Genomic DNA, 72,089 nt, shown 5'->3' with positions numbered 1-72,089 from the left:
GTATTTCTTTATAGCAGTGCAAGAATGGACTTAATGCTTAAAAGTATTGAACAGAAATAACACAACTTTTTCATGCAGAAGCACTCAGGGGCATCTTTATACATTGTCTTTAGAGAGTGTGTAACATGCAACACTGATTGTTGAACACAGAGTTTCACAGAAATAACCCTATCCTCATTCATCCACAGAGCAAGAATTCTTATAAATATCTTTTATACTTCTCTTTTTAGAGAATAACATGCAACTCAGGGTGCTGAACTTAGCAATTCTAGGAGATGACACTAATCTGATTCATTCAGGCCAGTAGCCTTCTTACAATCATCTTTTACATGTGAAATACAAATTGGTGAATGTGGGGTTTCATGAAAATAGCGCTATCCTGATTCTTTCACATAATTAGCAATCTTAGAAATACATTATATATATATATCTCAAAGTGTAGAATGTTCTCAGTATTACACAGAACAGTATCCTGATTCATTAAGGAAAAAGAATTCTTAGAAACATATGTTATACATGTTTATTTACAGAAAAACATGTATTTTTAATGTGTGCATGTATAACATGCACCACAGGTGGTAAATTTGTTTCACACAAATAACACTATCTTGATTTATCTGATTCATTTATACAAGTAACAGAAATAAAACAATCCTGATTTTTAGAATAGTGTTACTAAACGCTGTGGGAAACATCTTTTAAACATGTCTGTTTACAGAACATATAACGTACACCTCAGAATGCTAAAGAGAGTGATTCACACAAGAGACACTACCTTGACTCAGTCTGGAGAGAACATTCTGATAAAAATCTTTTGCTTGTGTCTCTTTAGAGAGTGTATATCATACAGCAGAGTGATGAACCCAGTGTTATACAGAAAGAATGGTGTCTTGACTCGTTCATGTAGAAAGAAACCTTATGGCCGGGTGCAGTGGTTCACACCTGTAATCCCAGCACTTTGGGAGGCCAAGGCGGGTGGATCACCTGAGGTCAGGAGTTCGAGACTAGCCTGGCCAACATGGCAGAACCCCATTTTTACTAAAAATACAAAAAATTAGCTGGGCGTAGTGGTGGGGATTTTGGTGGATGCCTGCAATTCCAGCTTCTTGGGAGGCTAACGCAGGGCGAATGGCTTAAACCAGGGAGACAGAGGTTGCAGTCAGCCAAGATTGTGCCACTGCACTCCAGCCCAGGTGACAGAGCAAGACCCTGTCTGAAAAAGGGAAACCTTAGAGTCATCTCTCACACTTCTATGGAGAGTGTGTACATCCAGTACACATTGGTGAACACAAGTATTTCAGACAAATCGTATACTGATTAATTAGCATATTAGACACATCTTTATATTGGTGAATGTAGGGTTTCACAAAAATAGATATGTCTAATACGTTACACACAACTAGCATATTAGACACATCTTTGACAGATGTCCCTTTTAGAAAATATATAACATGCAGTACAGTGTGATAAACACAGTGTTTCATAAAATAACACTAATGGGACAGGCGCAGTGGCTCACACCTATTATCCCAGCATTTTGGGAGGCCAAGGTGGGCAGATCATTTGAGGTCAGGAGTTCAAAACCAGCCTGGCCAACATAGTGAAACCTCATCTCTACTAAAAATACAAAAAAATTGCCAGGCATGATGGTGCATGCCTATAATCCTAGTTACTCAGGAGGCTAAGGCCGGAGAATTGCCTGAACCTGGGAGATGGAGGTTACAGTGAGCCAAGGTCGTGTCAATGCACTCCAGGTTGGGGGACAGAATGAGACTCCATCTCAAAAAAAACAAAACAAAACAAACAAAAAATCACTATTGCCTTCATTCAGTCACATAAGTACATTTAGAACCTCACTTAGATCACTCTTCGAGATGTGTTTCTACATGTTATTATGTCATTTGAGTGTCTAGAACCTGAGACAGTGTTTCAGAGCCTCCTGATTTATATTCACATCAAGTATTAGTATTAACAACTTTCAGACATAGCGTATTAGCATGTAGAGCATGCAGCATAGAGTGCCAAATACAATTTTCCCAGAAATATCCTGATCTTGATTCATTCTTGCAAATCACATTCTAAGACTCTTCTTTTATACATCTATGTTGCCAGAGCAGACACAACGAAGCACAGACCTATGAAAACAGTGTTCTAAAGCAACAACCAAAACCTGATCTTTTCACACCAGGCACTGTTAGGAATATCCTGATACAAATATCTTTAGGGAAGGGGTGGATAATTTGATGAGCTGGGGATCTGGGATCTGGCTAAGCTGATGGGACACTTTAGGTACAGGTGCAGATGTGTCTGGCAGAAGTGAACTGAACATGCATGAATCTCCTGCAGACTGGCAGTGATGCTCAGAAAACCTAGGGCCCAGGGCCATAGCCAGCACTGGCCCTGGTGATCAGTGAAGGCCTCTGTATTGCCAGGCTCAGGTGGAGACCTACAGCACCTGCACAAAGTACAGTTTCACCACTTTTAAAGAGGTAAAACAAAAATGCAGGCCATGCGTGGTGGCTCATGCCTGTAATCACAGTACTTTGGGAGGCCGAGGCAGGTGGATCACATGAGGTCAGTTTGAGACCAGCCTGGCCAATATGGCAAAACCACGTCTCTACTAAAAAATACAAAAATTAGTTGGGTGTAGTGGCACATGCCTGTAATCCCAGCTACTTGGGAGGCTGAGGCAAGGGAATCATTTGAACCTGGAAGATGGAGGTTGTAGTGAGCCGAGATCGCACCACTGCACTCCAACCTGGGCAACAGAGTACGAGTTCATGCACAAAATGCATATGGATCCAACACACAAGTGCCAGAGGTCAATGGGTCCTCCTGATGGGCCAGCCAGGGATAGTGGCAGATAATGCCTCATGAAGATACTTTTGCAGTTCTTAGGACCCCTTATTCAGGTGACTGCCAAACCATGGCAGTTCCTTCTTCTCCTGCCAAACCTACCATGACCACCCTTTTGGTAGAGGAGATGTCCTGTCTACCAGAGCCTCCCATCAGGCTCTGTCTTCTTTTGCCACGGTCAGGAGCAATGTTCGGGTTGGGATGAATGGCTTGGTGGGAGGGTGCAAAAATCAATGAGAAGGGCTGTATAAAATATTCATGTCTAAATAATTTATTCCTCCAATTAGCATTCTTAGAAATATCTTTTATACATGTGTATTTAGACAGTGTATAACAGGCAACAGAGTGGTGATACAGTATTTTATTGAAAAAACACTATCTTCATTCATACCCACAAGTAACATGCTTAGAAACATATTTTATACATTTGCCTTAAGACAGTTTATAACACACAGAACAGAAAGGTGAACATAGCATTCCGTCGAAATAACACTACCATGATTACTATTTGCAACTGCCACTATAAGAAGCATCTTTTACATGTCTCTTTGATGAGTGTATAATATACAGCACAGAGTTTTGAGCATGTGTTTTAATGAAACAGCATGAACCAGATTCAGATATGTTGTACAATTTGGGGGACCAACTATCATCTGAACCATTAGGCATCTACATTCAAGGGAAAACAAGCAAGAAAGAAAACAAAATAAATACTGTCACTCTTCTGATGCATCAGCTGTCAAGAGACCATTTTTGGGAGTTAGGTGTATAAGGGGTGCCTAAGACCTTTGACATTCAATTTAGGAACTCATTCCTCCCACATTTCTCCCATTTTTGGGAGTTGGACATATAGAGGGTACCTAAGACCTTTGACACTCAATTTAGGAACTCATTCCTCCCACAATTTCTCTGTTAGAGGCCAAAAAACCAATTACTTATGAAGAATGTGACCGAGATCTTCTCATGGGCGACCCAGCCCAATCTTTAGGCAACTCAATGTGCATGTAGGAGGACTCATCAAATAAATATTTGATCTGCTTTTAAAATAACAAAAGCCTCATGAGTTAAAGATGAAATATCCACCCTGGGCAACACAGCAAAACCTCATCTCTACAAAAATTAGCCAGGTGTGGTGGCACACGCCTATAGTCTCAGGCACCTGAGAGGCTGAGGTGGGAGAATACTTGAGCCCAGGAAGTGGAGGCTGCAGTCAGCTATGACCATACCACTGCACTCCAGCCTGGGCAGCAGAGCAAGACTGCCCCATCTCAAAGAACAAAAGATGAAATACGATTTGTATATATATTTTTTAATTCTGTTAAATAAAAAGACAAACATTGCATATTCTCATCAATTTGTAGGACCTAAAAATCAAAATAATTTAACTCACAGAGATAGAGAATAGAAGAATGGTTACCAGCAGCTGGGAAAGGTAGTGAGGGGTGAGAGGGAAGGTAGGGATGGTTAATGGGTAAACCCTAAAGACTAATCCAGAAAGCTCCTAGAACTGGTAAATGAATTCAGTGAAGTTTCAGGGTACAAAATTAATGTACAAAAATCAGTAGCTCTGCTATATACTAGCAGTGACCAAGCTGAGAATCAAATTAACAACTTAGCTGCTTTTACAATACCTGCAAATATAAAATAAAATACTTAGGAACATACTTAGCCAAGGAGGTGAAAGATATCTACAAGGAAACCTACAAAACACTACTGCAAGAAATCAAACGACGCAAACAAATGGAAACACATCAGATGCTCATAGATGGGTAGAATCAATATTGTGAAAATGACGATACTGACAAAAGCAATTTACAAATTCAATGCAATTCCCATCAAAATACCACCATCATTCTTCTGCCTGACTTCAAAATAATATGCTGTGAAGCCATAGTAACCAAAAATCATGGTCCTGGCTTAAAAACAGACACATACACCAATGGAACAGATTAGAGAGCTCAGAAATATATCTGTACATTTACAGCCAAGTGATTTTCAACAAAGGAACCAAGAAGATATAATAATATTCTATTGTATGTACATATATTTAGGGTTTTCTAGATATACAGTCATGCCATCAGCAGACAGCAACAGTTTGACTTCCCCTTTACTGATTTCAATGCCCTTTATTTCTTTCTCTTATCTGATTGATGTATGTACATATGTATTTGTAAATATAAGACTCAAAATGATAAAACTACCAGAAGATAACATAGGAGAAATGCTTCAGGACGTTGGTCTGGAAACAAGATTTTATAAGACCTCAAAAGCACAGGGAACAAAGCAAAAATAAACACAGGGATTATAGCAAACTAAAAAGCCTCTCTGCACAGCAAAGGAAATGGTCAACAAATTGAAAAGACAACACACAGGATGGGAGAAAATATTTGCAAACTACTCATCTGACAGGAGATTAATATCCAGAATATGCAAGGAACTCAAGCATTTTAACAGCAAGTAAATAATCTGATTTTAAAATCAGCAAATGATCTGAACAGACATTTCTCAAAATAAGACCTACATATGGCCAAGAAATATATTTTTAAAATGCTCAGCATCATCACTAATCATCAAGGAAATGCAAATCAAAACCACAATCAGCTATCATCTCACCCTGGTTAGGATGGCTATTATCAAAAATACAAAAAATAACAAATGCTGGCAAGGGTGTAGAGAAAAGTGAATTCTTTTACACTGTTGGTAGAGATATAAATTAGTACAGCCACTATGGAAAACAGTACAAAATAAAGCTACAAGCAAGGGTCAGGCATGGTGGCTCACTCCTGTAATCCCAGCACTTTTGGAGACCGAGGTGGGTGGATCACTTGAGGTCAAGAGTTTGAGACCAGCCTGGTCAACATAGAGAAACCCTATCTCTACCAAAAATACAAAAAATTAGCCAGGCATGGTGGTGAGTGCCTGGAATCCCAACTACTTGTGAGGCTGAATTCGAGAATCACTTGAATCTGGGAGGTGGAAGTTGCAGTAAGCCAAGATCACACCACTGCACACCAGCCTGGGTGACAGAGCAAGACACTGTCTCAAAAAGAAAAAAAATACAAATTGAATTCTATATGATCCAGCTCTCTACTGGGCATTTATCCAAGAAGAAGGAAATCAGTATATGAAAAAACACATCTGTACTCCATGTTTTTTGCAGAACTATTCACAATAGCCAAGATATGGAACGAACCTAGGTGTCCAGCAGATGAATGCATAAAGATAATTTGTTATGTATACACAATGGAAAACCATTCAGCCATAAAAAAGAATAAAATTCTGACATTCATGGTAACATGGATGAAACTGGAGGGAATTATGTGAAGTGAGATAAACTGGTAACAGAAAGTTAAACACTGAATGTTCTTACTCATATGTAGAAACTAAAAAAAAAGATCTCATAGAAGCAAAAAGTAGAACAGGATACTAGAGGCAGAGAAGGCTAGAGGGAAGGGGGTGATATGGAGAGATTTATTAAAGGACACAAATTACAGCTAGATAGGAGGAATAAGTTCTAATGTTCTATGACACTGTAGGGTGACTATAGTTAGTTAACAATAATATATCACTTCAAATAGCTGGAAAGAGGATATTGAATTTCCAAACACAAAGAAGTGATACATATGTGAGATGATGAATATTCTAATTACCTTAATCTGATCACTATACATTACATGTATTACAACACCACTTTGTACCCCATAAATATGAACAATTATGTGTCAATATTTTAAAACATTTAACATTTTTAAATGTTTTAAAAAGAAAGAAAAATGGTAAGTACACAGACAAACTGAGAATACTATAACACTGTAATTGTGGTATGCAATCCACTTATGCAATTTGCCTTCAGCTGGCAAGGCTAGCAATATACCTTTACTGTCCTACCTCAGGGGTATATCAACTTTCCGGCTTTATGTCATAATCTTATTCAGAGAGAACTTGACCACTTTTTGCTTCCACAAGATATTACACTGGTCCATTACATTGATGACATTATGCTGATTGGATCCAGTGAGCAAGAAGCAGCAAACATACTGGACTTATTGGTGAGATATTTGTGTGTGCCACAGGATGGGAAATAGATCAAACTAAAATTCAGGAACCTTCTACCTCAGTAAAATCTCTAGGGGTCCAGTTGTGTGGGGCCCGTTGAGATATTCCTTCTAAAGGTGAAGGATAAGTTGCTGCATTTGGCCCCTCCTACAACCAAGGTTGGAGGCAACACAATCCTCATTTGGGTGTGTTACTCTGGCCCATTTATCAAGTGACCCAAAAGGATGCCAGTTTGGAGTGGGGTCCAGAACAGGAGAAGACTCTGCAACAGGTCTAGGCTGCTGTGCAAGCTGCACTGTCACTTGGTCCATATGATCCAGCAGATGCAATGGTGTCTGAGGTGTAAGCGGCAGATAGGGATGCTGTTTGGAGCCTTTGGCAGGCCTACACAGGTGAATCACAGCAGTGGCCTCTCGGATTTAGGAGCAAGGCCCTGCCATCTTCTGCAGATAACTACTCTCCTTTTGAGAGATGGCTCTTGGCTCGTTACTGGGCTTTGGTGGAAACTGAACGTTTGACTATACTATGAGTCAACAAGTCAACCACGCAACCTGAACTGCCTATCATGAAGTGGGTACTTTCTGACCCATCTAGCCATAAAGTGGGTTATGCACAGCAGCATTCCATCATCAAATGGAAGTGGCATATACATGATCAGACTCGAGCATGTCCTGAAGGCATGGTCGAGTAAGTTCCATGAGGAAGTGGCTCAAATGTCCATGGTCTCCACTCCTGCCACCCTGCTTTCTCTCCCCCAGCCTGCACTGATGGCCTCATGAGGAGTTCCCTGTGATCAGCTGACAGAGGAAGAGAAGACTAGGGCCTGGTTCACAGATGGTTCTGCAAGATATGCAGGCACCACCAGATAGTGGACAGGTGTAGCACTAACAGCCACTTTCTAGGATATCCCTGAAGGATGGCAGTGAAAGGATCTTCCTAGTGGGCTGAATTTTGAGCAGTGCACCTGGTTGTGCACTTTGCATGGAAGGAGCAATGGCCAAATGTGCGATTATATACTGATTCCTGGGCTGTAGCCAATGGCTTGGCTGGATGGTCAGGGACTTGGGAAAAGTATGATTGGAAAATTGGTTACAAAGAAGTTTGGGGAAGAGGTATGTGGATGGACCTCTCTGAGTGGTCAAAGACTGTGAAGATATTTGTATCCCACGTGGGTGCTCACCAATGGGTGACCTCAACAGAGGAGAATTTTAATAATCAAGTGGATAGAATGACCTGTTCTGTGGACACTTAACCTCTTTCCCAGCCACCCCTGTGATCATCCAATGGGCCCATGGACAAAGTGGCCCAGTTGCAGGGATGGAGGTTATGAATGGGTTCAGCAACATGGACTTCCACTCACCAAGGATGACCTAGCTACAGCCACTGCTGAGTGCCAGCAGCAGAAACCAACACTGAGCCCTAGATATGGCACCATTCCTCAGGATAATCAGCCAGCTACCTGGTGGCACGTTGATTATATTGAACCTCTTCCATCATGGAAAGGGCAGAGGTTTGTCTGCACTGGAATAGACACCTACTTTGGATATGGGTTTGCTTATCCTTAAGACTGCCATCTGTGGACTCATGGAATGCCTTGTCCACTGTCATGGTACTACACACAGCATTGCCCCTGACCAAAGCACTCACTTTATGGCTAAAGAATTGTGGCACTGGGCTCATGCTCATAAAATTCACTGGTCTTACTATGTTTCCCATTATCCTGTAGCAGATAGGATAGAACGGTGGAATGGCCTTTTGAAGTCACAATTACAACAGGTTGATAGAAGAGTGGAATGGCCTTTTGAAGTCACAGTTACTATACCAACTAGGTGACAATACTTGGCAGGGCTGGGGCAAAGTTCTCCTAAATGCCATGTGTGCTCTGACTCAATGTCCAATATATGATACTGTTTCTTCCACAGCCAAGATTCACAGATGCAAGAATCACAGGGTGGAAATGAAAGTAGCACCATTCACCATCACCCCTAGCAAAATTTTTGCTTCCTGTTCCCACCACATTACATGCTGCTGTCCTAGATGTCTTAGTGCCAGAGGGAGGAATGCAGCCACCAGGAGACACAACAAAGATTCCATTAAACTGGAAGTTAAGACTGAGGCCTACAAAACTGAGGCAGGAGGATCGCTTGAGCCTTAGACTGAGGCTACAGTGAGCCATGATCACGCCATTGGACTCCAGCCTGGATGACAGAGCAATGGTAAGAAACATTCCTCAAATGCATGTTTTAAACACTTGCTTAGAGAGTTATCCTTGGGAGATAGTTCTATTCATTGAAAGGAAACTGTACATAATGCATCTCTAAAGAAGCATTTTTAGATGTAGCTCTTAAATGTATATATGGAAACCCATCAAAATGAGGTCTTAAAAACAAAAGTAAGAAACATCCTTCAGAAGCATGTTCTAAACACCTGATTACAGTTTTCTCTCTCTAAAAAACAATTTCATTCACTGAGAGAAAAAAGCACATGTTCCTTTAAAGAAGCTGGGATATCAAAATTTAAAAAGCTTCTGCACAGCAAAGGAAACATCAAAACAAAAAGAGGCAGTGTACACAATGGGAGAACCTTTTTGCAAACCATATATTGGATAAACAGTTAATATCTAAAATATATTAGAAAATTCTACAACTCAATTGCGAAAAAAAAAAAAAAAAAACAAATAATCGAATTAAAAATGGCCAAAAGTACTGACTGGACATTTATTTAAAGAAGTCATACAACTGGCCAACAGGTATATGAAAAAGTGCTTAATATCCATAATCAAAAAATGCAAATTAAAATCACAATGAGCCAGGTGCAGTGGCTTATGCCTGTAATCTTAACATTTTGGGAGGTCGAGGCAGGTGGATCACCTGAGTTCAGGAGTTCAAGACCAGCCTGGCAAAAATGGTGAAACCCCGTCTCTACTGAAAATACAAAAACAATTAGCCAGGCATGGTGGTGGGTGCCTGTAATCCCAACTACTCAGGAAGCTGAAGATGAGAATCACTTAAACCCAGACACAGAGGCTGCAGTGACCCAAGATTGCGCCACTGCACTCCAGCCTGGATGAAACAGCAAGACTCCATCTCAAGAAATAATAAAATAAGGTCACAATGAAATATCACCTTGAACCTATTAGGATGGCTTTTATCAAAAAATGAAAAGATGGCTGGGTGCAGTGGCTCATGTCTATAATCCCAGCACTTTGGGAAGCTGAGGCAGGTGGACTGCTTGAGCCCAGGAATTTGAGACCAGCCTGGGAAACATGGCCAAACCCCATCTCTACAAAAAAATACAAAAATCAGGTGGATGTGATGGCAGGCACCTGTACTCCCAACTAGTTGGGAGGCTGAGGCAGGAGGATTGCTTGAGCCAGGAGGTCAAGGCTACGGTGAGCCATGATCATACCACTGCACTCCAGCCTAGATGACAGAGCAAGATCCTGTCTCAAAAAATGCATTAAAATTTTGAAAAAAAGATAAGTGATGAGGTTGTAGAGAAAAGGCAATCCTAGTACACTGCTGGTGGAAATATATTATTGATTCAACTGCTATGAAAAAGAGTGAAGAAATTCTTTAAAAAAACAAAAATGGAACTACTTATGATCCAGCAACCCCATGTCTGGTGAAATCAGGATCTCAAAGAGTTACCTTCATTCCCATGTTCATTGCAGCATTTTTCACAATAGCCAAGAGATGACAATGACCTAAATGTTCAAATGAATGACAAATGAATAAATTTAATACAATGGAATATTATTCAGCCTTAAAAAATGATGAAATCCTACATATTTTCTACACTATGGATGAACCTGGAAGACATTATGCTAAGTGAAATAAGCCAGATGCAGAGGGACAAATGCTACATGATGCCATTTGTATTAGACTGTTTTTGCATTGCTCTAAATAAATATCTGAGACTGGGTAATTCATAAAAAAAGAAGTTTAATTGCCTCACAGTTCCACAGGCTATACAGGAAGCATGGTGCTGGCATCTGCTTGGCTTCTAGGGAGGCCTCAGGAAGCTTACAATCATGGCAGAAGGCAAAGGGGGAACAGGCATCTCATATGGTGAAAGCAGCAGCAAAAAGGAGAGAAAGAACTTGAGGGAAGTACCACACACGGTTAAATGACCATATCTCACAAGAACACACTATTGTGAAGACAGCATCAAGCCAAGAGGGATCCAACCTTGTGACCTAAGCACCTCCCACCAGGTCCCACCTCCAGCATTGGAGATTACCATTCTATGTGAGATGTGGGCAGAGCATCCAAACTATATTCTTTCTTCCCTGGCCCCTCCCAAATGTCCTTCTTACATTCATTGCAAAATACAATCATGCCATCCCAATAGTCCCCCAAAGTCTTAACTCATTTCAGCATTAACTCAGAAGTCCAGTCTTATCTGAGACAAAGCAAGTCCATTCCACCTATGAGTCTGTAAAATCAAAGACAAGTTATTTACTTCCAAGATAAAATGGGAATATATTCACGGGTTCAACATTCCCATTCCAAAAGGGAGAAACTGGTCAAAAGAAAGAGAGTACACCTCCTTGCAAGTTCTAAACCCAGCAGGACAGTCATTAAATGTTAATTCTCCACAGTTTTCTATTTTGACTCCATATTCTACATCCAGGGCATGCTGATGAAAGGGGTGGCTCTTAAGGCCTTGGGAAGCTCTGCTCTTGTGGTTTTCACTCTCCACGGCTGCTCTCATGGTTTGTTGACTGCTTGTAGCTTTTCCAGGTGCAAGGTATAAACTTCCAGTGGCTCTACAGCTCTGGGGTCTGGAAGAAAATAACTCCTTTCTAACAGGCCCACTAGGAAGTGCCCCACTGGAGACTCTGAGGGCTTTAGCCTCATGTTTTACCCTTGGCACTGCCCTAGTAGGAAGCTCTCTGTGAGGGCTCTGCCCCTGCAGCAGGCTGCTGCCTGGGCACCCTAGTTTTGCATACATCTTCTGAAATCTAGGCAGAGGCTGCCATAGCTCCTTTACTCTTGCATTCTGTGCACCTACAAGCTTAGCAGTCTGTGGAAGCTGCCAAGGCTTAGCACTTGCACTCCCTGGAGCTATGGCCTGAGCTATATTTGTGCTCCTTTGAGCCAAAGCTGGAACCAGAACAGTGGGAATGTGGAGAATAGTGTCTTGAGACTGACCAGTGTAGTGGGGCCCTGGGCCTAGCCTGTGAAACCATTCCTTTCTCCTAGGCTTTGAGGTCAATGGGAGGAAGAATTGTCATCAAAGTCTCTGAAATCCCGTCAAGGCCTTTTCTTCATTATCTTGGCCATTAGCACTTGGCTCCCTTTCTCTGAGCAAATTTCTCTAGCAAGTGGTTACTCCACAGCCTGCTTGAATTTCTCTCCTGAGAAAAAGCTTTTTGTTTCTGTGCCACATGTCAAGGCTGCACATTTTCCAAACTTTCACACTGTGCTTTCCTTTTAAATATAAATTTCAACTTTAAATCATTTCTATGCTCCTGCATCTGAGAATAGGCTGTTAAGGAGCAGCCAGACCACATTTTGAATACACTGCTGCTTAGAAATTTCTTCCACCAGATACACTAAATCATCATGCTTTAGTTCAAACTTCCACAGATCCCTAGGGCATGAATAGAATATAGCCAAGTTCTTTGCTAAGGCACAACATGCATGATCTTTGCTCCACTTCCCAATAAATTCCTTATTTCTATCTGAGACCTTATCAGTATGGACTGGACTATCCATACTGATGACTATCAGCCTTTGGTCACAACCATTTAACCAGTTGTAAGAAGTTCCAAACTTTCTCTCATTTTCCTATCTTTTTCTGAACCCCCCAAACTCTTCCAACCTCTGCTTGTTACCCAATTCCAAAGTCACTTCCATACTTTCAGATATCTTTATAGCAATGCCTCACGCCTTGATACCAATTTTATGTATTAGGCCATTTTTGCATTGCTATAAAGAAATACCTGAGACCAGGTAATTTATAAGAAAAGAGGTTCAGTTGGCTTATGGTTCTGCAGGCTGTAGAGGAAGCATATCATCTGCAGCAGCTTCCGGGGAGGCCTCAGGGAGCTTACAATCATGGCAGAAAGCAAAAGGGGAGTAGGGATCTCATATGGCAAAAGCAATAGCAAGAGAGAAAGAAAGTGGGGGTGGGTGTGCAACACAGTTTGACCTGACCAGATCTCATGAGAACTCACTATCACAAAAACAGCACCATGCCATTAGGGATCTGCCCCTACGATCTAAACACCTCCCACAGGTCCCACCTCCAGCACTGGGGATTACAATTCAACATGAGATTCAGGTAGGACATCCAAATCATATCACATTTATATGATGAATCTAAAATAATCAAATTTATAGAAGCTGAGTAGAATGGTGGTTACCAAAGGCTTGGAGAAGGAGAAATGGAAAGGTGTCAGTCCAAGGGTACTTTTATGGTTTGGTTTTGTCCCCACACAAATCTCATCTTGAGTGGTAGCTCCCAAATTTCCCACATGTCATGGGAGGGCCCAGTGGGAGGTAACTGAGTCACGGGGACAGGTCTTTTCCATGCTCTTTTCATGATATTGAATAAGTTTCATGAAATCTGATGGTTTTATAAAGAGGAGTTCCCCTGCACACGCTCTTACCTGCCATCACGTAGGATGTGACTTGCTTCTCTTTGCCTTCCGCCATGACTGTGAGGCCTCCCCAGCCATGTGGAACTGTAAGTCAAATAAAACTCTTTTCTTTATTAGGAAATAACAAAGGTATGTGTCTCTATTAGCAGCATGAAAACGGACTAATACAGGTACAAAGTGTTGTCCATACAAGATAAATAAGTCCTAGAGATCTACTGTACAGCATAGTGCCTATAGAAACAATACTATATTGTATGCTTAAAATTTTGCTTAAATGGTAGCTCTCACATGAAAGCTTATCACAAAAATAGTAATACTAAATAAGAGGTCAGATGGAAGCTTTTGGAGCTGACGGATAGGCTTGTGGCATAGATTATAGCCATGGATATATGCTAACCTGTGAACTCACCAAGTTATATATATATTAATAATGTAAAGATTTTCACATGTTCAAAATAATTTTTTAAGGATTAGTTTTTGAACAACATAAGGAAGGAGTGAAAATACAAGTTGCATTCTGGGAGAAGATATTGACAATACATTTAACTAGTAAAGGGTATTTATGATAAATAAAGAGCAACCAGGCATGAGTTATAAAGAAAAAAAATTGCTTAATTTTTTAAAATAGGCCAAAACAAGCAGGTATTTCAACAAGGGAAAATGTGAAAGCCCATAAAGTTGTGAGTAAATATTCAGCCTTATCAACAGCTGTGATAATATTTAACAGCTGTTCCTTCAGTGTGAGGAAAGCCCTGACTTATTTTCTTATTTCTGTGTTGTAAATTTCTTATTTCTGTGTTGTAAATATCATAGACTATTCAAGTTTCCAGTGTTAAGGGCCAACTTCAACACTCAGTGCTTTAATAACTAGGGAACTGCAAAATAAAACTACAATGAGAGAGCATTTCCAGTCACCAAACTGCAAAATTTTAAAGTCAATTAATACCAAAGTTGGCAAGAATAGGAGGCAATGGGAACTCTCATCCATTGTTTGTGGTAGTAAGTGGGATTCATCATCTTGGCTGATTATCTGCATATTCCACAACTCATAGATTCCACTTTTTTGAATCTTCACGTTTAAGTTATGGACTCAATGTTGGCATCCAAGAGTAGATTTTATCTTTCCTACATGATCCTGATAAAAGAAAGTAAAGGGTTGTGGTTGGCTTAGCTGTGCTTCCTGTATTTTTATTAGAACAAAAACAGAAATCCAGAAACTTTAGAGCCTGGAGAATAGAAAGAAAACCTATCTCAGACATAGTCTGAGATAAAAACCTAATCCCCGAGGTGTCACACCCTTAGGTCTTTGACCCAATCTTTCTTCTGGAACCCACACTTTTTCCAATGCCCATCACATTAGATACTTTTTACATATAGGCTGGACAATGTGAATACCATTTCTATGTATAAGAAGAGAGTGAGAGAGTGAAAGAAAAAAATGAAAGAAGTATAGTTGAGGAAAGAAAAGTCAAGTCGTGTTAGAACATGAATGCATTTTCCCACAAAACATTGATATTTAGAGAAGGTAGTTCCTCAGCTCTAGAAATCGTCAAAAAAATCAATCATCAACATATTTATTATGCACCTAAACTATGTCAGCCATTGTGCTAGACATTGCAAATACAGTGATCAATGATGTAGACATGATCTCTGTCTTGATAAAGTTTACAGATTGCTAAGGAAGTCAGACATGAAACAAGTAATTCATAAATGATCAATCAAATAATTATAAGTGTGCCAAGTACTGACAAGGAAAATTACAGGATATTTGAGAATTGATTAATAGGGTGAACAAACTTAGTTTGGAGAAATGTAGGTCAGGGAAGGCTTCCCTAAGGAGGACAGGAGTTAAGTTGGACTCTGATGGGTGAGTAGGTGTTGTAAGTGTTAACACTTGCATGGGAGAAAATATTCCATGCATTGGAATCCTGTGTGCAGGAACGCTGAGATAGGAGACAGCAGGGTGTCTTGGGGGAACTGGTTTTTGGCTGGAAGGGAATGAATAATGAAGAGTGATGAAAAAGCCAGAGAGGAAGTTGGACCCAATCTTCTGAGCAGAGCCATGGGAGCCACATTGAGAATTCTGAACGTGGCCATCAGAGCAATGGGAAATCTTTAAAAGGCATAGCAGGGAAGTGATATTATCAGATCCACATTTCTAGAAGACCATTCTGGTTGCCGTTTACACGATGTTTTGAAAAGTGAGAGAGTCTATGTAGGAATTCACTGCAGTGGTAGAAGAAAGAAATTATGGTAGCCTAGACTAGGATGTTGGCAGGAAGGGTGAAAAGAAGATGACAGATTTGAGAATTGTTTAAAACAAGTAACTGTCTTAATGATTAGAATTAAATATAGGTAATAAGGAAAAGAGGGAAATCAAGGCAACTTCTAAATTTCTGGCCTGAGCATGAAAGTAGATGGTAATGCTATCTACTGAGATGGAGGATGAGCAGATTTGAAAGGAGGAGGGAAAACTGATGAACTCAGTTTCTGACTTGTCTTAAGGCACCTATCAAATGCCACATGAAGATATCAGACACAGAATCTGGACACAGAAGGCCTGGGAGGAAATGAAATCACCCTGGAAAACACTGTAAGCTAATACAAGTTAGATAGGACAGAGACCAAAGATTTCCAACAGTAGTGTGATTTAGTGGAGGAGGTGGTCGTGAAAGACTATGGAAATGAAGTCAAGAAAGGATGCAGAAAACCAGCAGGTGGAGTGTAATGGAAGCCATAAAAGGGAGGCTTTTTAAGGAAAGGGAAGTGGTCAATTTTATCTAATGTACTGAAAGATTCAATAAAATGAAAATTAACTTTTGCCTTGAAGAGCTCACTGGGTACCTCAGTAAGAGAATTTGTGGCAAAGTGGTTGGTGCAATATCCAGATGGAGAAGTATTGGTGGGTGAGTGAGAGGTGAGGAAATGAACATAATAAAGTCAGTTCAACACTTTTAAACTTAAGGCAACAGTAATAAATGCAAAATATTTTTGTATTATGTAGACATAGTAAGTTTTTATTTTGCCAAGCAGAAATTTTTTTTTAAATTCTACGTACTAGTGCCATTATTTTATTAAGAAGCATTAAATTTCAGAAAATAGGAAGGATATAAAGGAATAATGAACAGTCTTCAGGAGAAAACAGTAACCTTAATCTGACTCATATCTGTAACTTGCTATACAGGTAAATATGGACAACACTATCTTATTTTTTTCTTATTTTGCCACAGACACCTAAAAGAAAAAATCTCCTGCTGGTCTTACAGTCCATGAATAAGTATTTGGGAACTTCCAGTGTAGTTTTCTTTTGAAGACTTTGACTATGAATGGGGGAGAGTGAGGTTAGTAACAGGATCCAAGGGAGACATTTTCTTAACATAGGATAGACTTGAGTATATGTAAATGTCAATATCAAGAAGTCAGTAGAAAAGAAGAGGTTGAATATACAAGAGAGAGAAGTCATAATTTATGGTATAGTATTTCAGAAGAGGAAGGAGAGATCGGGCTTAAATAGAAGAGGCAACCTCTCCATTGTAGAAGGAGAGAAGTAGAAAGGGATAGAGATAGATGTAGACAATACATCTATGATGTATGGCAGAAAATTGAGGCAATTCATTTCTGAAATTTATATTTTCTCTATAAAGAAGAAGACATGGTAATCTTAGAGCAATAGAAGAAATAATGGACAAAGTTTTGAGAAGATTTCAAAGAGTTAAGAGAGATAGCATGCCTGAGAAACACAGATTTGCTACATAGTATTGAGGGCCCAGTAGATTGTCTGCCTTAAATTTATAATGACACCTAATCTGCTGAGTAGAAGTCAATAGTCCAGGTGCAGGTATATAGAAGATATAGATAGTTGTATTCACCCAGGGTTGGGGTTTTACAGAATGGACAATGAAAGGACAAAAGGGAGAAAGCTTAATATATTGGCAAGTGACTGGTTAAAACGGTGGCCCACGGAACCCAAGCTGCAGAGGAGAGGCCAGGAAGAAAGCAGATAGGTTGATGAAAACAGAAAAACCTACTGGAGGAGAATATTTCTCTGACCCCTTCACAGGACTCACAACTGGGGTGCCTCATTTATTCTACCTGCCGTTCTCAACCCCTCACAGGAGGGGGTGCACAAGCAAACAAAGCGGGAACTGGAGTGGACAAGCGCTGGAACTGGCTAGCCACTTTGGCACCGGTAGGATCAAATTCCACTCACTCAGACCCCCTGTGTTCTACCCCTCAGGAGGGAACACACAGGTGAGTAGGTACAAGAGCTGGAGCAAGTGCTTTCAGGCACCAGCAGGAGCAAACTCTGTGCAGACCTCACGGTGATGTTCAGGCAGGGTGCCTGCAACTCCCAAAGCCCCAGAGGATGTGTTACAGTGCTCATTTAGCTCTGCCATCCGTGGACAACTTGAGTATTAAAAGCTCAGTGGGCCCTCTGCCCTTTTGCATGAGGTGGCTGCCCTCCTCCAGTAAAGGCAAAGGGCCAGTGTGACAGCATTTTGTATCTGCACTGATGGTTCCTGAGCTCTTGTCCGGCATCCAGGAGAAATGAGGTCACACAAACAAATTGAAGGATGGTAAAGGCAATGGATTTTATTGTCAATAAAAGTGGCTCTCAGCAGGAAGGGCAGCTAAAAAGAGAATGGGGTGGTAGGTAATCTCTCCCTGGAGTCCACCCATCTCTGGCTGGACTCTTCTCCAAAGTTAAGTCATCAAGCTGTCCCTCTGAAGTCAAGCTGCTTCTCTCCAATGCCCAACTATTTCTCTCCTCTGCTGGCTGAGTCTGGGGTCTTTATAAGCACAGGATAGGGTGGGGCAGGCCACAGGTAGTTTAGGAAAAGACAACATTTGAGCAGGAAAACAGGGATATAGACTACTTTATATCTGAATTTTATGGCTTACATAAGGTTTTATTATCTGACCTGGAAATTTAGTATAAGTGGTGAGGCATACATGCCTCAAAATCAAAAAACGTAGACAAGATTGCATAAGCTAAGTCTCAGATTTCTCATCCATAAGATGGGGATAATAACAGCACTCACTTTATAAAAATGCATATTGACTTTCCAACACCCAACTTTAAAACATCTGGAAAATAATTCATTTGCATTCTGGTAATTTCTTATTTTAGACAATCCTTGGGTTATGATGTCAATGTAGTTATTTTAGTTAGTTCATTATTCAATGAATATTCATTCAGTGCTACTACATGCCAGACATTACTCTAGCTGCTGACGGTATGGCAGTAAATAAAACAGAAATCTCTGTCCTCATGGAGCTTGCATTCTAGTCAGAGGGAGACAGGTGCTAAACAAATTAAAAATAAAATATGTACTATGTCAGGTGTTGATAATGTTTGGAGTCAGGTGAAGGAGAGCAAGGAGGATAGGGAATATGAACTGAGTCCTACCTTATACTTATATATAGTGCTATAGGAAGGCCTCACTAATAAGGGACCATCTGAGCATCTGGCTGTGCCACATGGGTATCTGGGAAAGAACATTCCAAACAAAGGCAGCAGTAGGTGCTGTGTCCCTCAAGTAGAATATATTTGGCATGTGTGAAGTCTAGAAAGAAGGCCAATGTGATTGGAGCACTGTGAGAAAAGGGAAAAGTGGTAGAATATAAGATAGGCTGGTGGGATCAAAGTAGCCTTGCGGGCCGTGGTAAGATCATTGACTTTAGGCCAGGCATGGTGGCTCATGCCTGTAATCCCAGCACTTTGGGAGGCAGAGGAGGGCAGATCACCTGAGGTCAGGAGCTCGAGACCAGCCTGGCCAACATGGTGAAACCCCATCTCTACTAGAAATACAAAAATTAGCCTGGCATGGCGCATACCTGTAATCCCAGCTACTCAGGAGACTAAGGCAGGAGAATTGCTTGAATCTGGGAGGCAGAGGTTTCAGTGAGGCACTCAATCCTTGGCAACAGAGCAAGACTCCATCTTTAAAAAAAATAATAATTGACTTTAATTCTGAGTGGGGTGGGGTGGAGTCATTGGGGGATTTTGGGGCCAGGAGTGGCATGCTTTGATTTTTGTGGAGATTAGATGGGGGATGGAAGAAAGCTGGGATACCAGTGACAAGGTGGCTACAATAACCAGATGAGAGTAACCTGGAAGAAAGCAGAAGTGGAAAATGGTGAGAAGTGATCGGATTCTTGATATCATACATTTTGAAGGTAAAGCTAATAGGATTTGCTGGTACATTGAGTATGTGGTAAGAAAGAGAAAAATCAAAGTGAATGTAAGATTTTTTTGGCCTAAGCAAACCAGAAAGATGGAATTGCCATTTACTGAGATGGAAAAGATTTGGTGAAGGGACAGTGTATATTGGGACAGAGAGAAAATAAGTTCCTTTTTAGACATGACACATTTAAGATGCCTATTAGATATCCAAAGTAGATGAGGCTGAGAAGCAGCTACATTTAAAAATCTGAGTTCAGGGGACACATCTGAGCTAGTGACATAAATTTGGGAATCACCGTGTTAGTCCATTTGTGCTGCTATAACAGAGTACCTGAGATTGGGTAATTTATAAAGAACAGATATTTATTTTCTCAATTTTGGAGGCTAAGTCCAAGACCAAGACAACAGCCTCTGGTGCGACCTTCTTAACTGCGTTTTCATTTGGTCAAAGGAAGAAGAGCAATAGATGCCAAATGCTTGGTGAAGCCTTTTTTCTTTTTCTTTTTCTTTTTCTTTTGGGGGGTGAAACATAATTTTATTTGTTAATTAACCATTTATGTTTTCTCTCTTTTTATTTTACTTTATGTTCCAGGATACATGTGCAGAATGAGCAGGTTACATAGGTAAACATGTGCCATAGTGGTTTGCTGCTGCCATCAACCAATCCCCTAGGTATTAAGCCCCACATGCATTATCTATTTGTCCCGATGCCCTCCCTCCTCTCGCCCCACCCTGACAGGTGCCAGTGTGTGTTGTTCCCCTCCCTGGGTCCCTGTGTTCTCATTGTTCGCTCGCACTCCTGAGTGAGAATATACAGTGTTTTGTTTTCTGTTCCTGTGTTAGTTTGCTGAGAATGATGACTATGAAGCCTTTTTAATAAAGCCCTTAATTTCCTTCATAAGGGAGGAACCCTCATGACTTAATCACCTCTTAAAGAAGCCAACTCTTACTACCAGCACACTGGCAACATTTAAATTTCAGAGGGGACACTTTAAACCATAGTTGTCATCAATATTCAGATGGGATTAAAGTCATGAGAGTGAAAGAGGTCACATTAAGTGGTGAGCATAGACAAAGAAATGATGTCTGATGACCAGGCCCTAGGGCACTACCACATACAGAGATCAGTTGATGAGGAGAAACCAACAGGGGCTATTCAACATGTGGCCAATGAGTAAGGGAAGAATCAAGAGAGTGCTACCCCAGAAGCAAAATGATGTAAGTATTCCAATGTCTAAGATATGACCATGGAACTGAGTATTTGAGGTAAAATGGCATGCAAGAACATTTTCAGAAGTCAAGAAACCAGAATATTGGAAAGGTTATCTCAGTGGATTTTGAAACCACCAACAATGTTGCCAAGAGTCATATTTAAAAGAGTGACAGTGAGTTAGGTGTCAAAACCTTCAGGGAATGAGGAGAAGCAGGGGCCCCCCAGAGGTCTGTAGATAACTACAGTGTGATGGCAAGTCAGGTAATTGTGAATGTTCTGGAATGTTGAAGTTTCCAAGTCGAATAATTGTGAATGTTGAAATTTCCAAGTCAGGTAATTGTGAATGTTCTGGAATGCTGAAGTTTTCAAGTTGAGTAATTGTGAATGTTTTGGATGTTGGTAACAATTAAGTTGGCTGTATAAAAGTGTTAATATTCAAACATATTTTATTTATAAAAATGGTAATTTCATATATTCAACCAAATATAACAGAACATGTGTAAAATATGTTTCAGTTGAAGCTGCCTTTATAAGTCTATATATATATAAGAGGTCTTCAAAAGTCCATGGAAAATACATGCTGTAAAAAAGACTATGTATGATTTCAAAATGTGTTTGCACCAAAATAAACTCATACCATCTTACTGTAACATGTCTCAAAGCTGGAGATACTAAGAAGGATAAGTCATCAGATAGAAAAAAGTCCCTATCTGAGCAATACAAAGTCTGCAAAATTGATGTAAGAATATTAAATTTATGGTAAAGCTTGGGTGGAAGAACAGTGAAATCACTGATGCTTTACAAAAAAATTATGGGGACAATGCCCCAAAGAAATCAGCAGTTTACAAACAACTCAATTTAAAAAGGGATGAGACATTGTTGGAGATGAAACCCACAGTGCCAGATTATTACATCAATTTGTGAGAAAAAAATGCATCATCTTCATGCCCTAATTGAAGAGGACAAACAATTAACAGCACAAATAACAGCCAACAGCATAGACATCTCACCTGGTTCGGCTTACACAACTACAAATGAAAAATTAAAGTTGAGCAAACCTTCCACTCAATGGATGCCAAAACCATTACACCCAGATTAGCTGCAGTCAAGAGGAGAGCTTTTAAATGGAAATTTTAAACAAGTTAGATCAAGATGCTGAAGCATTTATTTGAAGAACTGTGAAGAACTGTAACAGGATGACTTTATCAGTAGGATTCTGAAGACAAGGCACAATCAAAGCAACGGCTACCAAGAGTTGGAAATGGTCCAGTCAAAGCAAAAGCAGACTGGGCCAGGCATGATGGCTTACACCTGTAATCCCACTTTGGGAGGCCAAGTCAGGTGGGTGACTTAAGGCCAGGAGTTCAAGACCAGCCGGGCCAGTATGGCGAAGGCTCGTCTCTACTAAAAATATAAAAATTAGGCCAGGCACAGTGCCGCACATGACTGTAATCAGCACTTTGGGAGGCCGAAGCGGGTGGATCATTTGAGGTCAGAAGTTTGAGACCCTCCTGGTCAACACAGTGACAGCCTATCTCTACTAAAATACAAAAATTAGCTGGGCATGGTGGCATGTGCCTATAATCCCAGCTACTCCAAAGGCTGAGGCATGAGAACTGCTTGAGCCTGGGAGGCAAAGGTTGCAGCGAGCTGAGATAGCACCACTGCACTTCAGCCTGGGTGACAGAGCGAGACTCCATCTCCAAATAATAATAATATACAAATACAAAATTAGTCAGGAGTGGTGGTGCATGTCTGGAATCCCAGCTACTCAGGAGGCTGAGGAAGAAGAATTGCTTGAACCTAGGAGGCAAAAGATGCAGTGAGCCAAGATCGCACCACTGCACTCCAGCCTGGGACGCAGAGCAAGACAAATAAAGCAGTCACGAGCAAAAATCATAGCAATAGTTCTTTGGGATGCTCAAGGCATTTTGCTTGTTGATTTTCTGGAAGGCCAAAAAAGACATCTCCTGATTATTAGAGTCTTTTGAGAAAGCCAAAAATGTTTAGCAGAAAACGCTCTAAGGAGATTCACCAGAGTGTCCTTCTTCACCATGACAATGCTCCTCCCCATTCCTCTCATCCAACAAGGGCAATTTTGCAAGAGCTTCCATGGGAAATCTTTCTGACTTTTGTTTCTTAATCCTAAAAAATCTGTAAAGGTCATCCATTTTTCTTCAGTTAATAAAGACTGCATTGACTTGGTTAATTCCTAGGAACCTACCTCATTTTATTTAAGGATGGACTAAATGACTGGTATTGTCGCTTACAAAAGTGTCTTGAGTTTGATGGTGCTTATGTTAAGAAGTAAGGTTTATAGTTTTTATCTTTTAATTTCATTTTTGATGAACTTTTTGAAGTCCCCTTGTATATATATTAGTATTATATTCTTTTTCAGTTGTAAAATCCCTGAGATCTGGAATTTGTATTTCACTGCATGTGTATGTTCCATAGCACCTAGACATCTGCTCTTCATTTAATACTCATTTAGTACTTTTTATACACACATCATTACTGTAATTGTTATTGTTGGCTTCTATTGTCATTTCAGGGTGATTGTCATACTCCTCACCTTTCTGAGCTGGGAAACAGTTGAGAAATATACCCAGGCATTAGAAATATACACAGGTTAGATTCAGCTTTCTTGCTTTTTAGGTTGAAACAGAGAAAACAGTTTTGACCTGAGGCCAAAATGGAATTCCAACACCTTCTACTTTGGAATGAACTTGAGTACTCAGCCATTTGACAAATGCAAATGACTTTTCAGGGGCATGGCCAATTTCTAACATGAGGGGAGTGAGCCGAGGGCAGGGTGAGGATGGAGGCGTAGAGAAAGGATGTGCACCCTGGTGGCAGGAGGTGCTTATAGGCCCCATTCCTTGACTGCCTTCTCTCCACATCTCCCAGAGGTCTCCTTTGAGAGTGCTTTCTTCAGAATCTTCACAACTATCATGTTGTAACATCGTGATTTTAAAGCTTGTTGGTGGTGTGCCACTTTGAGAAGATGTGGTCAAAGGCAGCAGCTACTTTCATGTCCGCTGCTGCCATACAACGCCTGCTGCAGTGGGATGACCACTATGGGTAGGCAGATCTGAATGAGAGCACCAGAAAAGAGGCCAGGCCATTCATGTTCTGTGACCTTTTCACCTATTTACCAATTAGATACATCTCTCCTTCCCTAGGGAGACATGAATTGAGGGGATTGCAGAGAAAGGTAGAAGTTTTCTCCCAGAAGCTTCTGATGCTAGATCCAGGTTTTGTGATACCTGAATCTTATGTAATTTGAGTGGTCCTCTTTAAGGAGAAGAATACAAAATTACAAGTGTAAAATTCAGTAAAAGGCTGGGAAGGGGCATGAGCAAGTGAAGGTAATAAAACTTCAGCTTCATAGATTTACTGTACATCCTCCTCTCCTCTTAAAAAGGGAGAAATGTCTATTTTTATGTGTATATCAGTTAGCAGGCTCTCAGATACAATAATTTAACTTGCAAGCAAACCAACTTGACCTAGCTTCAGTAACAGAATAGTGGGTGATGTAAATGAAGAGTCCAGTTGTTGGACAGGCTCTGTAGTTGGTTGAGCTAGCATCTTGACAATGTCATCCATGACCCAGTTTCTTCCCATCTTTCCACTGTCCACAGTATCAGTTTCATCTTAGGTGGCTCCCTTCAGGTTTATAGCATGCCTGCTGGCAGCAATGGGGATTCCTAGCTTCCTCTTTCCTATTAGAAGAGAGAGAACAAGGCCCGGCGTGGTGGCTCACACCTGTAATCCCAACACTTTGGGAGGCCGAGGCTGGTTGATCACCTGAGGTCAGGCATTTGAGACCATCCTGGCCAACATGGTGAAACCCTGTCTCTACTAAAAAGACAACAAATTAGCTGGAGTGGTGGCAGCCACCTGTAACCAAAGCTACTCAGGAGGTTGAGGCAGAAGAATCGCTTGAACCTGGGAGGCCGAGGTTGCAGTGAGCTGAGATTGTGCCATTGCACTCCAGCCTGGGCAACAAGAGTAAAACTCCATCTCAAAAAAAAAAAAAAAAAGAAAAGAAAAGAAGAAAGAGGGCAGTTGCTTCAGTTATAGAGCAAAGGTCCTGAGCTTCAAACCATGACCTGTTTGGTTTAAGCATCTGAGTGAGTAAGGCCTAAGCCAAGCACTGTGGCAAGAGGGACAGGAAGACGTTAAATGTCATAGCCAACTGGGGCTCGCCCCCAAAGGTAAGGGTAAGAATGTGTCTCATCTAAGCCACATAGCTGCCACATAATGAAGAAGTGGAATTGAGGCTGGTGAAACATTCCCAATGTATCATATTAAACCAGATGGTAGAGTCTGGAATAATGACTGAAATGTATGAAAGTTCCAAGATATTTGTTGGATTTACATGTTCTCCTCCATCTTTGTTTTTCTCTACCAGTAGACTGAAAGCCCATGAGGGCAGGAATCATGTGTTCACTATTTACCCAGACTCTACATTAAGTGCTCAATATGTATGGGAGAATAAACAAATTTAGCACAAACTAATTAGAAATAACTCCTTGGAGATTAAATAGGTAACTATAATTACTTATGTAACATGGCACTATGAAAAATGGAACTGTGCAGAAATATGAAGTCAGAATGGCAAAAACGTCGAGAGATAATCACATTTGAGTTAAATTGAAAATAATTTTGGGATCAGAACTATAGGTCTCATCAAGAAAAGTGAAAATAGAACAAAGGAGTTTTTTTTAATTGGCTCCTCAAATTCCAACATGTTTGGGGTGTCAGGGATTCAATGAGACATCAAAATGTTTCAATAGAAACAGAAAGGTAAGTGCAAAGTAGAGAATAATTGATATGGGGGGAACAAAGGGAGGAAGAGCATTAGGACAAATACCTAATGTATGTGGGGCTTAAAACCTAGATGATGGATTGATAGATGTAGCAAACCACCATGGCACATGTATGCCTATGTAACAAACCTGCATGTTCTGCACATGTATCCCAGAACTTAAACATTTTAAAAAATAATATAACTATTTTATTGTGATATTATATAGAGTGACAATTACATTAAACATGAGCACTAAATTTGTAGTTCTCTAATGGAATAAAGTACAGTACCAATACACCTCAAGCTGAAGGTGATGATTTAACATTTTTGTTAATCTAAAAATAAAACAAGCTGGGCACAGTGGCTCAAGCCTGTAATCCCAGCACTTTGGGAGGCCAAGGTGGGAGGATCACTGGAGCCCAGGAGTTTGAGACCAGCCTGGGCACCATAGGGAGACCCTGTCTCTGCAGATAAAAAAAAATTACCTGGGCACAGTGGCATGTGCCTGTAGTCTCAGCTACTCAGGAGGCTGAGGCGGGAGGATAGCTTGACCTCAGGAGGTTGAGGCTCAAACTATCGTCCTGCAGCACTGCACTCTAGCCTGGGTGACTGAGTGAGAGAGACCCTCTCTCAAGAAGATAAAAAAGAAATAAAAATAAAACATAATCATTTTTAGTGTGATAAAGCTACTAGAGAAAAACAATAATTTTGTATGATCTCTGATTTTCCATTTTTAAAGGATCTTATCTAGGTCCTTTCCTGAAGAGCTGAACAAAAACCTGTTTGAAACTCAGAATGCATTTTAAATACACTAAGCCTTGAAAAAAATTAACCCATTGGTTAATACTTCTGTTTATTTCTCAAACTGAAACATTATCTTGACCTTTTAGTACACATTTTTGTATATTCGGGTTTTTGTAAATCAAGTCAAACCTGTTCCAGGTTATGTGGTGGTATAGGTGATAGATTTCATTTAGGGTGTGGTGGCTAGGTTGCAATGCTTTGAAATCAAGACTCCACCTCAGAAACATAGGAATGTTGGGTAGGAGATTAGGAAGTCCACAGCTTGCCAAGAACTTCAGCTATTCCATAAACAATCTGATTATATATGCTGATTCTTGCACACTAAACAGGTTATCCGAGTCTTGATGCTTCTGTACAATATTGAACCACCCTTTCCATGGTCATAATCATGCATTTATACATTTAAATTCCATTTTCTATGAATAGGTCAGTATGCCAAAAACCACTGCCAAGTCTCCTGCACACACCTTGCCTTGACTTTCTGTACATTTCTAGTATAGGCTTAGGCAAAAAAGAAGAAGGAGAAGAAGAAAAAGATGTATGTGTAAGGAAAAAAAAAAAGACATGCATAAAATGGTTTAATTTCAAGGAAATGGATTTACATTTTATCTGAAAAGATAATCAACAATATATAACAGGCCTTTGGAAGTTAGATGCCTAATTCTCCTACAGTGGTGCCTAAGAATAGTATGTCAATTGACAACTTTTTTCCATAAAGAATCTGATTTTGCTAGGCTACCTAATCACCAATTAACATCCTTTCGTAGGGGAAAAAATATGCTTGGTGACATGTTTAAATCGCTCTCAAGAGTACTGAAGATGAATGATCTTCAAATCAAATAGCTATATGATTTAGTAATAACAACTAAGAGATGGGAATTCTCTTCTTCCTGGCACACTTATTTTAAGCTCCAAGGCACTTCAATATATTTAACATTTAACACGTGTATCAACATTACACATTTTTTTTCCCGGAGTGAAGTGACTCTGAATGCCTTAGAGAATTTGCCCTGCTCTCCTTAACTCTCTTACTTTATCTATTAATACTTCCTTCTTCCTTTCCCCTTGTTTCTTCTGTGCCAGACTTCTGCTGTAGCTGAACATGCCAGGCACATTCTCCCTTTTAAGCCTTTTAACAGCTGCTGTCTCTGCCTAGAATACTCTTTCTTGGGCACCCACAAACTAGCCTCCTGGCCTCCCTCAAATGTCTGCTCAAACTTCACCTCCTTAATCATGTCTATCTCTCCCTCTTATTTAGAATTGTGACTCTCCCACTTCTGAGCTCCACACTTGATGCCCCTGGACCCGTTTTTTCTCCGTAGCATTTATCACTAACATCCCATGTAATTTTCTTATGTTTATTGCCCATTTCTCAGCTAGAACATAAGCCTCCTGGTGGAAGAACTTTATCTTATTGTTGTTGTTCACTGCTTATCCCCAGAGTCAGGAGATGTGCTTGGCACGTTGTAGGTCCGCGGTAAATATTTTTATATTAATAACGAATATTTCTACCATCCGAAGGCTTACTGTTCATGCAGGAACTCACATGTGCTTTAAGCATGTGTTATGTTTCAAAAGTGAAACTTCCTCCTTAAGGAGAATAACACTGTCATCTACTCCCTCTTAAAAAAAAAAAAAAAAAAGGAAAAAAAAAAAAGCAAAACATATCACCTTCTCATTTCCCCACCTACAACAAAAAGATTGTTGAGTTTTCTAAAGAAATAATACAAATAGATAAAACTGCAATGTGTTGTCCTTTCTCATACATGCAAAAAAAGAAAAAGAAAAAAATACATGGTGATTTCAGCGCGTGCTGAGCTTCATCGAAGCATTAAAACATTGCTGGGATGGTCAGAGACTCAATGAGGAAGTGCAACTCAGAGGTCAGGACTTCCTGGTGGACTCCGGAATCCAACCCGGTCACCTACCCGCGCGATTGCGCCCACGGATGGCACGAAAGCCAAGTGAGTCCCCTTGTCGAGCTACTGGCGTCCGCCTCCTCCCAGGCGGAGCTCAGCTCCGCTAACCTAAGTCCTCCGCCAGTTAGGAGGAAACACAGTCTGGCACGGAGAGAAGGCTCGCGGGTCCCACCGGCCTTCCCACCCGAGTCTATGCGCGTCACTGAGGCCCCAATTCTGGGACTTGGGAGCTCTGCTCTGAAAGCCCAAGTGGGTAACCCACAGCTTGGAGGACCTGACTAGATTGGGTTCTCTCCCTCCCCCGCCACTCCACTGCTCCTTGTCCCTGACCCCGCGGTGGGGATGAATAACTCAACTCATTTCGGGCCCGTTTCCCTCAGAGGGCAAAGATGGGTCAGGGTGGGATGTTACATTGGTGTTGAGACTCTTTGGGTCGGTTTCGTGGGTACTGAGGGTGCTTGGGGACCCGGGACAGGCGTCACCCGCCTGCAGGAGGCGTCCCCGCGACGCTGTCCGGGTGACGCTCCCGGCTCCACCCACGGGGCGGGGCTCCGGCGCCGGCTGGGTCCGACCGTTGCCCGCGGTGGTCGAGGGGAAGGGATGGATCAGGCCGCGCGCCAGAGGCGAGCGCGGCTCTCCTTCTGCGGGTCCCTCCGCAGCCTGGAAGGTTCGCTTTCTCTCCGCCGCCCTTTTCTCTGCATTGAAAAGCCCCATCCGTCCTCCCAGTACCGCCTCCTTCGAGCGCCCCCCCACGCCACCGCCTAGAATGGTGCGGTCGCGGGTCACGCGGCGGGGTGGGTGTGGCCTGCGCCCGGCCCAGGCGACTCTTCTTGTTGCCTCTGCGGGTGTCCGGAGAGTGGCGTTGGCTCCTGGAGCGATGCTGGGCCGGAGTCTCGTCGCCTTCGTCCTTCTGGCTGCCACAGTCAGCTGTGCCGTGGCGCAGCACGCGCCGCCGGTGAGTGAGCTTGAGCCGGGGCACGGAGACGGGCGTGCAGGTGCGGGCGCAGGTGTGGCGGGGCGGGCGTGGACGCGGAACACCTGGTCCCGGGCAGCGTCTTTACGGGGGTCTCTGGTTTGTGCACAGGGGTGTGGGTACAAAGCGGGCTGGTGAACCCTTTGTCGTTGATTCCGTGCTACCTGGAACTAGAACACCTTTAAAAGAAATCCTAATCTCTGCAGGATACCTGGGTGTGATTCGCACATCCTCAAATTTGAGTGAGTGTACTTAAACAACCAGTTCCAGGCCCTTGCATTCTGAACTGTTTAAATAAAATGTTCCGGTCGACCTGTGTGCATTACTCAGTCCAGCGACAGACTGTTTGATGGTCAGGTGCTTTCTCCCGAAGGAGTTCAACTGGAACTCAGCACGGGATCCTGCAAGGCCCTGGGAGCTGATTGGTCCCAAGTCTGGGCGGTGCAAGCAGCCGAGAGCAGGCCCCTGAGGCCCCCCCCTCCGTGGCCCCTTGCACCCAAGTCATGGTATTGCCTGTCCCGTGGCTCTTTCCCGCAAGCAAGTCACAGGGCCACGGACTTCCTAACTGTAAGAGACAGTGAGGGAAGAGCGTGACTCTTTCGTTTTACAGAAGAGGAAGTAGACCTAGAGTGAGAAAATCTTTAGCCAGAGGTCACGTTGTTTACTGAAGCATGCCCGAGCGCTCTTTCATAATTCATTTCTTTATAAAGCAATCAGACTGCGTTTGTCTTTGTCAACAGATCGGATAAGTAGGAACCCGGCGCATCTGGTCTGATGCTAGATGAAGATGGTCTTGAATAGCTTAGGTAGGATATAGAAAGTAGAAGCAAGATGTGCATTCTCTTCTTTTATACCTGTAAGGAGAAATTCTTTCAAATCATGGCGGGATATGACTCAGCCTTTAAAACTGATAAAGTGTTCAGTAAATAAAAGTAGAATCCAGAATAGTATATACAGTTTTTCCTGTAACAGGAAAATACACAGTACATACATGTGGACATGATTGAAAGACCATCAAATAAAATTGCTTTACTGTGGGTAGGGTATTAATTTGCTTCAGGGTAGTTGGTATTATGGGAATTTTGAAAGAATTTGATATGTTAATAATATCAGGGCCCTTTATTCAAAGACCACCAGGAACACACCATGAGTTGAACAAATTGGGTTTAGTGTTCTTGCAGGCAAAGGAAAACACACACCATGAGCGACGGAAGGTTGCAGGAAAAAAACCCATTACAGAATTTGAACTTCGGTTGCATGATTTGGGGTAAGACTAAGGAACCAGGCTTTGCTGTAGATAGAATACTTTTGGAAAGTGGGGGGAATTCTATGATTAAGTAAAGAAATAACAATCATTCTGTTTAGCAAGAGACGGGGATGTTTGGTGCTTTGTGAGTTGCAGTGTCCTTGTTTTTTGTCTGTGCTTGGACAAAATCCTCAAGTGGCATTAATTTGTCTCATTGCGTCACACCTCAGAGTAATCTTATCTGAGTTAGGTATCAGTGAGATTGTTTATGTGAAGAAGGAAAATAGAGCTTACCTGGTTGTGAGTGTCAGATCAGCTTGTAATAATATTGAGGTGTAGCTGTGGAAGTCAGCGCAGTTTCGGTTGTTGGAGGCTGTTTTTTCGTCTTTCTCAACAGCTTTATTTATTCTAGCAAAAATATTTTAATAGCTATTTTCAGAAGAATCAATAACCTTTCAATGGATATAATAGTTCTTGTCTAGAACAGCAGTTATCGAAGTCTAGTGTGGTCACTGGTGTCAGTTTGGGAAGCTGTTTTCACAAATTTTCAATGAACTGAGAAAAATAAAGTTGTAAAACTAAAATTATTAATTTAGAATGTTAATCTTTTCTGATTGTATGGACTTCCAGTTTTCATTGTCGCTAACATGTTCTTAAAAATAAACTAATGGCAGAGGTAAATGTGTTATGTGCATGGGATTTATTTTGTTTTAACATCTTCATTTGGCCCAATAAAAGTTTGGACCCTCCTGTGACAAAGCCTCATTAATTTTTTGTACTGGCCTGGAAAATCCTGGGATCCATGGGCTGAAGGACCTTTAGAACCTTACAAAAGTTCAATGACTTCATTGTCTGAAAAGAATAAGCAGTTTTTCAATTGGAGTCATTATATAATAAACTATACTCACATGGTAACCAAAGATATTTCAAAACTACTTTTGATAAATGTGAATAATGAGAACTGGCTTAAATTGCAAACAAAGGTCATTTGATTTGGAACATCTGTCAGGATTTTTTTGTTTGTTTTTGAGGTTTTTCGCAGTATTCGTATGTTAAGGTCCTCCTGAGTTATTCTTCATCGTTGAATTTTTTAGGAGCCTCTTAAGAGATGATGGTGGTCAGGTGCAGTGGCTCATGCCTGTAATCCTAACACTTTGGGAGGCCAAGACAGGCAGATCACAAAGTCAGGAGTTCGAGAGCAGACATGGTGAAACCCTGTCCCTACTAAAAATACAAAAATTAGCCAGGCGTGTTGGCTCGTGTCTGTAATCCCAGCTACTCAGGAGGCTGAGGCAGGAGAATCACTTGAACCTGGGAGGTGGAGGTTGCACTGAGCCAAAATCGCACCATTGTACTTCAGCCTGGCGACAGAGCAAGACTGCCTCTCAAAAAAAAAGGAGATGATGATGAGGCAGTGGCACGAGAAACATCTGGAGAGATAGCTCCAGATGACATCATCAAGGGTTCTATAGACTCTTATAAGGATTCAGAGATTTAAGTAAAAATCTCTGAATTCTTATTAAGATGGGAGGATCTGTAACCATCGCTGGGAGGCTGTTAGATGGTTTTAGACAGGATAACATTTTCACTTTAAAAAAATGAGTCTGGATTGGAGGGCAGCAAGGGTAGATCTGAGGAGACTAATCCAGAAAAGAAAACGGTGCATTGAAGGATGGTGGCACAGGGATGAGGGAGAGAAGTAGATGTTCTAGAAAAAAGTCCAGAAGTTGAATGAGCAGAAGGAAGGATTGGGTGCGGATGAGGGAGTGAGGTGTGTGTCCTGCACATTTCCAAACTGCTTCGCTGGGCGAATAGTGGCATCACTGTCAGGGAACATGGGGAGGGGAAAGTATGGGGGCTAAAGGATGAGGATCGTTTTCATTTGGGGTATGTGTTAAATTTCACATGGCAGAGAGACATCCAGCAGACCACTCGGACTGTCACTCAGAGACATTGAGAGTCATTGGCATTATGATATTATTTGAAACCCTTGGAGCAGACGAAATCACCTAGAAAGAGGATAGAGAAAGAGAAGAGAACTATGCAAACTTGCACATGTATGTGTCAGGAAGAGGAAAAACTGTGAAAATTATAACAGGAGAGGCCGGGCATGGTGGCTCACACCTGTAATCCCAGCATTTTGGGAGGCCGAGACGGGAAGATCACCTGAGGTCAGGAGTATGAGACTAGCCTGGCCATATGGGGGAACCCCATCTCTACCAAAAATACAAAAATTAGCTGGGCATAGTGATGCATGCCTGTAGTCCCAGCTATGCAGGAGGCTGAGACGGGAGCATCGCTCGAACGTGGGAGACAGAGGTTGCAGTGAGCCGAGATCGTGCCCCTTTACTGCAGCCTAGGCAACGAGTGAAACTTTGTCTCAAAAAAAAAAAAAAAAACAAAAAAAAACCAGAAGAGTAAGTGTATGACAGGAAACTCAGGGAAGGGACTGTAACAGATTAACTATGTTGAATATTATTGAGATGTCAATAGTGTTATGATGTTGAGTAACTGGAGGACATTGGTCACCTCGGCCAGAGCAGTGTTGGGGGCAAAAAATAGCTTGCAGTAGGCTGAGGGTGATCAGCAGGAAAGGAACTACAAAAGAGAGATGGCTGCTCTGAGTAAAAGATCTGAGCCACTTCACAAAATGTGTGAAGATGAAATATAATGGCATAGTAATTACTTGCCAAAGTAAAGTTGTTTTTATGCATCAGCTTCTCATATGAGTTACGACATTGTTGACATTAGCTATTGAATCAGCTTTAGCAATGATTTTCACACAGTTGCCGAAAATCTCAGTCCCTATCTGGCCTAGGAATTTATTGCACTGCATCTGCTTTTCCCTCCTACTTCCAAAGAAGGAACACACAGGTATAATCCGTTTATTTATTCCACAAATACTGCATGCCTGCTGTATGCTGGACTCTTCTAAAGGCTGGCAATGTGTCAGCCAATGAGATAGATGAGGTCCTTCCTCTCATGGAGGGTTTATTCACATTCCTTTGACCTAAATATCAGTAGTGTAATAGGAGGCCATCCCATCAGAGCCCAGAAAACAAGTGAAGACATTCACATGCTCATGTGAATTGCTATACACATAAGAAGCAGGCCTCTTCATATTCAGTGTTTCTGCTGAGTTATAAATACGAGGACATTATAGGTAACATCTTTTCTGGAAAATAGTTGTTGAAGAATTCAAGAATTGAATTAAATGTCTTGCTACAGTTATTCGGCTTCTGATGGGTATAAAAACTGACATGAGCTTTATACTTTAGATTATCTTTCATTGTCTCTGAGTATTTGAATACGACAAGCACACAATGGCTTTCTGAACTTTTATAATACATTATTAGAAGCATACATTTCATTGAGGGTCTCCTAATTCTGCAAGACTCAAATATTTTAACGAGCTGTACAAATTATGTCATTTTTTAGGGGTATGGAGCATCATTGAGACCTTAATGAAATAAATTTCTCTTTATATTTTTGTTTTCTTTAGAATGTTATGGTCAGTAGCTCTGTAATTAGTTTCTCTTAATGAATGGGGAGGACAAAGAGGCTTAAGTTTCTGTCAAATAACCAGAACAATTAGAGAACTTGCTGACCCAGGCATTCTTTTAAAAACATTTTCCAGAGAGGTTTTTGGTATTTTTTTTTCTTTTTTGAGATGGAGTTTCCACATTTGTGGCCTAGGCTGGAGTTCAATGGCACAGCCGTGGCTCACCGCAACCTCCACCTCCCAGGTTCACAAAATTTTCCTGCGTCAGCCTCCCGAGTAGCTGGGATTACAGGCGTGCGCCACCATGCCCAGCTAATTTTGTATTTTTTAGTAGAGATAGGGTTTCTCCATGATGGTCACACTGGTCTCGAACTCCCAACCTCAGGTTATCCACCCGCCTTGGCCTCCCAGAGTGCTGGGATTACAGGCATGAGCCCCCGGGCACAGCCTTTGTTTTTTGTTTTTTGTGTTTTTGAGATGGAGACTCACTTTGTGTCACAGGCTGGAGTGCAGTGGTGCGATCCCTAGGCTGGGGAGCAGTGGAGCGATCTCAGCTCACTGCAACCTCCACCTCCCGGGCTCAAGCGATTCTCCTATCTCAACCTCCTGAGTAGCTAGGATTACAGACATGCGATACCACACCCAGCTAATTTTTGTATTTTTAGTAGTGATGGGGTTTCACCTTGCTGGCCAGTCTGGTCATGAACTCCTGACCTCAGGTGATCCACCCGCCTTGGCCTCCCAAAGTGCTGGAATTACAGGCATGAGCTACTGTGCCCACCCCAAAGAGTTTCAAATGCATTGAGAAACATCAGATTTTTACCACTTCTCACCACACTTAGGAGACAACTGGGAGACAGAGAGAAAGCGAGGGAAGGGGAGTGAGAGAGAGGGAAAGAGAGAGAGAGGTACTGGGGAGAAAGGGCTAGAGAGTTGATTCTAAGTTGAATTTTGTTTCCTGTGGGAGGGTGTAACACAGTATACCATCCAGACTACTTAATATCTCTTCCTGTTATCTGTTTCTAATCTTTACCTGTCATCTATTTAAATGTTTACTTACCTCAATAGAGTTGTCTGTTATTAAAACTATGTATATTTGACTGGGTGTGGTGGCTCACACCTGTAATCCCAGCACTTTGGGAGGCCGAGGCAGGCAGATCACAAGGTCAAGAGATTGAGACTATCCTGGCCAACATGGTGAAACCCGTCTCTACTAAAAATACAAAAAATAGGAGAGCGTGGTGGCATGCACCTGTAATCCCAGCTCCTCGGGAGGTTGAAGCAGGAGAATCACTTGAAACCAGGAGGCAGAGGTTTCAGTGAGCCAAAATCATACCACTGCACTCCAGCCTGGGTGACAGAGCAAGACTCTGTCTCAAAAAAAAAAAAAAAAAAAAAAAAAAAAAAAAAAAAAAGCTGTGTATAGTTAAACTTGGGGGATAGTAAGAAACTTTAAGTAACATTGAATAAGTTGATTATAATTCTGTTTTAGGGCTATTTGTGGGTTTTGAAGCTGTGTCTCCCTGTAGAATTCTTTTTTGAGGGTAAAGTAGTTTTTTTTCCACCCTATCCCCCAAATGAACCCTTTTGCATAAATGACTCAGGCGTTAATGCCACGTCAGCCCCTAAATACTGTGGCCTCATAGCTGCTACCTTTCTTATTTTCTCTCACATTTATTCTGTTTTCTTGCAGCCAGATCCTATGCTGACTTCATGTTTGTTTATTGCAACCGAGGGTGGTTATCAACCTCAGACTCCCACATGTGTTGTTGCCAGCTTACTCTTTACCTCTTACCTCTGGGGCAGGTCAAATTCACTCCTAATACTAGACAGGGCATTTTCAACTTTCCTCACAGTTGTTTAGTAAGAAATGTGCCTGTAATTTGATGTTTATTTAGGCTTTGGAACCCAGGGCATGCAAATATAATTATGTGAAAGGGATAGGAATCATTACATTTCAACTGGTTTGCCGAGTTGATTCTAGTGATCATCAGAAGCCCCAAACTAAGTGCAGATTATTCTGTTTGGAATTAAATCAAGGCATTGGTTTTATTATCTCTGTGGGAAGCTGTTTGATAGAGCAGGGGAAGCCATAGACTCTGATTTTGTCACCAGCTGTGTAACTTTCTGCAAGTCACTAATGGAGCAGGGTCATAGGTCCATAACATGATCATAAAATTAAGCACTCAGGTTAAGTACTCATCACAGTATTCCCAACTCGCAAGAAAATAATGGTCAGATAAACAAGAAAATATAAAGCAGAGTATCTCATCACAGCAGAATTTATTTACAAATTTTCAAAAATAAAATGAAGCTGCAACCAAAATAAGCCTCTAAGTAGCTCATTTACTAGCAAAATAAGGAGGCCGTTTACCAGTGGCGGGTTAACTACGTAGTACTCAGTTGCAGCAGCAGAAGTATTGTGGGCAAATGAAATTCTTTTCCATGTCTTTAAATGAGGACCGCTGTCCCGGATTTGGGGAGCAACATCACTACCAAAGAACAAAGCATGTGCTTTTGAGTGATTTTTCTTGATTCGCAACATTAGCAATACAGATCAGTTGTTGATATTTATTAGATGATCAATGCCAAGTTTGAAGTGACTGAAGGATTAGCCTCTATGAATCATCTGTGTAAAACAACTATAGGCGAGAATGTTTTCAAAGAAGTTGAGAAAATAGTGATTCAGTATAACCTGAAATGGAATCTGCTAAGATGCATAACAACTGACAGTGGTAAAAATATTTGTGAGAAGAAAAAGACTGAGTTGAGCAAATTCACAAAACTTATGAACATCCAAGGTGTTGAAGGCGTATGGTTATTTATTATAGTATTCCTTTTTAGATACTTTGTGGAAAATATTGGAATCTCATGGGTGTTATTGAACCAGCAATGTAAACCATGAGCTTCATTTGTTCTTGTGGATGTAACCATCATCATTTTTGTAAATTTTTTTCAGAAATAGAGGCTGGATATCCTGATGTCTCTTGTGACAGAGCCATTAGATAACTTAGTAGCTGTACAGTTTTGCAGTCTTTGAGTTCACAGTTGACAGTGAAATTTTTCTAAACAAGAACTGCCCCCATCCACTATTATTGAACATGAATTACTTTGGAAATCAGATTTTGCTACAGACTTAATTTTTTTGTTTGTTTTTTTTTGAGATGGAGTCTTGCTCTGTCACCCAGCCTGGAGTGCAGTGGCTCGATTTTGGCTCACTGCAACCTCCTCCTCCCAAGTTCAAGGGATTCTCCTGCCTCAGCCTCCTGAGTAGCCGTGACTACAGGCGTGAGCCATCACACCTGGCTATTTTTTTGTATTTTTAGTAGGGATGGGGTTTTACCATGTTAGCCAGGATGGTCAGGATCTCCTGACCTTGTGATCTGCCCACCTTGGCCTCCCAAAATGCTGGAATTACAAGTGTGAGCCACTGTGCTCGGCCTTGATATTGTTTCTTAATGAATTCAACGCAAAATTACAAGACAAAGCCACACATATATGAGAAACTTACATTGCAGTAAGGCAAATTTGACAACTAATGTTTGAATCACAGGTAATGTCAACCTACTTTATATATTCCCTATGTTGTCAAAAGTTAAAACAAGATGTGAGACCTCCATTCTTACACATCTTTGCAGCAGATACATTTTCTGAGTTCAAACTATAGTTCTGAGAGTTTCCTTCCCAACTCCACTTCCTCTTATTGTGGATTTATACTTTTTTAAAATAATTATTTTACTTTCACTATATTGGTTCTCTAGAGGAAAGGAGATAAATACACTTGCTATGTTGAACGAGTAACAAAAGAATCATAAATCTGTATGGACTTTTTTTGATAAGTTTAGGAGAAGATTCTCCTTTTGCTACTAAGCTTGGACAACTCTACCTAAAACTATCTCATTCCTTCATTGTCTCAGGCAGTGACCTCGGTATGGGGGCTGTCCTCACTTCAGGGAGCTCAGAGTCTGGTATTGACAAGGGACACAAACAAATGAATATAATGCAATGTCATAAACATGGTGACAAGCATGCGTACAAATGCTGTGGGAGTATAGATGAGGGTATGACTGTTTTCATATGGAAGATAGCTGAAGACTTCATGAGAAAGAAAATACTTGAACTGAATCTTAGAAGTTAGAACCAGAAGTTCACCAGGTAGGGAAAAGGCATTCTAGCAAGAGAGAATACTGCATGCACAGGCATGCAAGGGTGAAAGATCATAGGAAGTGCTTGTGTGTGGCTCTAAATGCTAAGGGGAGTGTCAGGAGATGAGGCTGGGATGGTAAGTTACGGAAAGATGATGAAGGGCCCTGTGCTGTGTGCCCTGAAAATCTGGTTTGGGAGGCAAAGCCTGGACACATTGCAATACACATGGCTGATAGGTTCAGATAATACATCCCATCAGGTTATTTACTTTTAGTGCTAAGTCAGCGTCTCTAACATAAACATTTTCCATCTGCTTTCTTACATTTATTACTCAATATATTTGCAATATGAGAGCCAAATTATAACACCTAGCACCTTTGCAAACTGAACTGAAACTGAAAATCCACTTAATGATTTAGGATTTTAGAAGTTTTCTCTGGAGGAAAAGACTTAATTTAAGAGGCATTGAAATGGTATAAAAGAGCAAAATCAGATTTGATTTTATCTTCACAGATTGTTAACTACTTTTGCAAATTGCTTATTCTATTAGCAAGCATTTGTTATTTTCTGAAACTTAATTTCCTTTGCTTTTTAGTGGACAGAAGACTGCAGAAAATCTACCTATCCTCCTTCAGGACCAACGTGAGTAAACGTCAGATATCCAAACTCCCTTTGACCTTTGCAGAGCGTTTTCCCCTATGTAATACTCTCTCATAAACTAATGATAGTGAATAAAAACTTAAGTCATGTTTTCTATCCTGTGACAGAGGTTTGTTTCTGAGATTTGTGTATTATACATTTGGCTGAGATCTTAGACAAATATGAAAATATCTTTCAATTCAGATGCCCAATGCTAGCCTATCAAAATCATAGGAAAGAAAAGTCTTTTCATTTTCCACCAAATTCTTCTATCTACCACTAAGTGTTTTTGTTATCTTTGACAAATGTAAGGGCTGTGTTTGAAATGGCCTGTGATTCTCTGTGGTGCCTGGATCTAAACCACCAAATCATATTGGAACAAAAAGCATAGAACCTCATATGTGAAACATTCTCAGAATAAACCTTGGCATGACAAAGCTGTCAAGAGCAAAACAGGATTGGAACACCTAAGAGGAGGACCAGAATCGTGTTTCAGTGTGTTTAACATTAACATTTTTAGTCTAGATTTTGGTCCTTCCAAATCTTTAGTGTTTAAATGGGCCTGTGAGAAAGACACAATAATAGCTCACAGAGTCAGGGTACAGAACAGAAGAAAGAAGGAACAGGTATAGGGAACGGCGATCTTTTTGTCCTACTCTGCCCCCTCTCTGAAAGTAGCCTGCTGGTTGTAGGCAAAAACAGTGCAACTCTATCAAGTGGTATCAAGATGACATTTTCAGTTTCTGCAACATTCCGAATTATATACATTGTACTGCTGTTGTCTAAACTATGTATTCTAAATAGCCTCTGTCCCAGATTGCACGAAACTGTAATAAACTAAATTCTTGTGACTTACTCGCCTTTATGTAGAAAGAGGCCAGTAATTTGGCAGGAAGTAATTTCGAGGTAACCAGGTTTTTTTGTTGTTTTTTGTTTTGTTGTTGTTTGAGATGGAGTTTCACTCTTGTTGCCCAGGCTGGAGTACAATGGCGCGACTCTCTGCTCACTGCAACAACCTTCACCTCCCAGGTAAAAGTGATTCTCCTGCCTCAGCCTCCCGAGGAAACCCCATCTCTACTAAAAATAGAAAAATTAGCCAGGTGTGGTGGCGGGCATCTGTAAACCAGTTTTGATGCTGTTCAAATCCAGTGTTCATTCCAGCTCTTTCTTCAATGGCCTGCCCTCTGAAAGTCGTCCTTTCTGTCATCACTGGCATCATCCTGGCCTTCGGTGACATGTCTGCCTTACTGATTGTGTCTCTCAGCTGGTCTTACTGCCCCAGTTCACTGAATGTTTCATGAGGTGCCTTCCATGTTTAAGGCGTTTCCTACTCCCTTTTAAGTGCACTTTACACATGTCTATAAATCGAATGCCCTGCAAACGATAAACCTTTCCTGATTGGGCATTTTACTGATTCCTTATTGCCATGTGCACATGAGTGTATGTCTACATATTTATATGCATGTATACAAACATATACATATATACCCCTAAACACATACACATTTTTGCGTAGACATGATGTGTACATTTCTTTCCTAGCCTTCATTTTTCTGCTAAGTTTCATTTTACCTCACTTCCTTGCTTTCCTACACAAAAAGCCTCAGCTTTGCTCTCATCTTTCTCCCCTCTGACCTCTAACAATGGATCTTGAGACCTGGGAGATAAGAGTGGATATTTATGTACCTTTGAATGACAAACATTCGTCCTGGACCTGTGAGATCATGCCTTTCAATTAAGTACATACACTTGGGCAGCATGCATGGGCAAATGTGAGGAAAAAAAGAGATAGCCTGTTCGGCCAGCATGACTAGTTGAATCAGTGCTGGAGTCAAAGGAACTGAGAGCTTGATCACCCCTGAATCCATCGGAGTCCATTCAGCATTTCTTTCCCACTGCTCCCTGGGTGCCTCGCACCTGCGCTCTTATTGTATATGTGTTCTTTCACTTGGCCTCGTTTCCATGCCACCTGGGTAGCCACGTGGGTTCAGCCCATGTAACTCATACTATAAATAGCATGGACATAGCAAAAACTAAGTCTCAAAAAGGATTAAAAGATATTTTTTGTGTGCAGTAAAGTAGGAAAATATACTGTGATGACTACCATTGATTGAATACCAGTGCTGCTAAGTGTTTTTTTAATCTTTGCATTTTCATGTAGTGTCTTCACTGTTCTTATAAGGTAGATACTCTTTTATTCCTATGGTAAATTGAGGTACAGAAGTTAAATATTGAAATGTTTTAGAAAACTCTTTAAGGCCAGGCACAATGGCTCATACCTATAATCCCAGCACTTTGGGAGGCCAAGGCGGGTGGATCACGAGGTTAGGAGATCAAGACCATCCTGGCCAACATGGTGAAACCCTGTCTCTACTAAAATACAGAAAATTAGCCGGGCGTGGTTGCATGTGCCTGTAGTCCCAGCTACTCGGGAGGCTGAGGCAGGAGAATCTCTTGAACCCGGGAGGTGGAAGTTGCAGTGAGCCGAGACTGTGCCACTGCACTCCAGCCTGGCAACAGAGTGAGACTCCATTTCAAAACAAAACAAAACTGTTTAATGAGACATAAAATGTGTTACTATGGCTAAGCTTTAGTTATTAAAATATGTTTGTTTATTAGATTAACCAGGTCTCTCAAATTCTAATTAGTGCAGATTTGATGGTTGAGACGTTTCTAGGTTCTCATCATGCCTACTTTACTGTAATCCATTCGTTGTCTGTTGATTGTGTTGAGTTCATCCCCTCTCCATCACCTCTCTGAGATCCATGAGCCTACCCAAGACTCTAGAAAAAGAATCAGGAATTTATGGCAGATATAGGGGCATGATTTGGGATTGGTTGGCTGTTATGAGGTGAGGAGCAGCTGATAGGAATTCATGGGCACAACACACGTAGCTCCAGCAGGCCACTGAGTTATCTTTGCTGTTAGACATAGAAATCTAAATGCACCCTTGAAGGGAGAGGGGAGGCTGGTACACCTGCCCATAACAAGGGGAACGATAATTGCTTATTTAATTGTGAGACAAAATTTTACATGTGAAATTGTGGTCCATCAGAAATGGAATTAATTTGTTGTGATTAAAAGCTTTTTTCTAGAATATAAGTATTACAGTATTTCATGTAGATATCAGCTCCTAAGAAAATGGGGAACTTAAAAAGAACAAAATTCATTCACTATGATTTTGCTTAAATGTACGTTTCCAAAATTGAGTATGCTTTTCTTTTCTGTCTAAATCACAACCTTAATGGCTGCTAGTTAACAGTTTCATAAAACTTCATACATATACCAGGGCCCCAAGTTCTGCAGCATTATTTAGAGAGCCAAGTAATTATTTATGGCAGTGGAAGTATAAATAGAACCACAGTTCATGACTTCAGGTAATAACCCATCCCCAGCTATAGACGTAAGTCTAGATAACATTTTAATTTAGGAGACCAGTCCCATTGTGGCACACACCAGAGTCACCCTACCAGTCTCAGGAGCAGATCAGTGGAACAGATGATGGTTATTTTTAGGCATAGGTTTGTTTACACTGCTAAAGCACTAAATGGCACACCCTTAAAAACTACTTCAGTTTAGTAACAAGAGCCAGAAAATAATGTTCCAATAGCAACAAAGGTAGTTGTAGAATTCATCCACCAGAAATATGGCCCAGCTCCATTGATAAGTGAGTGAATGTTGCTGCGTCCTCAGAAACTGCTGCATGTAAGTTAAAGAGTAGGCAGTTGGAGTATGGAGATGACAGAATAGGGCTTGGGCTTCGACTTTGTACAGAAAAATGAGAAGAGAGGAGGTGTGTAGTAGGGAAGATTAGGATGGCTGACAGAAAGAATCATGCAGGATCTTGAAGCTGATCATGGGAAGCTAATAAATGTTGCCACTCTGGGGCTTAAAAGGTGATCTTCCTGGCCGAGCACAGTGGCTCACGCCTGTAATCCCAGCCCTTTAGGAGGCTGAGGTGAGTGGATCACCTGAGGTTGGGAGTTCGAGACCAGCCTGACCAACATGGAGAAACCCCATCTCTACTAAAAATACATAATTAGCCAGGCATGGTGGCACCTGCCTATAATCCCAGCTACTCGGAAGGCTGAGGCAGGAGACTTACTTGAACCCGGGAGGCGGAGGTTACGGTGAGCCGAGATCATGCCATCGCCCTCCAGCCTGGGCAACAAGAGTGAAACTCCATCTTCGGAAAAAAAAAAAAAAAAAAAAAAAAAAAAAGGATCTTCCTGAACTTCCTGAAGCCAACACTAGAGACAATGATTTGGCAATAGTGTTAGACTCTCTGAGAGAGAATTCTGAAACTGGAAACCAATTGAAGAAGTATCTAGAGCCTAGATTAAATTTTTGCAGACATTTAGGGGGGAAAATGGCAGATATTTTCCATCATTGATTATCAGTTTAGAGCTCTTAAGCTGTAATTGATTTTTTCTCATAAAACCAATTCACACGAACCTTCCCTACTATGTCATTCTATGCCAAGATTCCGTGATCACTGATGATTGTATTCTCAACCTAGAAGTACTAGGTAGAGAATCAACTTTCTTTGCAAATTTTGGTTTGGGTAGCCAAATTCTACACTGTTAAGAATATGCCTCTCATATATCCTTATAGATGATATATCTAGCTAGCCCTCACAAAAAAACCTTTTGGCATTTCAAGATGCTACCCCTCTCATTACAGGTACAGAGGTCCAGTTCCATGGTACACCATAAATCTTGATTTACCACCCTACAAAAGATGGCATGAATTGATGGTTGACAAGGCACCAATGGTATGCTGTGAAGGTTAAATCTTTTATTTCTTTATTTTTTTATTTTATTTATTTATTTATTTCGAGACAGAGTTTTACTCTGTCACTCAGGCTAGAGTGCAGTGGCACGATCTCAGCTCACCGCAACCTCCACCTCCTGGGTTCAAGCGATTCCCTTGCTTCAGCCTCCCAAGTAGCTGGGATTATAGGCATCTGCCACCACACCAGCTAATTTTTATATGTTCAGTAGAGACGAGGTTTTGCCATGTTGTCCAGGCTGATCTAGAACTCCTGACCTCAAGGGATCCGCCCACCTCAGCCTCCCAAAGTGCTGGGATTACAGGTATGAACCACTGTGCCCGGCCATATTTTTTGTTTTATTTATTTATTTCCCTTCCAAGGACCATGAAGACTCCATATTAAATCTTTTATTTCTAACTTTATTGAATGTTACTGTATTTTTAAATGAACACTTCATGAAATTACCCACAAAATAGTTTAAAATTGTGCTTTTGATACCTTTCTGCCATATACAGTAAATGATAATAGAGGAAAAGAGGTCATTCCTCTGTAGCCTTTGTTCTTTTTTGTAAACTTTACCTTTGTTTCTTTCCCTTTGTGTCATTTTCCTTCACGTGAATAATTAACAATCAGTTTCACTTTAAAGATAAAATTAGATTTACTGTGTTAATATATTAATTGAGGCCAGGCATGGTAGCTTATTCCTGTAATCCCAGCACTTTGGGAGGCCGAGGCATGCAGATCACCTGAGGTCAGGAGTTCGAAACCAGCCTGACCAACATGGTGAAACTCCGTCTCTATTAAAAATACAAAATTAGCTAGGCATGGTGGTGCATGCTTGTAATCCCAGCTACTTGGGAGGCTGAGGCAGGAGAATCACTTGACCCTGGGAGGTGGAGGTTGCAGGGAGCCAAGATTACAGCACCCCACTCCAGCCTGGGTGACAGAGCGAGACTCTGCCTCAAAAAAAAAAAAATATATATACACACACACACACACACATACACACACACACACACACACACACACACACATATATATACACACATAATATATTTGAAATATTGTCAAATATACGTATATATATATGATATTGTCAAATAGCAATCTCTTTTAGCTGCATATGGGTAAGCCAAAAGGTAATATTAAATGTTAGCATTTCGTTATGTCTTTTAGTAAGCATTTTATTTATTTATTTTTCAGCTAAAGGTTATAATAGGTTCTCTGAAAAATATGGTAAATACATTCGTGCCAAGTGGAAAAGTTATGCAGATGGTGGATGAAAAATTGGTAAGAATGTTATTTCTCACAATAAATTTTAAGCACATACACATGACACACAAAAATCAGAAAATGATCTGGTATTTAAGGCATAATTCAACAGCCTCTCCTCAAGGACTTGGACAAATTTGCATTAATCTGGCTCACTGTCAGAACTTCAGAGGGACTTAAATTTGGGGATCAGTAATATTAGGATAACAGCATAATAAATTATGGTTTTGTTAAAGGATGAACTACATTATGACAGGCAAATAAACACATTTCATCTGGGAGTATGGTGTTTCCTTCCCTTTAAGTAGTAAGTTCACTATTGAAGACTTGGTTTTTTTCTTAAGTATCTCAGGGACATCCAGAGATTTTATTATGGCATACTCACCCTGTCCCCATATTCTGTAGAGTTCCTCAGTAGCTCTGACCCTGAAGCTCATTTGGGTTGAGTGTTTCTGTGCAGTCACCAAACCATTTCATTTTCATCCTGGCCATGTAGGAAGACTCCATTTCTCAGCCCGTTTTTGTTTATGCAGAATCAATGAAACACCTAGGGCCTGGCCCCTAAAACTGCTAAAGGGATCCACATCGCTCTTTATGGCAGATTTTGGGAACTAATGACATTTGGGGTTGGACTGCTTTTTTTTTTTTTGAGACATTGTCTCACTCTGTAGGCCAGGCTGAGTAGAGCTGGGACTACAGGCATGTGCCACCACTCCCAGCTAATTTTTTGAATTTTTAGTAGAGACGGAGGCTTACTATGTCACCCAGGTTGGTCCCCCTACTCCTGGGCTCAAGCAATCCTAACTCTACCTCCCAAAGTCTTGGGATCATAGGTGTGAACCACCATGCCCAGCCTGGGGTAGGTATTTCTTTGTCGAGGGGCTGTCCTATGCATTGCAGGATGGCTGGCCTGGGGTGGCTATCTCTTTGTCTCGGGGCTGTCCTGTACATTGCAGGATGGCTGGCCTGGGGTGGCTATCTCTTTGTCTCGGGGCTGTCCTGTACATTGCAGGATGGCTGGCCTGGGGTGGGTATCTCTTTGTTTCCAGGCTGGATGGTTATCAGCCATCCAGCTAACCATCACTGCAGGATGGTTACATTGCAGGATGGTTAGCAGCCTACCTGGCCCCGACCCGCTGGATGCTGATAACAGCCCCTCAGTTGTAACAACTAAAAATGTCCTTAGACATTGCCAAATCTCCCCTGAGGGGCAAAACTGCCCCGGTAGAGAATCATTGCCCTAGCAGCTGAGTGCTCTGGGGACATTGTCTTTATGGCACTTGTACCTGCCAGCAACCAAACCCATTATCCATCATGTTCATGTTCTCAGAGCTTTTGTTTAAGGCTGTCCTTTACGTTCATACTTACTGGACTTCCTCAAAAAAAAAAATTCTGGCAGGAGCAAAAGAGGTTGAGGTCTCCATGTACCCCACATGCCCTAGTCTCCCCTCTACTCTGAATGTTATCAGGGAGGGCAGCATTGCAAAGTGTTTTTGTGCTACACCTTGGAATCAGACAATATTGGATTTTAAGGCTGGATCAGTCATATGCTAGCTGTGTGTCTTGGGACAAGTTTCTTAACCTATGAAACCTCAGTTTTCTCATCAGGGAAAATAATACTAATATATATTTCATACGGTGGTTGTAAGGATTAGATGACACACTGTCTATTAAGCATAGTGCCTGAATGTAATAAGTGTTTAATAAACACCCATTAAGTCACATTTGTTTGTTAAATGGCTGGAACATTCCACTTGGGCAATGCTTTGAGTTCCTAGGGGGAAAAAAATAATAATTGGTTAAAAAAATGAGACTCATGAATTTTAAGCACATTATCTCAGCAAAAGGCCATGAACTTAAATAAGTTATATCTAGACATTAGTAGTTGCCATTGAGGATAAATATATGTCCACCATTGAATTTGCTCAGTGTGTGTGGTTTGCTAATAGAATGCAGTTAATTCATCTTAGCCCAAGATCAGCCATTAACCATGACACAAGGTTGTGAATAATTCAGGTTTATCTCCGTGAGTGTGGGAAGAAAATGGTAACAAGGGTATATGCCAATGGCTAGAGGGTGGATTTGCACAGAGAGATAAAGAGCGCTTGTTATGATGTTTTGTGTTGTGGGTCATGTTAGGTCATCCAGGTGAAACTACTCTAGCTCCTGCCTTCTCTTGAGAATGGTGGAAAAATAAGGCAGGAAAAACAATCTGAGAATCAGGCCTCCTTATAGGGTCCCAGTATTGAGTGTTTCATAGAATCTTTTTATAAATACATGATGTAAAAATGCTTTAAAAAATAACTCCTATCACTTACTGTGATAGCAACATGTAGAACAAATTATATGTCAAAGAACTAGATTTCAAAACTTGCTTTTTAGGTTAAATGCTTATTAATTTATTTGTTTTCCAGCCTGGCCTACTTGGCAACTTTCCTGGCCCTTTTGAAGAGGAATTGAAGGGTATTGCCGCTGTTACTGATATACCTTTAGGTAAAGTTCACTTGGAGGCTTTTAAAAAATGTAACGAAGCACATTTACATATTTCCATTGAGGTGTGATATACATACAGCAAAGTGCAGAGGTCTTAGGTATACAGCTCAGTGGAGCTTTTGAAATGCATACCTGCATATAGCCATGACTTAGATCAAGATACGGAAGAGTCCAGCTCTCCAGAATGCTCCATCATGCCCCTTTGCAGAAAATACTGCCTCCTCAAGTAACCACTATTTTGATGTCGCTATATATTAGTTTTGCCTCTTCCTTAATTTTCTGTAAATAGAACTGAACAATATGAACTGTTGTGTGTGATTTCTTGTACTTTAATTATAGGTGGTGTGCTATTGTTTGAAGAGGGTATTTGGGTTGTTTTCAGATTTGGGATATTAAGAATAAAGGAGTTATAAATATTCTAGTACATTGAAGGTGACCTATGTACTCATTTTTCTGGATATATACCTAGGAAATGAACTGTTGGGTTTTAGAGTGATTGTGTGTTCTGCCAAACAGTTTTTTTCTTTTCTTTTTTTTGGAGACAGAGTTGCACTCTTGTTGCTCAGGCTGGAGTGCAATGGTGCAATCTCAGCTCACTGCAATCTCTACCTCCCCAGTTCATGCTATTCTCCTGCCTCAGCATCCCTAGTACCTGGGATTATAGGCATGCACAATCATGCCTAGCTAATTTTTTGTATTGTTAGTAGAGATGGGGTTTCTCCATGTTGGTCAGGTGATCCTCCCGCCTCGGCCTCTCAAGTGCTAGGATTACAGGCGTGAGCCACCACGCCCAGCCAACAGTGTTTCAAAGTGATTACAGCAGTAGACAGCGTAGTATGAGAGTTTTGGTTTTCTCCACTTGATACTTCAGTGTTTTCTTTTTTGTTGTTGTTGTTTTTTTATAATGTCAGTCTTTATTTTAGCCTTTGTATTGAGTGTCATAGTGTCCCATTTTAGTTTTAATTTGCATTTCCTTGATGACTAATGAGATTGAACAGTTGATTGATCTTTTTTTGGCTTGTTTTGGAGAAGGGCTTGTTAAGGTCTTTTGCCCGTTTTAAAATTAGATTGAAGGAATTCTTTGCATACTTTGAATATAAGTCCTTTGTCAGATACATGGATTCTGAATATCTGCTCCCAGTCTATGACTTTGATTTTTATTTTCTTAAAATGTCTTTGGATGAACAGAAATTTTTAATTTCAGTGAAGTCTAGTAGTATCTCAGTCTTCTCTTTGGATAGTGCATTTTGTATCCATTTAAAAAATATTGGCCTACCCAAACCCATATATGTGCTTATATATTTTCTTTTTTTTCTTTTCTTTTTTTTTTTTTTTTTTTTTGAGATGGAGTCTCACTCCGGCACCCAGGCTGGAGTGCAGTGCTGTGATCTCGGCTCACTGCAACCTCTACCTCCCGAGTTCCAGCAATTCTTCTGCCTCAGCCTCCTGAGTAGCTGGGACTACAGGCACAAGCCACCATGCCCAGCTAATTTTTTGTATTTTTAGTAGAGACAAGGTTTCACCATGTTGGCCAGGTTGGTCTTGAATTCCTGATGTCATGATCCGCCAACCTCAGCCTCCCAAAGTGCTGAGATTACAGGTGTGAGCCACCACACTCGGCTATGCTTATATATTTTCTTCTAGATGTTAATATTTACTTTTTACATTTAGACCTGTGACCTATTTTGAATTATTTTTGTATGTGCTATGAGTTATGGGTCAAGGTTCAGGTTTTTCTCATATGGTATATCCAGTTAGTTAAAAACCATTTATTCAAAAGGCTATCCTTTCCTCAGCAAATTGCGGTGGTGTCTTTCATATAAATATACAATACATATATACTCTCTATATATACAATGTGTATGTGTGTGTGCATATGTGTATATATATATACACATATGCACAAACACAAAATCAGGTGATTATGTATATGTGGTTTTGTTTGGAGAATTTCTGTTAAGTTTCATGTACCTATTTTTCTTTGTATCAATACTATTCTACCTCAGTTACTAAAGCTTTATAGTAAGTCTTAAAAATTAGGTAGTATAATTCTTCCAACTTTATTTTTCTTCAGAAATCTTTTGGCTATTTAAGGCCATCTGCATTCTCATATAAATCTTAGAATCAGCCTGTCAACTTTGAAAAAAACAGCATAATGGTATTTTGAAGGGATTGTAATACTGAGTTTTCCAATCCGTGAATACACATCTCAGCATTTGTTTAGGTTATTGATTTCTCAGAGCTGTATCTTTTCTTTTCAGGGAGAAGGCCTTGCATGTCATTCATTAAAATTATTAATAGACATTGATGTTTTGAGAAGCTATTTTTAACATTTCAATTTAAGCTTTATGGCATTTAATGAAAAAGATTTTGCCCATGACCCCAAAAGTTTTATCTTTTGGCTACTAAAGCAGTAGTGTCATTATTTTAAATAGCCAATAATACCTTTGTTTTCTAAGAGAGATGTTTGAGAATTTGTGAACATCAGTAGTATATATCAACAAAAGTGGCTAGTTTTGTGTGCTGCTGCTCTAAGAAAAGATTTAAAAGATAGTCAACATATTGGACTTATATGCTCGCTGCCTTTATGAAAAGCAAGTCTAATTCCTTTATTATATAATAACTCTAGCAAATCAATACCAAATATAAATATCTCACTGATTAAGAAAAATAACATGATGTATGAGTAGTATAAATTTATTCTAAATTATTAAAAATTTATGATAAAATAAGAGTAGAAGTTCACCAAATTAGAAATTTAGTGGAAATAAAATAAACATTGGATTGGGGTGAAAAAAACATGTTGAGCTTAACATGTTAATGTTAAATGGGACGGAAATAAAGCATACTGCCTACCTTTGGATTAAATGCTAAATAGCAGTATTACACATTTTGGGAAAATATTCAAAAACTAAAATGCCGTAGAATGGAGTTTCTTGGCAGCTCTGTACTAATTTTATTAATAGTTATTGAAGCTTCTTTTACACCTTAGAAATTTTAGTCAAACTTTAAAAATCAAGGCAAAATACATTTCCAGCAAACGACCAAGAGCCAGATGTATTAAATGATCATATTTACACTCCCAAAAGAAAATGTAAAATGAAGCCTGTTGAGAAACATTTTGGACGTGATGTTGCAGAACAATTGCAACTTGCCCAGAGGTTCAGCTGCCCACAGGTGGCTTCCTTGGTGACTTGTTTCATCTTGAGTGTATGGAGTCCAGGCTGGGAAGAAAGCACCATCCAGCCAGCTGTTCCAGCACAGCCCCACTGGCCGAAGCATACCCTCACACAATGAAAACACTTAAACATCTTCTTAAAACAAATGTTTCTCCCATTGTCATGGTTCTGTATATTAACACAAAATTTTCCTTTCTTTTCTCACAGGAGAGATCATTTCATTCAATATTTTTTATGAATTTTTTACCATGTGCACTTCAATAGTAGCAGAAAACAAAGAAGGTAAATGTGCATTGAGGGAGGGTGGGTGGTATAAAGTATGACATAATGAAAAATCTTCTAAATAAAGGGATTAGAACTTTTTTTTTTTTTTAATGGAGTGTCACTCTGTCACCCAGTCTGGAGTGCAGTGTTGCAATCTTGGCTCACTGCAACCTCTGCCTCCCAGGTTCCAGCAGTTCTCTGCCTCAGCCTTCCGAGTAGCTGGGATTACAGTTGCCTGCCACCATGCCCAGCTAATTTTTGTATTTTTAGTAGAGACAGGGTTTCACCATCTTGGCCAGGCTGGTCTGGAATTAGAACTTTTAAAATCCAGGCTTGCTATGTAAATTCTGTGTATGTTGCATAGAGCTTTTTAAATCTTGGTAAATTTTTATGAGTGCACTGAAAACTCTCCTTATTTTAAGACTACTGTACTGCCTATTAAAGTTGAATTCAAACATGCAAAAAACCCAGAAGAAAAGTCTCAGGAGTAGAAACATTCATCTCCCTCATATTCTACTTATACCTATCCACATGATTTGATGGAAGCACTCACAGGAGTTACTTCCTTATCTTCATATCTGTCATGGTATCTGTCCTTTTCTTAAGACCCAGAACACACATTCTCCCATCCTTTCCCAGCCAGGCGGCCCTGTGTATACCAGCCTCACTTTCCCATATTTCGTGACTGGTTCCCAGAGTACAAAGCACAGAACGACTTTGCTGACTCACCCTGATCTTTAGCCTATATACTCTGCATATAAATCTGCCTGTAACTTACCCTTGAGGTGTCCTGCTCTAGGGGACAATGCCTGAAGGGAAACATTTGATGAATCACATTAGTTGAGGCTCAGATTTCTGTATCCTGATAGAACCATGTAACAGTGCCAAAAAATGACCATTGTTTGCTTTTCCCATATTCTGATCTTAACCTAGAAACCTGTGCTCTCAGATTTTGTGGGGTTATCTGGCAGATTGACAGTGACAACAGTCCCATCTGGTGAAGGCTTAGGACATTAATGTTTCTTCTTTCTTATTGTTTGAAGAAACAATTGTGAATGTAAATTAATCAGAGTTAGATGCCTGGTGCAGTGACTCACACCTGTAATCCCAGCACTTTGGGAGGCTGAGGTGGGCCGATCATCTGATGTCAGGGGTTTGAGACTAGCCTTGCTAACATGGTGAAATCCCATCTCTACTAAAAAAAAAAAAGTACAAAATAAAGAAACTAGCCAGGTGTATGGTGGCACGTGCCTGTAACCCCAGCTATGTGGAAGGCTGAGAGGTGAGAATTGCTTGAACCTGGGAGGCAGAGGTTGCAGTGAGCTGAGATCGCACCATTGCACTCCAGTCTGGGCAACAGAAGAAGACTCTGTCTCAAAAATCAATTAATCAAAAGTAATTGTCCAGCTTTGATTTAGAATCTTAACTGCTATTACATGTCTCTTCTGTGTACCTTCAAATAGGTCATCTAGTACATGGGAGAAATATGGATTTTGGAGTATTTCTTGGGTAAGTAAAGAACACAGATCTGTGTTCTATAAGAAGAGTAGGTTGTATTACAGTGATGAAAAGTAAGTCCCAAGTCAGGGCCAAAATAGGATCATAAGTGAAGATAAATGGATTCCTGAGTGTTGAGACAACATGGGCACACTGCTATTTTATGTGTCCATCTTGACCTTTCTGAAAAAATAAGAGCATTGTAATTAGCATCCTAAGTTTGACTCTGAGGCTCATTTTTTTATATGCTGTGTGATATCGAGAGAGTTACTTGGCTTCTCTGAACCTCAGTTTTATTATTTGGAAAACAGAATAAAGACACCATATTGTAAAGGTCTCGTTAGGATTGATCATAGCGCCTAGCTAGATGAAGGTCCTAGTGTAGTGCCTGGATCTCATCATCATATTCATCATTATTTCACTGTGTTTCTTAAATGTCACTGAAACTTGTCTTTTGTAGGTGGAACATAGAAAATAATACCTGGGTCATAACCGAGGAACTAAAACCTTTAACGGTGAACTTGGACTTCCAAAGAAACAACAAAACTGTCTTCAAGGCTTCAAGCTTTGCTGGCTATGTGGGCATGTTAACAGGATTCAAACCAGTAAGGAGTCTATTGTTACATGATTTTACAGGTAGCTTTTTGTCCTTTTACTATTATGTAAAGGGTGAAATCTAAGAATATGGTGACCTAAAAAGAATATGAAGCCCCTTTTCATCCCCTTGTACTTCTTGTCACTTCATAGGTATGAGATCCCGTGGTAGAGAAGAGTAGAAAGGAAATGGAGGTTTCTGAGCCTGTTCTGGGATAAAGAGCATGTGGCCAGGTGTCAAGGGCTGGGAGTCCACACCTGGCATCTGCTCCTGGGTCTGCCACTCAGGCAGGTCAGGCATTCATCCTCTGCTTTCAGTTTCCTGTTCAAAAAGCGTAGCCAGTAACATCCCACTTACTTACCTCACATGCTAGATTCAAAAATGCTTTGAACTTTTTTAAAAGCCTTGCATGGTTTTGATTTATTTTTGCCTTCTCCATTACCCAACCTAGGCATTTATATCCCACCCTAAAGTACAGGGAGTGACAGGGCCTTAAAGAGCATGATTGATGTGTCTGACTTTGTTGCTTTGTCTTTTTCTCAGGGACTGTTTAGTCTTACACTAAATGAACGTTTCAGTATAAATGGCGGTTATCTGGGTAAGTGGCGCATTCTCAAGTGAAATGGGAATTGCAGAGCTTTTTTTTTTTTTTCCTTTCAGATGGAGTCTTGCCCTGTCGCCAGGTTGGAGTGCAGTGATGCAATCTTGGCTCACTGCAACCTCTGCCTCTGGGGCTCAAGCAATTCCCTTGCCTCATCCTGCTGGGATTACAGGCGTGTGCCCCCATGCCCACCTAATTTTTTGTATTTTAGTAAAGACGGGATTTTACCATGTTGGCCAGGATGGTCTCAATCTCCTGACCTTGTGATCCTCCCAAAGTGCTGGGATTACAGGCATGAGCCACTGTACCCAGCCTCAGAGCTTTTTCATGAGGAAGACTGAACTGTGCCTTCTGGTTACATCATCTAATCTCTTCCCGTTCCTGACAGTTTGTTCAATCTCTTCCAGGTGTTCTAGAATGGATTTTGGGAAAGAAAGATGCCATGTGGATAGGGTTTATTACTAGAACAGTTCTGGAAAATAGCACAAGGTAAAGTGTTTTGTTGCTGTATTATCAAATATTTATTTTAAATTACTCATATTAAAATATAAAAATATTTCTCAAGCTCCAGTTTAATCCTTTGAGGAACTGTTGCAGAATTTCTTAGGTGAACCTCTGACACTCATGGAATTATTCGTGTTTTCTTTGTGAGTATTGTGTGTTTTATAGCAAAGAAATGAGTTACGTATAAAGCACTAGGGATACTGACCTGAAAGTCACCTATGAATATTTTTGGTATACAAAAAAAAATTACCCACAGACGAACAATTTTACAGTAAAATCTTCATTTAAATGGTGGTACAGACCAGGCACAGTGGCTCATGCCTGTAATCCTAACACTTTGGAAGGCTGAGGGGGACAGATCACCTGAACCCAGGGGTTTGAGACCAGTCTGAGCAACATGGTGAAACCCTGTCTCTTCAGAAAATATAAAAATTAGCCAGGTGGCCAGGCGCGGTGGCTCATGCCTGTAATCCCAGCACTTTGGGAGGCCGAGGCGGGTGGATCACGAGGTCAAGAGATCGAGACCATCTCGGTCAACATGGTGAAACCCCGTCTCAACTAAAAATACAAAAAATTAGCTGGGCACGGTGGTGCGTGCCTGTAACCCCAGCTACTCAGGAGGCTGAGGCAGGAGAATTGCCTGAACCCAGGAGGCGGAGGTTGCGGTGAGCCAAGATCGCGCCATTGCACTCCAGCCTGGGTACCAAGAGTGAAACTCCATCTCAAAAAAAAAAAAAAAAAAAAAAATTAGCCAGGCATGGTGACACGTGCCTGTAGTCCTAGCTAGTCAGAAGTCTGAGGTGGGAGGATCATCTGAGCCCAAGGAGGTCAAGGCTGCCATAAGCTGGGATCTATCGACTGCACTTCACCCTGGGTAACAGAGTGAGACTCTGTCTCAAAAAAAAACAAAATAAATAAATATAAAAGGTAGCACATATTAACCTATAAGTTATATTCTGCTTTGGTATAGAAATCTTACAATAGCAAAGCTATCTTTCCTTCATTCAGCCTCCATTGCAAGGAAATAAACGGGCATCAATCCTACTTTTAATACTTCCCAGGGAATAAGAGTTAATGTTAGTAGTGTTCTTTGATAACCCACTTCAATTTTTAATAGTCTTAATTTTCAGACAGTTTACTTTGTATTCCCTAAGTCCTATATACTGTAATGAATATTATTTCCCTTTGTTCACTTGCTGAGTGAAAGGCATGGACAGTAAGGGTGGAAGATGATCACTTGAGGCCACTTTGTTTCTCCTTCAGATAAGAGGGACCTCCTAAAATTCCCACTTCCTGTCTCAGTGTTTACCACACAGAGGCAGGGATTGCTTCTCCCACAGTCATTGCTCACCATCCCTTTTTAAAACTCACATTGTGTCTGGGCATGGTGGCTCATGCCTATAATCCCAGCCCTTTGGGAGGCCAAGGCAGGCATATCGCTCATGCCCAGGAGTTCGAGACCAGCCTGGGAAACATAGTGAGACCCCATCTCTAAAAATAAAAATAAAGAACACAGTCCTCAGATACTTGTTTTCCTTTAGTTTCTGCAGAGCTAAACATTTCCATTCTAAGTCAACTAAAAATGTTTCCCACCACCATCCTCAGCAAACTAACACAGGAACAGAAAACCAAACACTGCATGTTTTCAATCAGAAGTGGAAGTTGAACAGTGAGAACACATGGACACAGGGAAGGGAACATCACGCAGGGCCTGTCAAGGGTTTGGGGGAAAGGGGAGGGGGAGGACATTAGGATAATACCTAATGCATGTGGGGCTTAAAACCTAGATGATGGGTTAATGGGTGCAGCTAACCACCATGGCATATGTATACCTGTGTAACAGACCTGCACGTTCAGCACTTGTATCCCAAAACCTAAAGTAAAATTTTAAAATAAGTAAAATGATTTACTAAAATGAAATAAAAAAGTTTTCCTTTTCTTTTTAAATGTTCCTATGTAGTTATGAAGAAGCCAAGAATATACTGATCAAGACCAAGATACTGGCCCCAGCGTACTTTATCCTGGGAGGCAACCAGTCTGGGGAGGGCTGTGTGATTACACGAGACCGAAAGGAATCGTTGGATGTATACGAGTAAGTATGTTTGTTCAAGCAGAAGTAGAAACAGGTGCATACACTGACATACTTTGAGTTGTAAGGCATGTAGCCTAAGAGGGAATCTCTCTTTTTGTATCTAGACTCGATCCTAAGCAGGGTAGATGGTATGTGGTACAAACAAATTATGACCGTTGGAAAAATCCCTTCTTCCTTGATGATCGCAGAACGCCTGCAAAGATGTGCCTGAACCGCACCACCCAAGAGGTACCTTTGCCATGTCTTATTTAGAAAGAAGCTGTTGCCATGAAAGATTCTCTTAGTTCTGGCATTTTTCTTCAGCCTTCAAATAATTTATAAGCCTCCTATTATTTAGTATCTCTAGCCAATCTCCATTGAGTTTTTGGTTTTTTTGACTTAAAGGCAAAATTGTGCTGTCCTTTCCCTTTCTTGTTCTAATGCTGGATAGCACTCTGAAGTTGAATAATAAACAGGCAAGAATTTAAAAGGGGAAGGAGAGAGAGGAAAGTAATCCATGAAAACTGTTACCTGTGTTTCTAACAGTGACTCCCACGGAACATCCGCGGGAGGATAGGGGGATGTTGATTAAGGAATATCTTGGTTTCTAAGGACCTGTTTGTTTAGATAAGTTGTTGCCTTCTGTATTTAACTTACTGAACAAAACTATTTTTGTGTGTTTTAGAGTATCTCGCTGGAAAGCATGTATGATGTCCTGTCAACAAAACCTGTCCTCAACAAGGTATTTTGAATATGATATATATACTTGCCTTTTAGGGAAAGAATCTGGCCCTATGTTTTATCTTTCTCTGTTATCTTTGATCACTTTGAGCACAGAAGTTATGTTTACCTTAGGGCTGATTTTTTTTTTTAATGTTTTTGTGTGGCTAAAACTATAACTTTTGGAATACAACAAAGAAATTGATCATTGAGTCTTGATAGGTCAGAGTATTGTTTATAGCTTTATTTACATAGCATTTGAATTAAGTCTAGCATTTTACTTTTATCCGTGTCTATTAAAAATCTCACACTATACAACTAACACCTAAAAGTCAACAGAACAAAGCCTGAAGTCCATTTTCAGACAGAGCTCTGTGTCTTGGTAGGTTAGGGTTTCCCTTAAACTTTAGTACATCTTTTCATCTTTTCCCCGCACTATAGATTAAAAAATGCAAAAAGTTTCCTAATCATCCCACCATTTGCTACCAGTCATTGCTTGAACATTCTGAATATGCCGCTCTAACTATGCCACTTGTTCCTTCTCTTCCTGGTCCTTTTCCCCAGCTCTCCCTAAAGTAAACATGCCTCCCTTACCCCTGCCAGGACAAATCTCTCCTAGCCTTTAGCATTCAGGTCATCCTGGCTCCCACAGGAAGCCTTCCTTCAGTTCCTAGACCCTGCTATACTTTCATTTTGCCTACACCATCTATGAGCAAGTCACAATCCCATGACTGTAGTGTGTGATCCATGAGTTTGGGTGTGCACCTTGTGAGCTGGGTGCCTGCAGTTTCCCCTACTGTATTAGAAATGCTTTAAGGATAGGGATAGCCAAAGTTTCCCGTTTTTTCCTCCATAGTACACCGTGAGGCCTTGCACGACTGTCAGTTGTGCGTCGAGGAGGGGTAAGGCAGTCTTAAAGCATTGGTGGTGAAGCAGTGTGCTGTCAGGAATAAGCTCTTGTAAAGAGCTGGAGATTCTTTGCTGAGCCCGTTTATATTCATGACCTGAAACATGGTCCTATTGAAGTTGGTTGCTTTAGTTATTTGATGATACTATATAATGATTAGCTAATACTATATGAAATGATTATACTATATTAAGTATATACATTCTATAACATGCTTTCCATATATTAACATAATTATTTTTATTATTTCATATTAACTTGATAAAGCAAGTTCTACAGGTATAGAAATGCTCATATATATCTGAACATCTTTGAATTGAAAACATCCTTAAAGTAAAAACAACTTTTCTTTCAGCTAACCGTATTCACAACGTTGATAGATACTACCAAAGGTCAGTATGAAACATACCTGCGGGACTGCCCTGACCCTTGCATTGGTTGGTGAGCACACATCTGGCCTACGGAATGCACCCTCTGAGACATGAAGACACCATCTCCATGTGGCCGAGTACTGCAGTCTTCTGACCTTCCGCAGACGAAGACTTGGGGCAGGTTGCCTTTGAGTCAGGAGCTCGTCTTCCCCCAAATGTTTACAATTCACAGACTATTCTTTTTGCCCTATCAGTTGATTTTTCTTATTTGCAGATAATTCTTTAGGTGAAGTAAAACAATCATCTAGAATTCATTGAGTTTTGTTTCACTTTGACATTTGGGGATCAGGTGGGCAGTGGAACTCTACCTCCCTGGAATAAATGGAGAGTCAGCGTGAGTGGTTAATCTAGCACATCTGTGTGAGTAACAGTAAACAGTCCACATTCTTCAGTTTTTTACTTTTATCTGCATATTTGTATTGTTTTTCTGTATAGCAGGCTTTTCCTTCTGGTTCTAACTATTATTAAAATTAATATACCAGTCAGGTGCGGTGGCTGACGCCTATAATCCCAGCACTTTGGGAGGCCAAGGTGGATGGATCACAGGGTCAGGAGTTAAAGACCAGCCTGGCTAAGAGAGTGAAACCGCATCTCTACTAAAATCTATAAAAAGTAGCAGAGTATGCTGGCAGGTGCCTATAATCCCAGTTACTTGGGAGGCTGAAGCAGGAGAATTGCTTGAACCCAGGCGGCAGAGGTTACAGTGAACCGAGATCACACCACTGCACTCCAGCCTGGGTGACAGAGTGAGACTCTGTCTCTAAAAAAAAAATTAATATACCATTGTCTTTGCTGTTAGTGACAGCAATATAACTTTATTACATGTGATTAGGGAAATAAAACAGACATTCATTCACCTTGTATTTCTTTAAAGGGAAAAAGGGCCATTGACTCTAGCACTTTTTGGGGTTCAATAAGTAATCAGTATGCAAGGAAGTATTTTATAAGATAGTTGAAGTGTTCCCTTTTTCATAATTAGTCTACCTCCCAGTAACCCTAAGGAAGTTGCTAACTTAAAAAAAACCGCATCCCAAGTTCTGTGAATTTAGTAAATAAACAAGTCAAAGACTTGTGGAAAATAGGAAGTGAATCCATTATTTTAAATTCTGATAAGTAGCATTCATGTAATAAACAGGTTTTTAGTTCTTCAAATCAACATGTATTTTTAAAGAACTTTTAGTAGTTACCAAAAATGTTTTTCAGAAATCAAACTACTTATGAAAAGTACTAATAGAACTTGTTAACCTGTCTAACCTTCATGATTAACTGTGAAATGTACGCCATTGGTATTTGTACAAGACTGTGTCCACTTCATTTTGTATAATCACAGTTGTGTTCATGACACGCAATAAACAGTCAATGGAAAGAGTGCCAGTCATCAGTCATGCACGCTGATTGGGTGTGTACATCTGTGTTGATTTGAAGGTGAGGGATCATGATCGAGAAATACAAGCTGAACATCGTATCTGAATTAAATAAGGGTTATGTAAGTGGGTTATTAAATATGACTAAATGGTCACAATCTTACATGACTAATACCACCTCTTAACCAGATAGTATCAACCCAGTTTTCAGGTGTTCAAAGGCAGTTTTTCCCCCAGATAGGAGGTGCTTCCACAAAACTTTAGTGATCCCAAGATTACTTTCGTGAAGCAAGAGCATTTACATTAAAATAGGATTCAATTAATGCAAAAAGAAACTTTACTCAGATTTTGTACCTCTTATAAAAAAGAGAGGTAAACTTGATGTATTTTTTGTTGATGTTCTAACCTTTGATATGCCTGATAATGAGGAGATGAGATGCTAATTGTTTCAGGCTGAGATCTCAGGAGTAAATCAAAGTTTAAAAGAAGTAACAGGTATTAAGATTTTAGGAAGTAATTGGTTAGTGGTAAAGCAGTTTTAAAATAGGATGTACATGATAAGCCTATTTATATTACACTTTATACATGTACTTATGCATAACTAGACATATATCTAGACATATATCTAGAATATGATGATTGGGAGAATATTAACCAAAATACTGACTATAATTCCCGCTGGAAAATGGCAAGGCCATTTTAATTTTGAGAGGACAAAACTTAGTACCCGTTGGACATTAAAGAGACACTGTTTTTAGAAATACTATAAAAAATTAAGGTCCAGGTTGGATCCAAATCATGGGCTGTATCTGATTTCGCTGCCTAGTTTTAGGGAGTTTGATTTAAAATGGAAGTCTGAATCATATCTGTATTCCTTCACACATGTAGCTCCACAATCAGCTTAATTATAGCTACTACTTAACCAATTTATGTACCTGGCCTGATAATAGTTAACACCCTTGACCTAGATTACCTCCTCAGCCAACCCCTGTTTCACTTGTAATCACACTTGCCAACAATAGAAGAAAGGGTAACTTGTTGAAAGTTACGTTATCAGAAGGGCTTAGACCCAGGATTTCAGCTGGGTCTGTCCAGCTCCTGTGCTCTTATCACAACACCGGAATTCCTTTTTTTTTTTTTTTTTTTTTGAGACGGAGTTTCGCTCTTGTTACCCAGGCTGGAGTGCAATGGCGCGACCGCAACCTCCGCCTCCTGGGTTCAGGCAATTCTCCTGCCTCAGCCTCCTGAGTAGCTGGGATTACAGGCACGCGCCACCATGCCCAGCTAATTTTTTGTAGCTTTAGTAGAGACGGGGTTTCACCGTGTTGACCAGGATGGTCTCGATCTCTTGACCTCATGATCCACCCGCCTTGGCCTCCCAAAGTGCTGGGATTACAGGCGTGAGCCACCGCGCCCGGCCAACACCGGAATTCTTAACTTTCCAAGTAGGATTGAGAAACAGCTCTGTCCTCTGAGACCCACACTTCTGCTGGTGTGGACCAGGCCACCGTGCCAAGCCTGGACACCACTGTGTCACTGCCTTGTACTTGTTCTGTATCAATTATTAATGTTTCCATAGGGAGTAGACACCCTTCCGTGTTAGGAGCTGACAGGTCACTTGTTTTTCACGACTCTTGAGTGAAAATCATGCCCAGCTTGTGGGGAATGCGTTAGAGCACCTCAGTCTTTCTGTGGCTATGACCCAGGACTACATTAAAATATGCATAGTTCTGAAATTTTCAAAGTCACTATAAAAGCTCACACAGTCATTATTGAAGTTAGTCTCTTTTGTTCATTGGTGACAATTTATAAAATATTTGCCAGCTTAGCATCTCATGACACATGTGGCCAGCAGGCTCCAGACCACACCGAGCTGCGTGCTGGTCCTGTCTACAAGCCTGGGGAAGTGTGGCTGGGCTCCTCAACCTTCACACCTTGTGGAGGTCAGTCAGCTCACGTGAAAATCAGTCCTCTCTTTCTCCCTAGGGCACTCACTCACTCTGATGTTGATAAAGTGGGTTTCCCAGCCAGGTGCCACAGGGGATACTAGACTGGTATGTGTTGGGCAATTCTCCATGGAAATTTTACAGTAGCTGAAGACGTTCAAGGATGCTTGTCTAGGCAGAGGACAAATTTCTTTCCTGACTTTGATAATAAACATCATTGTCTGCCTGCAGGACAAAGGTTGGATGAGTTGGTTGGTCCAGCAGTCCATCTTATAACTCAAGGGGTTTCCTAAGCTTGGAGTTCCTTGGCTATAATACAGACCATACATCATAACTTGGGTTGTCACTCATCACCTCCCTGGGGTACTTGGGGGGACAAATGGAATTCGCAGAGTTATACAGTCCCTTTCCTTTGACCCAGGAGTCAGTCTGCCAGCATCCATGAAGCTGTGGCAGGCTAGGTCATTAGCTTGCAAGCAGGGTAAAATCTCAGACCCTTCACAGGGTCTGGCAGTAGGCTGCACCCGGCTTGCAGGTATGCCTTGAGATACTAATCGCTCAACCCTTGGGGCAGCAGGGCAGGGTCTAGGCATGCAAGCCCCGGGGCTGCCCCCACAGCCCCGGGTTCCTCTGGGGCTCCTTGGAGGGCAGGCTTGGAAAGTGATATGGTTTGGCCCTGGGTTCTCACTCAAATCTCATCTCGATTTATAATCCCCACCGTGTCAAGGGAGGGACCAGGTGGAGCTGCTTGGAGCATGGCGGTGGTTTCCCCCAAGCTGTTCTCGTGATAGTGAGTTCTCACGAGAACTGGTGGTTTTAAAGCGTGGCACTTCCTCGTTCTCAGACTCCCGTCCTGCTGCCTGCTGAAGGAGTCGTCCGCTTCCCCCTTGCCTTCTGCGGCTATTAAAAGTTTCCTGAGGCCTCCCCAGCCATGCAGAACTGTGAGTCAGTTAAACCTCTCTTCTTTATAACTTAGCAGTGCGGAAACGGACTCATATAGAGTGGGAAAGACTGTACCCCGCTGTGGTCTCACAGGCTGAAAAGGAGGTGGGGGGCATGCAAGGCATGGAGAAAGTAAAAGCCACTGGCCCTGTGGACCACAGGAGACCTGGGCCAACTAGGTTGTGCCTGCCTCAAATACAAAATCCACATAAAGGTATCTAGCCACTCAGCCCTCATTGGGGGCCCTCCCAATAGTTTTTCACCAAGACCCAAACTTGGCTTGGTCGTCCTGGTCCTCAGTGGTAGCAATAACACCTGGAACTTGTTGCTCCAATAGGAAGGTTGAGCAATAGCACCTGTCCTGCAGGTGTCATAGACAAGGGGCCTGTGGCACAGCTGGAGTTTATTTTCCAGGTGCACGGAGCCCAGCACACAGCCCCACTGCAGAGGCGGGAGGGAGGCGCAGAGGCAGTGTGGGCTTCTGGTGGATTCAGCTCCAGGAAGTAGCGCAAATGTTTACTTCACATGTATCTGATTTCTGTGTCCATTTGTAGCTGATGGGTCAATTTGGAGGCATCTGAGCTGGCTGCCTTTGACTGTTGTAACAATTCAAGTGCTTTCTGCAAAATAGGGCATTGTTATTTTAAAATTTGGAATTTTTCTTTCTTTTTTTTTCTTTTCTCTTTTTTTTTTTTTTTTTGACAGTCTTGCTCTGTTGCCCAGGCTGGAGTGCAGTGGTGCCATCTCGGCTTACTGCAACCTCCACCTCCCAGGATCAATCGATTCTCCTGACTCAGCCTCCAGAGTAGCTGGGATTACAGCTGCCAGCCACCACGCCCAGCTAAATTTTGTATTTTTAGTAGATTTGGAGGTTTCACCCTGTTGGCCAGGCTGGTCTGGATCTCCTGACCTCAAGTGATCCGCCCATCTCAGCTTCCCAAAGTGCTGGAATTACAGGCATGAGCCACCGTGCCTGGCCGGTTATGGAAATTTTGATGATTGAATTCAAAATTCTTTTCCCAAGATATTTTAGTAGTACATGTATCAATGAAAGTAAAAAAAAAAAAATTAATTTTCAAATATTCCAATTTCTGTAAATCCTTGAATGCTCATACAACACTGCTTTAATTTATCACTCAATTAGGCATACTATTTAATCCTTAATGATTTTTCAAAAATTTGAGATCATAAAGTCCTGACCAAGAATTGTGCATAGCAATTTCAAATAGAAAAATAGGTTATAAAAACACATTCAGAAAAGGCTAGGCCGGGATCAGTGGCTCACGCCTGTACCTAGCACTTTGGGAGGCCAAGACAGGCAGATTGCCTGAGCTCAAGAGTTCAAGACCCGCCTAGGCAACATGGTAAAACCCTTTCTCTACTAAAATACAAAACCTCAGCCAGGCGAGGTGGTGGGAGTCTGTAATCCCAGCTACTCAGGAGGCTGAGGTGGGAGAATTGCTTGAACCCAGAAGGCAGAGGTTGCAGTGAGCCAAGATTCCGCCACTGTACTCCAGTCTGGGTGACAGAGCAAGACTCTGTATCAAAAAGAAAAAGAAAAAAAATCTATAGTTTTGCATATTTGATGTGTAATATCTCCCCTGATACTTTATCCTCTGTTCATTACTTAGGCATTTCATAATTAATAGAAAATGTAATGAATGTTTCACCAAGTCCCTATATCCCCTCTCATTTACAAACACTGTCCTTTTTGGTATGTGCTTCGACATGCAAACAGAACTAAAGGTAACAAAGCTCTGATTGCTTCGATTGCTTCATCATCAGCTGGGTGGCCAGGGACACTTGACTTAACTCCTTGCGTCTCCATATCTGCCCTTGTAAAATGAGGGTTTAGATCCGATTTTCTCTAAGGATTTCTCTAGCTTTATAAATCCAGATTTAAGTTGTATCTCAGTTCAGCAGAGAATCCAGTAGCAGCCAGTACCCAGATGTGGTTGGACTCGTGAGAACCGTTGTTGTCTTCGTTGCTCATATACATGCATGGGTGAAATCCAGTCAAGACTTTTATATCAAGAATTTCAAAATGATGCTGTACTTGGCAGGAAGCACATGCAGTTTGGGCAGTCATGGGCAAGTACCCAAGAAGCCACCGAAATGGCCTGGGAGCGCAAATGACATTTTATACATGTATAACGTATATAAGAGATGATGTATATTTTTAATATATGTATATAAAATGTATACACTATGTATAGTTTGTACACACACAGATTGACCGTAAATATGTTTAAATTTGAAACCATAGTAACTGAATTTAATGCCAACCCTCTTCAAATGTCAGAAAAACATAATAAGGCTGGGCATGGTGGCTCACAGCTGTAGTCCCAGCACTTTCAGAGGCCAAGGAAGGAGCATCTCATGAGGTCAGAAGTTTGATACCAGCCTGGGCAACACAGTGAGACTTCATGTCTACTAAAAATCAAAAAATAATTAGCTGGGCATTGTGGCATGCATCTATAGTCCCAGCTACTCAGGAGGCTGAGGCGGGAGGAAAACTTGAGCCTGGGAGATGGAGGCTGCAGTGAGCTATGCTGGTGCCACTGCACTCCAGCCTGGGTGACAGGGCGAGACTCTGTCTCAATTTTTTTTTTTAAAAAAAGACATAATTTACTTTATTCTCAGTGATAGTCCAGTGGTCAACACAAATTCAGCTCTTCCCACATTGTGGATAAGAAATAATGAGGCGGGGTTGATAGCATTATTTTAAAATATTATGACAACAGATAGGAGTTCTAGCAAGTCAACTGCAAGGTCACGCATGCCCAAGGCTGTGTGTGAGTGAGTGAAATCTCCTTATGCCAAGGAGCAATAACCAAAGGAAAATAACTTGATGTATACACCAGCTCTTGTTTTTCACATGCAAGGTACAATGGACCGTACGTATTACCAAATGGAGTAAGACTTCTCATCTTAGTTACTAAGAAAAAGTGTTCCTTTGTAGATCAAACACCCTGTGATTTGCTCTGTCATTAGAGAATTAAGTTTACCGTCTTAGTGTAGAAAATCCAAGTTTCAGTAGTTGAGTTTCATTAGATTTTCGTTTCTGATTGTTACAGTTGCTGCATGAAAAGAACATGTAAAGTTTGCACTTGTTTGCCTTCAAGGGTATCAACTTCATATTATACACACACACACATTCATGTGTGTGTGTGTGTATGTCTCTCAAAGACACATACACAGTAGTTTTTAAGTTAGAACATTCATTGCCAATGAATGATGGTGTACGGAGGGGAAGATGAACTCAAGAGCCTTGTTCTTGTGTTGTCTCTACCACTCAGTTTTCCTATATTTCAAATGTGAAGAAACTGAGGCACTATGAAAGATCTTTGATATCTACAAAATTTTTAGCTGTCAAAGACAAGGGACTGTAAAAAGTTGACAACCCTTTGTTGTTTGGCTGGTTTTTTATTTAACCAAAATAATACAGAAATATATGACATATTAATATGTATTGAATAATACTATTATAGACCAGATGAAAATTAATATTTTTCAAATCATTCTCCATGTGGAAAATCTGCCAGGGCCAAAATAATCTAATAATATTAAAAATAGTTCTCTGTCATCTCCTTTAGTTCTCAATACACTAAGAGCTAATATGATGGATTTTTTAAAAGCTTAAATGGTTGTTTAGGAAAAGATATTGTAGTTCTTAATATTTTTATCATACAATTCATAGACTATTCTGCTAGAACCAAGATTTCAAGGGCTAAGTACTGGTGCTTAGTTAACTTGCATTTCTTTTTTCAACTTAGCTACTTAAAAACAGTGACAAATCTAGCATTACAAATACACAAGAGTGGTCAGGTGCCGTGGCTCATTCCTGTAATCCTAATTTTGGGAGGCCAAGGTATGTGGATCGCCTGAGCTCAGGAGCTCAAGACCAGCCTGGGCAACATGGTGAAACACCATCTCTACTAAAATAGAAAATATTGGCCTGGCATGGTGGCAAGTGCCTGTAGCTGCAGCTACTGGGGAGGCTGAGGCAAGAGAATTGCTTGAACCCGGGAGAGTCCAAAAGTAGGTCCACACACATAATACAGTCAATTGATTTTTAACAAAGGTACAAATGCAGTTCAGTAGAGAAAGGATAAGCATTTTCTTTTTTATTTATTAGACTTTAAGTTCTGGGGTACATGTGCAGAATGTGCAGGTTTGTTACACAGGTATACATGTGACATGGTGGTTTGCTGCATCCGTCACCCTGTCATCTACATTAGCTGTTTCTCCTAATGCTATCCCTCCCCAATCCCCCCAACCCCTGCTATCCCTCCCCTAGCTCTTCAGCCTCCAATAGGCCCTGGTGTATGATGTTCCCCTCCCTGTGTCCATGTGTTCTCATTGTTCAACACCCACTTATGAGTGAGAACATGCAGTGTTTGGTTTTCTGTTCTTGTGTCAGTTTGCTGAGAATGATGGTTTCCAGCTTTATCCATGTCCCCCCAAAGGACATGAGCTCATCCTTTTTTATGGCTGCATAGTATTCCATGGTGTATATGTGTCACATTTTCTTTATCCAGTCTGTCATTGATGGGCATTCGTGTTGGTTCCAAGTCTTTGCTATTATGAACAGTGCCACAATAAACATATGTGTGCATGTGTCTTTATAATAGAGTGATATATAATCCTTTGGATATATACCCAGTAATGGGATTGCTGGGTCAAATGGTATTTCTATTTCTAGATCCTTGAGGAATCGCCACACTGTCTTCCACAATGATTGAAATAATTTACATTCCCACCAACAGTGTAAAATGTTCCTATTTCTCCACATCCTCTCCAGCATCTGTTGTCTCCAGATTTTTTAATGATCGCCATTCTAACTGGCATGATATCTCAATGTGGTTTTGATTTGCATTTCTCTAATGACCAGTGATGATGAGCTTTTTTTCATATGTTTGTTGGCTGTGTAATGTCTTCTTTTGAGAAGTGTTTATTCATATCCTTCACCCACTTTTTGATGGGGTTGTTTCTGTAAATTTAAGTTCTTTGTAGATTCTGGATATTAGCCCTTTGTCATATGGGTAGATTGCAATAATTTTTTCTCATTCTGTTGGTTGCTAGTTCACTCTAATGTAGTTTCTTTTGCTGTGCAGAAGCCTTTAATTAGATCCCATTTGTCTATTTTGGCTTTTGTTGCCATTGCTTTTGGTGTTTTAGTCATGAAGTCCTTGCCTATGCCTATGTTCTAAATGCTATTGCCTAGGCTTTCTTCTAGGGTTTTTATGGTGTTAGGTCTTATGTTTAAGTCTTTAATCCAGCTGGAGTTAATTTTAGTGTAAAGTGTCAGGAAGGGGTCCAGTCTCTGCTTTCTGCAGATGGCTAATCAGTTTTCCCAACACCATTTATTAAACAGGGAATCCCTTCCCCATTGCCTGTTTTTGTCAGATTGTGGATGTGTGGTGTTATTTCTGAGGCCTCTGTTCTGTCCCATTGGTCTATATCTCTGTTTTGGTACCAGTTCCATGCTGTTTTACTGTAGCCTTGTGTTATGGTTTGAAGTCAGGGAGCATGATGCCTCCAGCTTAGTGTTTCTTGTTGCTTTTTCTTTTTTTTTTCTTCTTCTTCTTTTTTTTTTTTTCCTTAGGATTGTCTTGGCTATGCAAGCTCTTTTTTGGTTCCATATGAAGTTTCAGGTGGTTTTTTTCCAATTCTGTGAAGAAAGTCAATGTTAGTTTGATAGGGATGGCATTGAACCTATAAATTACTTTGGGAATATGGCCATTTTCCTGATATTGATTCTTCATAACCATGAGCGTGGAATGTTTTTCCATCTGTTTGTGTCCTCTCTCTTATTTCCTTGAGCAGTGGTTTATAGCTCTCCTTGCAGAGGTCCATCACATCCCTTGTTAGTTGTATTCCTGGGCGTTTTATTCTCTTTGTAGCAATTGTGAATGGAGTTCACTCATGATTTGGCTCTCTGTTTGTCTGTTACTGGTGTATAAGAATGCTTGTGATTTTTGCACATTGATTTTGTATCTTGAGACTTTGCTGAAGTTGCTTATCAGCTTAAAGAGATTTTGGGCTGAGATGATGGGGTCTTCTAAATATACAATCATGTCATCTGCAAATAGAGACAATTTTACTTCCTCTTTTCCTAATTGAATACCCTTTATTTCTTTTTCTTGCCTGATTGCCCTGGCCAGAACTTCCAATACTATATTGAATATGAGTAGTGAGAGAGGACATCCTTGTCTCGTGCCCGATTTCAAAGGGAATGCTTCCGGTTTTTGCCCATTCAATATGATATTGGCTGTGGGTTTGTCATAAATAGCTCTTATTTTGAGATATGTTCCATCAATACCTAGTTTATTGAGAGTTTGTAGCATAAAGGGTGGTTGAAGTTTGTCGAAGGCCTTCTCTGCATCTATTGAGATAATCATGTGGCTTTTGTCTTCGGTTCTGTTTATGTGATGGATTATGTTTATGGATTAGTGTATGTTGAACCAGTCTTGCATCCCAGGGATAAAGCCTACTTGATTGTGATGGATAAGCTTTTTGATATGCTGTTGGATTCGGTTTGGTAGTATTTTATTGAGGATTTTTGCATAAATGTTCATCATGGATGTTGGCCTGAAATTTTCTATTTTAGTTTTGTCTCTGCCATGTTTTTGTCATCATCCATCAGGATGCTGTTGGTCTCAAAAAATGAGTTAGGGAAGATTCCCTTTTTTTGTGGTGTTTGGAATAGTTTCAGAAGGAATGGTACTAGCTCCTTTTTTTGTCTGGTAGGCTATTAATTGCTGCCTCAATTTCAGCCCTTGTTATTGGTCTATTCAGGGATTTTACATCTTCCTAGTTTAGTCTTGGGAGGGTGTAAGTGTCCAGGAATTTATCTGTTTCTTCCAGATTTACTGGTTCATTTGGATAGAAGTGTTTGTAGTAATCTCTGATGATAGTTTGTATTTCTATGGGATCAGTTGTAATGTCCCTTTTATCATTTTTTATTACATCTTTTTGATTCTTCTCTCTTTTCTTTTTTATTAGTCTGGTTAGTGGTCTATTTTGTTGATCTTTTCAAAAAACCAGCTTCTGGATTTATTGATTTTTTTGAAGGGTATTTTGTATCTCTATCCCCTTCAGTTCTGCTCTGATCTTAGGTATTTCTTGTCTTCTTTTGAATTTGTTTGCTCTTGCTCCTCTACTGGTTTTTTTTTTTTTTTTTTTTTTGAGACAGAGTCTCACTCAGTCGCCCAGGCTGGAGTGCAATGGTGCGGTCTTAGCTCACTGCAACCTCTACCTCCTGGTTTCAAATGATTCTCGTGCCACAGGCTTCTAAGTAGCTGGAATTACAGGTGCCCGCCACACCGCCTGGATAATTTTTTGTAGTTTTAGTAGAGACTAGGTTTCACCATGTTGGCCAGGCTGGTCTCAAACTCCTGACCTTGTGATTTGCCCACCTTGGCTTCCCAAAGTGCTAGAATGACGCATGAGCCACCACGCCCTGCCTTCCTCTAGTTCTTTTAATCATGACGTTGGGGTGTCCATTTTAGATCTTTCCTTGTTTCTTTTGTGAGCATTTATTGCTATACATTTCCTTCCAGACACTGCTTTAAATGTGTACCAGAGATTCTGGTATGCTGTGTTTGTTCTTATTGGTTTCAAGGAAGATCTTTATTTCTGCCTTCATTTCATTATTTATCCAGTAGTCATTTAGCATCAGGTTGTTTAGTTTCCATGTAATGTGCAGTTTTGAGGGAGTTTCTTAATCATGAGTTCTAATTTGATTGCACTGTGGTCTCAGAGTCTGTTACTATTTCCGTTCTTTTGCATTTGCTGAAGAGTGTTTTACTTCCATTTATGTGGTCAATTTTAGAATAAGTGTGATGTGATGCTGAGAATGTATATTCTGTGGATTTGGGGTGGAGAGTTCTGTAGATGTCTATTAGATCTGCTTGGTCCATATCTGAGTTCAAGTCCTGGATATCTTATTAATTTTCTGTCTCGTTGATCTAATATTGACAGTGGAGTGTTAAAGTCTCCCACTATTACTGTGTGAGAGTCTAAAAGGATAAGCATTTTCAACAATGATGCTGGGACAACTGGATATTTAAATGCAAATCAATGAACATTAATGAATACTTCACACATATGCAAAAACGAATTCAAAATTGATCAGGCTGGGCACGGTGGCTCACACTTGTAATCCCAGCACTTTGGGAAGCTGAGGCAGGCAGATTGCTTGAGCCCAGGAGTTTGAGACCAGCCTGTGCAATATGGCAAGACCTTGTCTCTACAAAAAATTAGCCAGGCATGGTGTTGTGTGCATATGGTCCCAACTACTTGGGAAGCTGAGGTGGGAGGATCACTTGAGTTCAGGGAGGCTAATAGGGTTTTGGTCTGTGTCCTCACTCAAATCTCACCTTGAATTGTAGTCCTGTAACTCCCATGTGTTGTGGGAGGGGCCCAGTGGGAGATAATGTGAATCATGGGGGCGGTTTCTCCCATACTGTTCTCATGGTAGTGAATAAGTCTCACAAGATTTGATGGTTTTATCAGGGGTTTCCGATGTGGCATTTTCCTCATTTTCTCTTGCCACTGCCATGTAAGAAGTGCCTTTTGCTTCCCATCATGATTCTGAGGCCTCCCCAGCCATGTGCAACTGTAAGTGTTACTCTTTTCCTTCCCAGTCTCAGGTATGTCTTTATCAGCAGTGTAAACACAAACTAATACAGAGGTTCAGGCTGCAGTGAGCCATGATCGTGTCACTGCACTCCAGCCTGGGTGATGGAGCAAGACCCTGCCACAAAAATAAAAATAAAAAATTTTTTAATTGATCAGTGAACTGTAAAGCCTCTAGAAGAAAACAGGAAAACATCCTTGTGAGTCTGGGTTAGGGAAAATTTTCTTAGATATAATGCTAAAAGCATGATGCATAACAGAAAAAAATTAATACACTGGACTTCATCAAAATCAAGAACTTAAGCTCTTCAATAGGCACCAAAAAGAAAATTAAAAAAAAAAAAAAAAAAAAACAAGCCTCAGAGAGAAAATGTCTGCAAAACACTTTATCAGATAAAGCACTTGTATCTATAATGCATATAAAACTCACAACACAAAAATAAGAAACCCAGCAACATTTTGTTTTTATTTATTTTTTTGAGACAAAATTTCACTCTTGTCCAGGCTTGAGTGCAGCGGCTCATCCAGGCTGGAGTGCAGAGGCTCACTGCAGCCTCTGCCTCTCGGATTGAAGTGATCCTCCTGCCTCAGCCTCCTGAGTAGCTGGGATTACAGGCACCTGCCACCACACCCAGCTAATTTTTTTATATTTTTGGTAGAGGTAGGGTTTCACCATGTTGGGCAAGCTGGTCTTGAACTCCTGACCTCAGGTGATTCGCCTGCCTTGTCCTCCCAAAGTGCTGGGATTTCAGGTGGGAGCCACCATGCCCGGCCAACCCTGTTTTTAAAATGGACAAAATATTTGGACACTTCACCAAAAAGATATATGGGTACTAAATAATAAGAAAACCGAATTTGTTTTTAATGTGCAAAATATTTGAACACTTCAGAGACAATATATGGTTGGCAAATACGCACATGA

General features: G+C 40.8%; 1 protein-coding gene across 3 annotated transcripts; it reads left to right on the top strand.

Annotated features, from left to right (window-relative positions):
• The first annotated feature begins 28,413 nt into the window (after positions 1–28,413).
• ASAH1 (N-acylsphingosine amidohydrolase 1) lies at positions 28,414–59,657 on the top strand. Of its 3 annotated transcripts, none has more exons than XM_032287998.1 (14): positions 28,414–28,707; positions 38,921–38,967; positions 43,648–43,738; positions 44,942–45,028; positions 47,425–47,503; positions 50,890–50,964; positions 52,410–52,455; positions 52,904–53,048; positions 53,582–53,636; positions 54,047–54,128; positions 56,104–56,235; positions 56,340–56,463; positions 56,900–56,956; positions 58,197–59,657. In XM_032287998.1, the coding sequence occupies exons 1-14, from the start codon at positions 28,651–28,653 to the stop codon at positions 58,284–58,286; spliced, it is 1,167 nt and encodes a 388-aa protein (XP_032143889.1). In that variant the 5' UTR covers positions 28,414–28,650; the 3' UTR covers positions 58,287–59,657. The 3 variants fall into 3 exon arrangements, with proteins under 3 accessions (XP_032143889.1, XP_032143892.1, XP_032143891.1); XM_032288001.1 differs by having other exon boundaries at positions 28,486–28,503; XM_032288000.1 differs by lacking the exon at positions 28,414–28,707 and adding an exon at positions 29,023–29,413.
• Positions 59,658–72,089: the final 12,432 nt, after the last annotated feature.

Source organism: Sapajus apella, unplaced genomic scaffold (assembly GCF_009761245.1).
Source record: "Sapajus apella isolate SASKATOON/1434 unplaced genomic scaffold, GSC_monkey_1.0 scaffold21, whole genome shotgun sequence".
NCBI classification, from domain to species: Eukaryota; Metazoa; Chordata; class Mammalia; order Primates; family Cebidae; genus Sapajus; species Sapajus apella.
Note: the sequence above shows the minus strand (reverse complement) of the source record. Positions and strands in the feature narration are given on the sequence as shown.

Bases quoted from the DNA above. Each gene is read 5' to 3' on its own strand.
- ASAH1 (XM_032288000.1), top strand. From the start codon at position 29,225: ATGGTGCGGTCGCGGGTCACGCGGCGGGGTGGGTGTGGCCTGCGCCCG. The intron at 38,968-43,647 runs GTGAGTAAACGT...CTCTCATTACAG, and splicing joins TATCCTCCTTCAGGACCAAC to GTACAGAGGTCCAGTTCCAT. The intron at 56,236-56,339 runs GTAAGTATGTTT...TTTTGTATCTAG, and splicing joins GAATCGTTGGATGTATACGA to ACTCGATCCTAAGCAGGGTA.